The sequence below is a fragment of the Triticum aestivum genome, chromosome 1A (genome assembly GCF_018294505.1).
Source record: "Triticum aestivum cultivar Chinese Spring chromosome 1A, IWGSC CS RefSeq v2.1, whole genome shotgun sequence".
Taxonomy (NCBI): Eukaryota; Viridiplantae; Streptophyta; class Magnoliopsida; order Poales; family Poaceae; genus Triticum; species Triticum aestivum.
Window position 1 is genome coordinate 492,081,591 of NC_057794.1, and position 72,089 is coordinate 492,153,679.

The window sequence follows — 72,089 nt, forward strand, 5'->3', positions numbered from 1 at the left end:
TTGCACACCTCTGCTACTAATAGGCCGGCCCACTCGGGCCCCTGTGGGAAACGGCGACTACTTGTCACAATGAGCGGCATATCGGAGCTCCCGAAGCCATGTGTACGCAATTTTTTCTTCTTCTTTTACCACCCATCCAATTTTAGGGCCAGATGCTATTCCCTGCATGCGCCGGGGAATAGCAAACACTTGCACCCAGCCCCTAACAAATGCCTAGTATATGGGCTAGCCTATTCGTGTTTCCTCCAAATTACCAATTTCAAGAAGGTTCTAGGACCTTCCTTGAAACAGTTTTTTTTCTTTTCCTGCTTCTTCTTTCGCTTTTATGTTTTTGTTTCTTTTATTCTTAATTTCTTTTACATTTTGTTTCATTTTTTCATGTCATCCACATTTTACAATTGTCAATTTAAAAAAAATCTAGGAACATTTTCTGAAATCTAGAAACATTTTTTTATAATAAACATTTTTTGAAATACAAACCAATTTTTAAATTAATGAAGCTATTTGGAAAAATGTGGATATTTTTTTAATTCATGAAAATATATTGAAACTCTTAATTTTTTTGAAATATGGGAATGATTTTCAAATTCATGAACATTTATTTAACTTTGAAACATTTTTTTCCAAATTCGTAATATGTTTTTGGAAATTCTTAATATTTTCTGAAATTGTGGACAACTTTTTAAGTTAGATGATTTTAAAAATATAGGGAAGATTTTTTGAGATTGGTGAACATTTTTAAAATTTTAAAAACATTTTATTAAGGGTTTTTCTATTTTCCATGCCCCTTATTGCTTAGTTTTGGTCTAGTTTGCCCCACCTGTCTTACATTCCTCAGTTTTCCCGTCCTCTACTAAGTGCAACCTCAAAAATGTCCAAACGGGGTCTTCCCGTTGGGTCAAAGCCGTTACCCGTTACTTAGCTCGGTTACTCAGCGTGGGATCCTTGAAATGCTGACAGATGAAGTCAGGTAGGAGACGGATGGGTCACGTCTCTCCAAAAAAAGGACCCCAAAAAAGTCGCCATCTCTCATTTCACAACATAAGAAGAAGAACCAGAATAAATAGCTATTCTTCAGAGCTCAAAATGAAGAGAGAATTCCTTATTTGGCCTTTTTTTAAGATCTGCTTCCCTTTTTGGCCCTGGTAAAAAAATTATTCCTTTTTTGACATTCAAACTTCATTTTGTTCCCTCAATGACATTTTCGTTAGTTTTGGTCACTAACACCGTCAAATGCAACCTAAAGAGTCTTTTTTACCCTGCTTTAGCTTACTGATAAAAAGGAAGAAAGCGCTATGACCGAACTTCTGTCCCGGTTCCCCACCCCGAGTCAATGCTGTTGCTGGAGTTGGCAGAGCGGAGGGTGAGGGATCCTCGGCTTTGGTGTTGGTTTTAGATCAATAGAATAAATCCCCGAGAAGCTGGTATGCATACGTGTAAAGTTAGCCTTAAACAAACACACAGACAGGTTGATTGATTCTTGTAAGCAGAGCTTGATTAATTTCCTAGCAACGTAGCAGTAGCACACGCACTTACGCGTACAAGTGAACGCCTGGGGTTGCACGCGCGTACGCGTACAACTGTCTCTTGATGAAATCGCACGGCTTTCTCGGCGGAAACTCTCGTACGTAAATTCGATGACAGAAAAATAAATCGCAGAAACTACTTTAGCGATGCGTACAACTTGCTATACGAGAGAGGAGGTAGAGGTAGTAGTTGCAAGGACTGGACGACCAGCGGCGACGACTGCCTCAGTCCGGCGAGCGCCTAGCCTACGGCTGCGCGCGTGGCTGGCTGCTGTCGTTCTCAACTACCGGGCTGTGTGTGTGTGGTGTCCGCCTGTCCGGCTGCTCGTGATCAGCACTAAGCGTTCTCTTCGTCCATGTCTGCCTGCCGTGTGCGTGGTGTATAGCTGCCGGTGGGGGCGGTGTACTAGTATACGGGCCTGTTCGCTTCAAAGGATTTGTAGACTTTCCAAAGGAATGTTCATTCCATAGTTTTCAGTTCCTTCACTGGCGTTCGGATCAAGGGAATCAGCTACAGCGTTCCTATGGAAAAGTTCGTAAACAGTGGTCATTTTACAGGAATCTAAACATCTGGTCTGAACCAATTTTTGGGCGGAGGCCCGAGGCAAGCCAACTCGCAAGCCAAATAAAATATTCCTTTCGCATGGGTGGGAGAGAAGCAATACCAGCATGCAGCGGTTAGAACACTTGGTGCCTGAATAAAATACTCAATACTGTTGCATCAGTAGTACGGCTCCTTTGCTCATACCTCTAGACAATTTCCTGTGAACCGAACACCCTTTATTCTTCTATTTTGCGAACCGCAGGAATGTACTGTACAGCCAACCGCATTCCTATACTTTTTTACATCCCTTTGTTTTTCTTACCTGTGTATCGAACGGGGCCTACTTGTTTGGATACTATGCGTACTGTACTAGTTTTAAACGTGTTAGCTAGAAGAGTTAGTAGTATGTGTAATATATACTTTGGAACGTGATAAACTAACCAATGTTGTAAAGATGATATAGATATGATAATACAAGTTCGGCAGATGATTTCTATGGCTTTTGTACGCACATATCAGTTTAGCTAAGGAAAAAAATATTGAAACATATATATGCAAAATATCTGTGAACATCTTTAAAAAATTGGTGAACTGATTTCTTTTTTACTTAGATATCCGGGATAGTCACATAGTGCAGTAGGGGCAAAATGGTCTTTGTACATCACACTTAACACCGTGAGTGGCAAAAATAGACGGAAATGTCACTAAGGGAACAAAATGAAATTTAAGTGTCAAAAAGGGAAGACATTTTTGTTTTGGGCCAAAAAGAGAAGCAAATTTTAAGGAAGGGCCAAATAAGGAATTCTCTCCAAAATGAAACGTGGATTTTTAGAATTATTTCATAATATATGAAGATTTATGGAGCAAGAATGGGCCAGAGGGGACCCACCACAGGCTCACACACCCTGGTGGCGCGCCATGTGGCCATGTGGGGCCCCTGTGGCCCCTCTCCCAACGTCCTTTGGCTAAAAAATATATTTTGCCCTAGAAAAAATCACAAAAAATCCTCGGGACTTTCTGCCGCCATCTGCGAGGCGGAACTTGGGTGGAGCAATTTTCCTCTCCAACAGAGCGATTCTACCGGGGAAATTTCTCGCCGGGAGGGGAAAATCGATGCCTTCGTTATCACTAGTACTCTGTTCATCATGGGAATTATCCTCTTCGTCAACACCTTTACTAGTACCATCTCATCTTCGAACCCTGGTTCTTCTCTTGCGGTTAATCTTTGTATCAAACCTCAGATTGATACCTGAGAGTGCTCGTAGGTGTTCATTATATCTTGTAGTTGATGCCTATTAGTTTTACCGATGGAAGATTGTTATGTTCAAATTGTTAATCGTATGTTTATCAGATCATTGCTCTAAGATTCAATGGTGTGATGAGCGCAAAAATATCATTCATGAGATCGTTGCTCTCCAACACGAAGAATGAGACCAAAGAATGAGAAATAAATAACAATAGAGAGATATAAAAACTAGGGTAAAATGTAGTAGATGGATTTGCGATTGTGTTTTTTTCTAATTGGCCATCATCTCTAATCTATAGGGGTAAAACTCCATTGTTGTAGTGCACTATTTTGGCTGTAACTTTTGCATATGGTTTCAGATTGAGAAGATTCAAAAGGCAAAACTGTTTGTCTCGACGGGACAAAGAATTTTCATGCAGAACACTTCTTCATCTGAGTCCGTCTTAACCACTTTTTTGCCATGCCAAAATCTGATGTCAACACAAATTTCTACTATGCTTATAAGGAGTTAACACCTTGAGATTATGGCTGGTGGGAATCCAGTTGTCCTCCCAAATATTGATCTGACTTCCATCCCAAAACATAAGTATGCCTCTTTTGAAACACTCTAAACCAGCTAAAATTCCTCTTCTATTTTTTTGCGAGGGAATTTGAGAGCTTTATTCAACGAATGTGTTCGCCGAGCAATCAGCCAGTAAGCTGCTGATCAGAAAGCTAGGGGTGGAGTCCAACCAGCTTTCAGTCACATTAAGCGAACAACCTCGCTTAGCACAAAGATGTGCGGGACCGTTTTCTGATCTCATTACATGTTGAATTATAAAAGAATTAAAACTAAGAGCTAACTCTTCAGCTTCTGCCAGGATAGGTGCAATTACCGACTGGTCGGTGAAGCACGAGTTCCAGAGGTTGACCACCTCTAGACAGTCGGTCTCCATGATGACATGCGTGTAGCCGCGTAAAGTAGCAAATAACACTCCTTCCTTAAGAGCTATGACCTCGACGATTAGAGGATCCGTAACTCCGGGGATTGGCTTGCACCATATGTGTTTCCCAATGGTAGGAAGAGCAAAGCAATGCAGATGAAGCCAAGGATATGTTATGATGTGGAGAGATCTCACCCAGAGGAGCAATTTGTGAAGCATCTTTGCTTACTTGACGTGTACTAATTCAGAACTGCACTCCAAACCCTACATATTTCACAGAATAAGAACTTTTGAGCTGCATGTGTGATACGTCTCTAACGTATCTATAAAATTTTATTGTTCTATGCTATTATATTATCAATCTTGCATGTTTTCTATGCATTTATATGCCATTTTATATGATTTTTGGGACTAACCTATTAACCTAGAGCCCAGTGCGAGTTTCTATTTTCCCCTTATTTTTGAGTTTCACAGAAAAGGAATATCAAACAGAGTCCAAACAAGCTGAAAATTTACGGTGTTTTTTTATGGACCAAAAGAATCCCCCGAAGCAAAAGAGTTGGGCCAGAAGAGCCATGAGGCCTCCACATGGGTGGAGGGCGCGCCCTACCCCCCCCCTCCGGCGCACCGTCCGTCTTTGTGGTTGACTCATGGACCCCCCTGACTTGTTCGATGCCAAAAATTCCTATAAATATAGAAACCCCCAGAAATAAACCTAGATCGGGAGTTCCGCCGCCACAAGCCTCTGTAGCCACCAAAAACCAATCGGGACCCTGTTCCGGCATCCTGCCGGAGGGGAAATCATCGCCGGTGGCCATCTTCATCATCTTGGCGCTCTCCATGACAAGGAGGGAGTAGTGTACCTGTACCTATGTGTTTGATCTCGCTCTCTCTCTCTTTCTCTCTCTCTCTCTCTCTCGTGTTATTGATTTGGCATGATCTTGATGTACCGCGAGCTTTGCTATTATAGTTGGATCTTATGATGTTTCTCCCCCTCTACCTTATAGTAATGGATTGAGTTTTTTTTGAAGTTATCTTATCAGATTGAGTCTTTAAGGATTTGAAAATACTTGATGTATGTCTTGCATGTGCTTATCTGTGGTGAAAATGGGATTTCACGTGATCTACTTGATGTATGTTTTGGTGATCAACTTGTGGGTTCCGTGACCATGTGAACTTATGTATAGGGGTTGGCACACGTTTTTGTCTTGACTCCCCGGTAGAAACTTTAGGGCGTTCTTTGGAGTTCTTTGTGTTGGTTCGAATAGATGAATCTGAGATTGTGTGATGCATATCGTATAATCAAACCCGCGGATACTTGTGGTGACATTGGAGTATCTAGGTGATATTAGGGATTTGGTTGATGTGTGTCTTAAGGTGTTATTTTAGTACTAACTCTAGGGCTTTTTGTGACACTTATAGGAATTGCCCAATAGATCGATTAGAAAGAATAACTTTGAGGTGGTTTCCTACCCTACAATAATCTATTTGTTTGTTCTCCGCTATTAGTGATTTTGGAGTGACACTTTGTTACACGTTGAGGGATTGTTATATGATCTAATTATGTTATCATTGTTGAGGGAACTTGCGCTAGTGAAAGTATGAACCCTAGGCCTTGTTTCGAAGCATTGCAATACCGTTTTTGCTTAATTTTGTTACTAGTTACCTTGCTATTTTTATATTTTCAGGTTACAAAAACCTATATCTACTATCCACATTGCACATGTATCACCATCTCTTCGCCTAACTAGTGCACCTATATAATTTACCATTGTATTGGGTGTGTTGGGGACACAAGAGACTCTTTTTTATTTGCTTGCAGGGTTGTTTGAGAGAGACCATCTTCATCCTACGCCTACCACGGATTGATAAACCTTAGGTCATCCACTCGAGGGAAATTTGCTACTGTCCTACAAAACTCTTCACTTGGAGGCCCAACAACGTCTACCAGGATAAAGTTGCGTAGTAGACATCAAGCTCTTTTCTGGCACCGTTGCCAGGGGGGTTAGTGCTTGCAGGTATATCTTTAGATCTCGCAATCAAATCTTTTAGTTTATTGTTTTATCACTAGTTTAGTCTATAAAATAAAACTACAAAAAATGGAATTGAGGTTGCCTCATATGCTTCATCCTTTTAATGTCTTTCGTGAAAATAAGGATTTCGATAATTTTGCTAAAGTGCTAGAAGAAGAATAAAATGTTTGGCCTGAAATATTTGAATGATGAGCATGATTGCAACGTTGTTAGTATGAATTCTTTGAATATCCATGATGCTAATGATATGCAAAGCTACAAACTTGGGGATGCTATGTTTAATGAAGATGATATTTTTAGTCGCCCAAGTTTTGATGAGGAAATTTATTATGATGATAGCATGCCTCCAATTTTATGATGATTATATTGATGAAAGTGGGTTTGGAAGAGTGTCAACCTTACGAAGTAATCATCCCACTTTTTGGAGGGTGTTGAATATTATCTCGATATTTCTGAAAGTTGAATTGGAGAGGTCATGACTTTATTTAGTGATGAATCCATTATTTGGGAAGAGGTTCCAATTGATTATGAGGACAAAGTTGCTATCTATGATGATTATTTTGATGACATGTATGCTATGAAGAATAATGATAACCATGAAACTTGTCATCTTGATTTTAATTTTCAATTGGATTATGCCTCACATGATAGTTATTTTGTTGAGTTTGCTCCCACTACTATTGATGAGAATAGATTTGCTTATGTGGAGAGTAATAAAATTTCTATGCTTGTAGATCATGAAAAGAATGATTTATGTGATGATTGTATTTTTGAATTCATTCATGATGCTACTGAAAATTATTATGAGGGAGGAACATATGCTTCTACGTATCTCAATAATATCAAGTTTCCTCCCTACATGTTGAAAATCTTGAAGTTTTGCTTGCTTTACCTTCCTATGCAAGTTGATTCTTGTTCCCATAAGTTGTTTGCTCACAAAATCACTATGCATAGGAAGTGGGTTAGACTTAAATGTTCTAGTCATATTTATCATGATGCTCCCGTTATGTTCCAATTCTTATCTTTCATCTGAGCTTCATTGAAATCATCATGCCCAGCTAAAAAGGCATTAAAGAAAAACGCTTGTTGGGAGACAACCCAACATTTATACCTACTGTCGGTGTCAAAACTGACGGATCTTGGGTAGGGGGTCCCGAACCGTGCGTCTAAGGTGGACGGTAACAGGAGGCAGGGGACACGATGTTTACCCAGGTTCAGGCCCTCTTGATGGAGGTAATACCCTACGTCCTGCTTGATTGTTCTTGATTATATGAGTATTACAAGAGTTGATCTACCACGAGATCGTAGAGGCTAAACCCTAGAAGCTAGCCTATGGTATGATTGTGTGTTGTCCTACGGACTAAACCCTCCGGCTTATATAAACACCGGAGGGGGCTAGGGTTACACAAGGTCGGTTACAAGGGAGGAGATATACAAATCCGTATTACCTAACTTTCTTTCCACGCCAAGGAGAGTCCCATCCGGACACGGGGCGAAGTCTTCAATCTTGTATCTTCATAGTCCAATAGTCCGGCCAAAGGATAGAGTCTGGCTGTCCGGAGACCCCCTAATCCAGGACTCCCTCAGTAGCCCCCGAACCAGGCTTTAATGATGTTGAGTCCGACGCGCAGTATTGTCTTCGGCATTGCAAGGCGGGTTCTCCTCCAAATCTTGAATATCTGTTAAGCAGTGTCTGGCTCCCATAAATGTTGGACTTCCTAGCTTCCGCGCCCAATAAGGGCTATCTTCCACGTGTCAAGCGAAGGCGAGGAGCCAGGGCGCTTTTACATTCGCCCCCCTAGCCAAGTAAATAAATCATCTATTAAAGGGATGGGGATTCTTAGATCCAATCCACACCATCTTCCCACAACGAGAATCCATCGGAGCGCGCTCAAAAAAATCCATTCCAACATGGCCAGCCACCACAGCTCCTCCTCCCGCTCCCGTAGCCCGAAGCCCGGTGATTGGGGGAAGTGTTCCAAAGAAGACGTCCGAAGAATGGCCTTCGGAGTGGTTTTACATGGAGGACGTCCCTCTTCCGGACCCTATTCGGCGGGGTCTTCCTGAGTTCGACGGTGCTCCTCTGAAGAAACGCCAAATTTGGCGCCCACGGAGCCCCCAGGAGGAGGATAACAGAGAAGTCCTTTATCCGATGAACCGGATAAAAGCATTGACTCAATCAGGGTTGACAATAATCGAGGTTATGTCAATATGCATAATGCGGGGGGTGCAACCACTCCAATATCGAGGGCACCCCCTGTGGTGTTTTAACGGGGAAGACGATGCCACCCATTGCGGGCGCAAGGGACCGGACTCACCTGCTACTTTAGCAAAAGCTCTATCCGAGTTGTTCAAGGGAGAGGAAGAGGAGTTCATCCACATTAGACCACGGGATGGATTCTCCATGTACAACCCTCCGAGCTGGGTGAGTTGTACCCCTTTTCACTCTCAACCTTCCCGCACTCTTCACCGTAGGTACTCACCTTGCCATTTTACGGCAGGAACTGCGAAAAGCAATAAAGGAGGTCAACAGCCCAGCTCCACAACCTAAGGACCCTGGCCGGGCCCTCGATCCTGGACTTGAAGAGGATCCGAACATATTCGTGGAGCTGATAGATAGGCAATTCTATCAATTGAGCTGCGATGACGCCATGGTGGCCATAACGACCGACTATCCGGGACTACTCCCTGCGTCGCACGTAAGAAAAACCGAAGTCCCAACTCCCAAAAAAGGATCCCCTTTTATGAACTTCACCTACCGTACATGTATGGTGTTTTACATGGAAGGCCTTTGGGACGCCATGCCGGACCTACAGCAACTCGCCAACAAGAGGCACCGAAGCCGAGTGGGCAAAAAAGGAAGGCGGTCAGGACGGAGACGCTAGCACTGAGGTACAACACAAAGCCTCATTCCATGGTCGTCATCTTGCTTAAAATATAATGACATCCGTGTTTTCTAGAAAAAACGCCCGCCGGACTATATCCAGAGAGGCTGCCGATCACGCCTCGACTAGTCGGGCTCCAGGGCCGGACATAGAGGAGGAAGCTAACGTGAGGCAGGCACCGGATGTTCCTCCTACAGAGGATGCAGACAGACTATCCGCTACTGAAAGTGCAACTATCCCTAGGTGGTTTTGGTAATTCATAACAACATATAGCTCATTGAGCTAATGCTATTCCAAGATGACTATTTCAGGAAAGCTCAATGATTGGCATGGCATGGATGTGAAAGTGGAACCCTCAAAATGCTAAGGACAAAGGATTGGCTCAAGCTCAAAAGCTCAAGACTCTTCATTTTATATTTTAGTGATCCAAGATCACATTGAGTCTTTAGGAAAAGCCAATACTATCAAGGAGGGATGAGGTGTTGCTTAATGAGCCTCTTGCTTCATGTGCTTAATGATATGCTCCAAAATCCTCAGCTACTTTCCCACTTCCACAAATGACCTAAACCCTAAGCCAAACTCGGTCATACCGATTCTTTCTATCCGGCGCCACCGAGTTTCACTTGTCATAAGCCACTGCCAAACCCTAGCAATTCGGTTCTACCGATAGGGATCTCGGTCTCACCGAGATGGGATTGCAAACTCTCTGTTTCCCTTTCGTAACTTTTCGGTCTCACCGAAAGAGCGAATCGGTCCCACCGAGATTGCAATGTAAACTCTTTGTTTCCCTTTTGTAACTTTTCGGTCTCACCGAAAGAGCAAATCGGTCCCACCGAGTTTGCCTGACCAACTCTCTGGTTAGCTTATTACCAAACTCGGTCTCACCGAGTTTGTGTAATCGGTCTCACCGAGATTACGTTATGCCCAAACCCTAACCATATCGGTCCTACCGAGTTGCATGTCAGTCCCACCGAAAATCTCTAACGGTCACTAGGTTTACCTTTTCGGTCCGACCGAGTTTGTTGATTCGGTCCCACCGAGATTGGAAAACTGTGTGTAACGGTTGGATTTTGTGTGGAGGCTATATATACCCCTCCACCTCCTCTTCATTCGTGGAGAGAGCCATCAGAACACATACACAATTCCAACTCATATGTTCTGAGAGAGAACCACCTACTCATGTGTTGAGACCAAGATATTCCATTCCTACCATATGAATCTTGATCTCTAGCCTTCCCCAAGTTGCTTTCCACTCAAATCTTCTTTCCACAAAATCCAAATCCTATGAGAGAGAGTTGAGTGTTGGGGAGACTATCATTTGAAGCACAAGAGCAAGGAGTTCATCATCAACACACCATTTGTTACTTCTTGGAGAGTGGTGTCTCCTAGATTGGCTAGGTGTCACTTGGGAGCCTCCGACAAGATTGTGGAGTTGAACCAAGGAGTTTGTAAGGGCAAGGAGATCGCCTACTTCGTGAAGATCTACCGCTAGTGAGGCAAGTCCTTCGTGGGCGATGGCCATGGTGGGATAGACAAGGTTGCTTCTTCGTGGACCCTTCGTGGGTGGTTGCTTCTTCGTGGACCCTTCGTGGGTGGAGCCCTCCGTGGACTCGCGCAACCATTACCCTTCGTGGGTGGAGCCCTTCGTGGACTCGCGCAACCGTTACCCTTCGTGGGTTGAAGTCTCCATCAACGTGGATGTAGGATAGCACCACCTATCCGAACCACGGGAAAAACATCCGTGTCTCCAATTGCGTTTGAATTCTCCAAACCCTTCCCTTTACATTCTTGCAAGTTGCATGCTTTACTTTCCGCTGCCAATATACTCTTTGCATGCTTGCTTGAATTGTGTGATGATTGCTTGACTTGTCCTACAATAGCTAAAATCTGCCAAGAACTAAAATTGGGAAAAGGTTAAGTTTTTATTTGGTCAAGTAGTCTAATCACCCCCCCTCTAGACATACTTTCGATCCTACAAGTGGTATCAGAGCTTTGGTCTCCATTTGCTTTGATCTCCATAGCTTTTGGTGGTCATAGCCTTGGTTTCACAACCTAGGAGAGTATGGCGTCTAGCGAGGGAAATTATCACCGTAGAGGTCCTTACTTTGATGGTACTAATTTTGCTAGTTGGAAGCATAAAATGAAAATGCATATTCTTGGACATAACCCCGCCGTTTGGGCTATTGTGTGTGTTGGTTTGCAAGGTGACTTCTTTGATGGGAAAGAACCAAACCGTGAAGCTACCGCGGATGAGTTGAAGATGTTGCAATACAATGCTCAAGCTTGTGATATTCTCTTCAACGGATTGTGCCCCGAAGAATTCAACAAAATCAGCCGTCTTGAGAATGCAAAGGAAATTTGGGACACTTTGATTGATATGCACGAAGGTACCGACTCCGTCAAGGAATCCAAGTTGGATGTGCTTCAAAGTCAACTTGACAAGTTCAAAATGAAGGATGGTGAAGGTGTCGCTGAAATGTACTCTAGGCTTGCTCTCATCACAAATGAGATTGCCGGCTTAGGAAGTGAAGAGATGACCGATAGATTCATCATCAAGAAGATTCTAAGAGCCTTGGATGGAAAATATGATACCGTGTGCACATTGATCCAAATGATGCCCAATTACAAAGATCTCAAGCCAACGGAGGTGATTGGAAGAATTGTTGCTCATGAGATGTCACTTAAGGATAAAGAGGAACTTCACAACAAATCAACTGGTGCCTACAAAGCCTCATGTGAAGCCCCTACATCATCAAGTGAGAAACAAAACTTCAATGAAGAATTGAGCTTAATGGTGAAGAACTTCAACAAGTTCTACAAGAGTAGAAGCAAAGATAGAAGCTTCAAGTCAAGGTCCTACAATGACAAAAGATCTTCTAGTCAAGAGCGAAACTGCTACAGTTGTGGAAGACCCGGACACTATTCCAATGAGTGTACGGCTCCCTACAAGAGAAGAGAAGATTCTCCAAAAAGAAGAAGCAAAGAATCACCACCAAGAGAGAGAAGGAGTAGAGATGATCGTTATGAACGAAGATACTCACGGAGAAGCAAGGATTCGGAAAGGAAGGAAAAATCATCAAGGAGCTACACAAAACGAAGACATCAAGCTCATGTTGGTGAATGGGTATCCGGCTCCGACTCCGACAGCCACTCCGAGAGAAGTTATCACTCCGACTCCGAAGATACTCAAGATGAAGGTGTTGCCGGTCTAGCACTTGTGTCAACCAACTCCTACGACATATTTGACTCACCAAATGAAGGAATTGGAAGATGCTTCATGGCCAAAGGTCCTAAGGTAACACACCCCGAGTATGTTGATTTCAATAGTGATGAAGATGACTTGTTAGGTGATGATTTGCTTGTTGACAACTCTAGTGATGAATACTATGATGAAACGTCAATTAATCATGCTAATCAAGATAAAACGAATGACAATGATAAGGAGAAGATTGAGGCTCTAACTAAAGAACTAAACACTCTTAAGTTAGCTCATGAAACTATCTTCGAAGATCATCGAGAACTTTTAAGAGCTCATGAGAAATTACGCTTTGAAAAGCTCAATCTTGAGCAAGAGCATGAGTTCTTAAAAGCAATCAATGATGATCTCCGCAAGAAAAGTTCTTCTTACATTGCCAAGCGTTTACTCTTATCCACTTACATGCCTCAAGTCAAGTCTAGTAACAAGAACAAGAAAGATTCTTCCTCTAGCAGTAACAATGATCATGCTAAATCCAATATTGTTGCTTCTAGTAGTTCTCTTGATTCCACTAATGATTCTCTTAGCCAAGTTACACTTGAGCAAGAAAATAGCTTATTGAAGGGAATTATAGAGAAAGGAGTGTACAAAAGCCTTGCCGGGAGTAAGCAATTCGAGGAAATTGTGCGCAAGCAAGGAATGCACCGGAAGAATCAAGGTGTTGGTTTTGAACGAAAGTTCAATGCCAATGGAGTTGAGTGGGAAGAAGATCAATACCCCAAGACAAAGTTTGTTCCTCAACAAGAGAAGTATGATACTTCTTTCAAGGGGACACAAGCTCAAGATGATCTTCCACCACAAGATTACAAGCAAAAAGGCAAGGACAAGCTTCAAGAGGAAATTGATGCATTTGAAGAAGCTCCTAAGACCTTAGTCAAGTGGATTCCCAAGACTACTTCAAGTTCCACTTCATCAAGTACGACTACAACTCCAAGGATTCCCATCAAGATGATGTGGATCCAAAAGAAGAAGAACTAGAGAGTTCTTGAGGGTGACTCTGCCAACATACTTCACTCTTATCATTTTGGCAAGAACAAGTGCAATCAACTTCCACATCTTGCACTAGTTTAAGGAGTCACAAACCCTCTTGTTGGTAAGACAAGGGACAAGGTAACCTAAAAGTTTTCATGGACATCATCTTGTGTGTGCATCACTCTATGTCTATGGATATCCTTGTTTGTTCCTTGTGGGACTAACCCATGTAGGTATTGAAAGTGCAATTCACTCAAATGGATAGCTCCAAGTGATCTACATCAACATTGAGCATCCACATCTTCAACATCTACATGAAGTCATCATCGACAAAACCCGAGGTTAGTTCATCCCTCTAAGGGGGGATATCACATCTAGGGGGAGCTTTACTCTAAGACTTGAGCTAAAGCAACTCTAAAGATGTGAACACAACAATGCTTTATGTAAAAGTGGTAACCCCACTTGAGCTTAAACGATGAGTATGACCTATGATCAAGTGTTCTCACTTGACTCCTAAGTCAATATACTCATATATAGATGACCTTGTCATCGCAAATTGCTTGATAGATGCTAGAATTGGTTGTGCATGCCTTGTCACATATTTCATTTGCCATCTTATTGTGTGAGCATGCTGGTTGCATATTTTACTCATTCGAGGACATCCACTTGTTGTTTTGATTGTTTGGTTTTATTTCCTTTTACCAAGTGGATGGATAAGAATGCCTAAGAACCTCCTCTAGCTATCTATGCTTTTCTCGTCTCAAACTCTATTCATGCTACATCACAAAATTTGATCAAGTCAGATTCGAACCACTCTGTGTGAGGAGCGCTCGGAGTCCCCGATTTGTCATAGACTTAAACTTCCAAAACCTCTTTATGATTCTCGGTCTGACCGATACCCTACTTTCGGTCCTACCGAGATCATTAAGTTGATCTAGGTTTTCGATCTCGGTGCAACCGATTTGAACCATTCGGTCACACCGAGTTGCAACAACTGTATACAGTTTTGCATCTCGGTGCCACCGAGTTGTTCCACTCGGTCACATCGACAGGGTCGGGCTATATATAGTCACAGGCAAAAATTTGGAAATTTCTCCGAACCCCTTCGCCCGCGCGATAGCCTGCTCTGCCAACTTGGTCTCCGGATCGTCTCCTCGCCTCCAGTCGCTGGTCTCCGTCGCCATCAACGGAAATTCAACCCTGCCGTTGCCGCCGTAGCGAGTCTCCGCCGAACTAGGGTATGTACTCGATCTTTGTGCTATTCCCCAATCCGATTCTTAGCACATTGTGATCATCATGATTCTTGCCACGTTTGTTAAACTTCTATCCAGTAAATGAACTCGTAGATTAGGTTTAATTCGAAAATTTTAGGGTTAGGTTTCCGCCGAAACCATCTCGGACCCACCGAGTTGAAAAACTCGGTCCCACCGATTTGGCTTATGCCATTGCACAAGTGAGACCCGGTCTGACCGAGAATTACTTATCGGTGTGACCGATTTTGGAACTCTGTGAAACCCTAGAAGTCTCGGTGCCACCAAACTGTGACTCGGTCTGACCGAGTTCACTAGTTTAGGTGCCAAAACTGCTTCGGTATCACCGAGTTTAGAAATCGGTAGATCCGAGATGCTTTTAGTGGGAAACTAAAACTAAGTTTTTGAATTATTCTTTTGCAAAAATCTCTGCATTTTGTGATGCTTATCCACTCTATCTCATCTATAACCTATTCACAGGGTCAGCAGTTAGAGTTTGCATCATGTCAGACCAAAGTGATAGCCAGAACTTGTCAGAGGAGGAAGTGCAGATGAGTGAGGGCACTAGTCCCTCAAGTTCCTCAGATGATGGCAGTAGGAGCACCCCTAGCAATCTGCCTAAAGCTGCCACAAGACAGAGAAAGAAGAGAACCTTAGACTCAGAAGATGAGGATTATGTGGCAGAAGAGGAAGCAACTTCCAAGAGAGTTGAGCCAGCACAGGGCATAAAACCAGGGATGAAGATCAAAAGGCCAGCAGGCAGGCAGCCTATGTCAAAGGCCAGAGCTTCAACTGAGAAGCCCACTCCCATTGAGCCAGTTGCTGCTGAAGGCAAGAAGAGGAAAGAAAGGGTGAAGAAAACTGTAGCCAGAGTGCTTGGCAAGGCTTCCATCATGGAAGATGAGGAGGAAGAAGAAGAGGTAGCTGCACCAGCACCTAAGGCACCCAAGCTGATGGGTGATGCCATAAGAACACGGGCAGCTGCTTCCAAGGCCAAGCCAGCTCCAAAGCCAAAGCCAAAGAGGAACACAAGAAGCATCCCAGCTACTGAGAAGAACAAGGCCCCAGTGCCTGAAGCTGCAGAAGAAGAAGAAGAGAATGTTCTTAGAAAGCTCAAGCCCAAGATCCCAGACCCCAACGATGCTCATCCTGTGGCTGAGGATATGAAACTCAGGAGAGATTCAGGGCTCCGGAAGTGGAGAGAAGCAGACCCGTATGCTTCAAGGAGAAGGACTGCAGTTGACTACAGGTTTCACACCAAGGAGCAACAAGACTTTTATGAGACAGTGCTGCTAGACAAGAAGCCAATTGTCTGTGATATGAGATGGGTTGATTGGCAATACATCAAGGACAACGAAGAGTACTACCCTGGAGTGCAGGAAAACTTCAAGGCATGTGGAGTAGAGGACTTTGTTGGGCAGAAGCTCACAAAGTGGAACGAGGAACTCATCATGCAGTTCTACTCCACAACCCATTTCTATCCAGATGGCAGGATTGTATGGATGTCAGAGGGTACGAGGTACCAGTCTACAGTTGCTGAATGGGCTCAGCTGATTAATGCCCCAGAAGAGCATGACGATGACTTGGACATTTATGCCAAGAAGAAGATGGACCACAACTCAATGTCAAACATGTACAAGGAGATTCCAAATGAAGCACTTGATACGTTCAAGTTTGGCTCAGTACACTATCTTCTGTCAGGGTTGCCAACCATCAACTGGATTCTTAGGCACACCCTATTGCCCAAGTCTGGAGATCACAAGATGATCAGGGGGCACGCGATCAACTTGCTTCATATCTTTGACGTGCCACAGAAATTCAAAGTCATGAGCCTTATGATTGAAACAATCAAGAGGACAGCAGCAGACCAGAAGAGGAGCTGTCGATATGCCCCATAGATTCAGGAGCTCATCAACTCTAAGATGGGCACGGGCATATACTTATTGGACAAGGAACACCTGCCCATCCATCCAGACTTTGAAGATAATCAAGTGGTCATGACTGAGAATGAGCCATCATCTGCCCAAGCACAAGCCAAGAAGAAGAAGGCGAGGAAGGAGAAAGCTGCCAAGATGCCTACTCAAGAGGAGGCATCTGAATATTTCCTGAAAACCAAACAAGAGCAGCTTGGTTACTTGATTGCATCCACCCTGCGGATTGAGCAAGGACTAGCCACCCTAACTCAGAACCAGGCAAGCTTAGAGAGGATCATGGAACAAAAGTTCTATGACTTGGATGTCAAAGTGACAGAGATTTAGACTGCAGTGGAGCAGCTCCAGGATGACATGCAGGAGAGGAGAGGCAAGACTACAACTGATGCCTTTGCCAGAGTGCCACGAGGTCCGAGGTCGTCTGCAGTGCCAGTTGCTGACCCCAGAGCCACCACATCTGCACCAGCTACAGCCTCAGTTCCACCAGCTCCAGCGTCCACTTCAGCCTCGACTCCGACCACGTCTACAGAAGGCTTCGTCCTTGGAGTGCTCCGGACTCCACCACCACCTGAAGATCAAGCCTGAGTGTCGACTTAGCACTATGCATTCTCTAGGAACTTTTTGGTAACTTGTTGCCAAAGGGGGAGAAAATGTATAGATCATAGGCTTCAAGAGAGAGTGTTGCTTTTAGTGTTGCTTTTATTCTCTCTTGTTTTATTTGGTGGTTTTTTGAACTTTGTTTGCTTTTGTGTGAGATACTATGTCATTGCTCGTGAGACATTGATGATCATGTGTTTGATCATAAGCTACACTTAATGTTTGCTTAATATTATCATCTTATCTATCTTATGTGATCATTCACTATTCTTGGTGATGAGTGCATGTATTTCATTCTTATCATTTTAAGCGCTCCACCAAGATGTATGTGACATGGAAGAGTAACCCATGACTCTAACTCTTTGTGCATTTGCAGTCCAAAGCAAATTTTAAATATGCACAAATTTAGGGGGAGCTCTTACTTGTCACATACTTCTCAAAGCGACGATATATTTCATGCTTATTATCATTTGTCGAAGCTTTGATCTATATGTTGTCATCAATTACCAAAAAGGGGAGATTGAAAGTGCAACTATCCCTAGGTGGTTTTGGTAATTCATAACAACATATAGCTCATTGAGCTAATGCTATTCCAAGATGACTATTTCAGGAAAGCTCAATGATTGGCATGGCATGAATGTGAAAGTGGAACCCTCAAAATGCTAAGGACAAAGGATTGGCTCAAGCTCAAAAGCTCAAGACTCTTCATTTTATATTTTAGTGATCCAAGATCACATTGAGTCTTTAGGAAAAGCCAATACTATCAAGGAGGGATAAGGTGTTGCTTAATGAGCCTCTTGCTTCATGTGCTTAATGATATGCTCCAAAATCCTCAGCTACTTTCCCACTTCCACAAATGACCTAAACCCTAAGCCAAACTCAGTCATACCGATTCTTTCTATCCGGCGCCACCAAGTTTCACTTGTCATAAGCCACTGCCAAACCCTAGCAATTCGGTTCTACCGATAGGGATCTCGGTCTCACCGAGATGGGATTGCAAACTCTCTGTTTCCCTTTCGTAACTTTTCGGTCTCACCGAAAGAGCGAATCGGTCCCACCGAGATTGCAATGTAAACTCTTTGTTTCCCTTTTGTAACTTTTCGGTCTCAGCGAAAGAGCAAATCGGTCCCACCGAGTTTGCCTGACCAACTGTCTGGTTAGCTTATTACCAAACTCGGTCTCACCGAGTTTGTGTAATCGGTCTCACCAAGATTACGTTATGCCCAAACCCTAACCATATCGGTCCTACCGAGTTGCATGTCAGTCCCACCGAAAATCTCTAACGGTCACTAGGATTACCTTTTCGGTCCGACCGAGTTTGTTGATTCGGTCCCACCGAGATTGGAAAATTGTGTGTAACGGTTGGATTTTGTGTGGAGGCTATATATACCCCTCCACCTCCTCTTCATTCGTGGAGAGAGCAATCAGAACACATACACAATTCCAACTCATATGTTCTGAGAGAGAACCACCTACTCATGTGTTGAGACCAAGATATTCCATTCCTACCATATGAATCTTGATCTCTAGCCTTCCCCAAGTTGCTTTCCACTCAAATCTTCTTTCCACAAAATCCAAATCCTATGAGAGAGAGTTGAGTGTTGGGGAGACTATCATTTGAAGCACAAGAGCAAGGAGTTCATCATCAACACACCATTTGTTACTTCTTGGAGAGTGGTGTCTCCTAGATTGGCTAGGTGTCACTTGGGAGCCTCCGACAAGGTTGTGGAGTTGAACCAAGGAGTTTGTAAGGGCAAGGAGATCGCCTACTTCGTGAAGATCTACCGCTAGTGAGGTAAGTCCTTCGTGGGCGATGGCCATGGTGGGATAGACAAGGTTGCTTCTTCGTGGACCCTTCGTGGGTGGTTGCTTCTTCGTGGACCCTTCGTGGGTGGAGCCCTCCGTGGACTCGCGCAACCATTACCCTTCGTGGGTGGAGCCCTTCGTGGACTCGCGCAACTGTTACCCTTCGTGGGTTGAAGTCTCCATCAACGTGGATGTAGGATAGCACCACCTATCCGAGCCACGGGAAAAACATCCGTGTCTCCAATTGCATTTGAATTCTCCAAACCCTTCCCTTTACATTCTTGCAAGTTGCATGCTTTACTTTCCGCTGCCAATATACTCTTTGCATGCTTGCTTGAATTGTGTGATGATTGCTTGACTTGTCCTACAATAGCTAAAATCTGCCAAGAACTAAAATTGGGAAAAGGTTAAGTTTTTATTTGGTCAAGTAGTCTAATCACCCCCCCTCTAGACATACTTTCGATCCTACAGCTACGAATTCCGAAGTGGAGAGTGCCATGAATCACAGGCGTCGCCGGGCCGTACTCCGTGACACTTGTTTCTCACCATAGGCATTTGATGCCTTCAATTCCGGAGACGCGTACATCCGTGCTACTCAAACTGGTCTAGCCAGAGCCACGAATCAGTATGTAAGGGGTATACGGGTAAGTAAATCTGACGATTATATGTATTAGCAGCCCCTGAGACTTGAAATAGTTGACACAACTGATTTAAGGATCATTTATTTGAGTAGGTTCTGACGGAGAAGAATTCCCAATTGTCTCAAGAGCTGGAAGAGTGCAAGGCCCAGCTAGAGGCCGCTGTTGCCGCGTTGAGGGAGTCCGAGAAGGATCCTTATGGTAACACTTGGTTCCATTGTAAAGAATACGGGTACTAGGTAGTATGCGGCATGGATGCAAATCTAGCAATAGATGTTGCAGGTGGCCCCGGAGTGAATCCAGAGGTCGTGGTGGTGGATGTGGCACATGATGATCGACAGCGAAATGCTGGCGAGCGCGTGCTTACGCGAGTCAGGCAGGAGAAAAATGATCTCCAAGACGCCAATATCCGGCTGGGCGTGGAACTGAAAGATGTCCTCTTCCTCTCCCTTGAACAACTCCTTGAAGGAGAATAAACGGCTTCGGTGTGGCATTTTTAGTAAGTGCTTGAACGAACCTTTTTTTAGGAGTTCGGCGAAGAAGCCGGCTAATAGAGTTATGTCTGCAGGTATGCTGACGGGTCGTCCCGCGGAGGAGATGCCCGGGTCTTCGGGTGATCTTCTACCAGAGCTCTCACAACTGCACGAACAAGTTCGGCAGGTGATGCAAGGTATTGCCCAAGCCTTGTGGCCATCCGCTTCCCCGCCTGGAGGCATAGGGGAGCTTATAGAGAAGCTCCAGGGAGCACGGCGACGCTTCCGATTATGGAAGATATCCGCCTGCTGACAAGGTGCAAGGGAAGCCTGGGCTATGGTGAAGACGCGCTATATCAAAGCAGACCCGAACCACATGGCTGAGGTCGGACCTATGGGTCCTGATGGGAAAGAGATCCCCGTCAGCTTAGTGTATGATCAAGTAGAATTAGCCGCAAAGTATTCCCAACAGGATTGTAGGCTAGACAGCCTGTTGGATGGTATAGAAGAAGAATTTAATCAGCCTTAGCGACTATGTAATTCAACTGACATATGTAATGTCCCCAGCCGGGTTGTAAATCATTTGTCATGGCGGACCTTTTCGCTTCGACCTCTGGACCCGATAGTCCGGAGTGTATCCGAATACCCGCTTGGTTACGTAAGAACCGGGGTATGCATGGAGACCAGATGTAGGGGTCATAAGTGCTTGAACAGACAAGTACCCAACTAGTTATGTTATATTATATGGGTAGTAAGAAACATCTTCTAGGGAGAATAGTTCCGTTAAGGGTTCCTTTCCCTGGGTACGCATGCCCTAATGTGCATGTCCGAACTACAAAAAGAGACACAGGAGAAAAACGTCTAGGGGCATGTTTCAAATTAGGTAAAAGTCATCTTTTATTCACCGACCGAAAATTCCCTTAAGAACGCTAGCTTTCGGCTTCACCCAGTCTGAGGTACACATCCAGCTGACCCGGCAGTAACAATCGCAGAGGTGCTCCCCTTATGCCCTAGCCGAATTAACGGGAACGTAGGGCATAAATACAAGAGCCAGACAACCCAGCTTGGCCAAAACTTAAGTCATATCGATGCATATAATGGCAAAAAAAGGTACATGCGGAAGAATGACACATGTGCGGGACATAAAGCCCAGAAAAATAGTTATATTAAGCTTCTGTGTAAGAAGCCCCCAGGTATAATGAGCGCAGTTAGCGCGTCAAGATTGTGTAACCAGGACACAAGTATAGCCTTTAAGGACCTTGAAGAGAGTAAAAAGGGAGAAAGAGAGAAAAGACAAATATACAAAAAATGATGGAGGTGAGGAGACAAACATAGAGTCCGGCGCTAGGTGTAGAATCTTCGGAGTCTGGCTGCATTCCATGGGTTTGGCTCGAGTTGATTATCCGATGCATCCCGCAGACGGTACGCTCCGCCGGTCAGAACTTGGTCAATAATGAAGGGACCTTCCCATTTGGGCTTGAGCTTGTTCTTTTTCTTCTCCGGCAGGCGTAGAATTAGTTCGCCAATGTTGTAGGTTTTGGCCCGTACTTCTCTGCTTTGATACCTTCGAGCCTGTTGCTGATAAAATGCGGAACGGGCCTTTGCCACGTCGCGCTCCTCCTCCAAGGCGTCCAAACTGTCCTGCCGATCGAGCTCGGCCTCCTTTTCCTCGTACATGCGCACTCGAGGTGAGTCATGAATTATGTCGCAAGGCAAAACTGCCTCTGCGCCATACACCATAAAGAACGGTGTGTATCCGGTAGTGCGATTCGGCATGGTCCGCAGCCCCCATAGTACGGAGTCGAGCTCCTCTACCCAGTGCGTGTTTGATTCCTTTAAGGACCGCAGTAGTCTGGGTTTAATGCCGCTCATGATAAGACCATTTGCTCACTCAACTGTTGGAAATATGCCCTAGAGGCAATAATAAAAGTATTATTATATTTCATTGTTCATGATAATTGTCTTTTATTCATGCTATAACTGTATTATCCAGAAATCGTAATACACGTGTGAATACATAGACCTCAATATGTCCCTAGTGAGCCTCTAGTTGACTAGCTCGTTGTGATCAACAGATAGTCATGATTTCCTGGCTATGGACATTGGATGTCGTTGATAACGGGATCACATCATTAGGAGAATGATGTGATGGACAAGACCCAATCCTAAGCATAGCACAAAGGTCATTTAGTTCGTTTGCTAGAGCTTTGCCAATGTCAAGTATCTCTTCCTTAGACCATGAGATCGTGTAACTCCCGGATACCGTAGGAGTGCCTTGGGTGTATCAAACGTCACAACGTAACTGGGTGACTATAAAGGTGCATTACAGGTATCTCCGAAAGTAGCTATTGGGTTGACACGGATCGAGACTGGGATTTGTCACTCCGTATGACGGAGAGGTATCTCTGGGCCCACTCGGTAATGCATCATCATAATGAGCTCAAGGTGACCAAAGTGTTGGCCACGAGATCATGCATTACGGTACGAGTAAAGTGACTTGCCGGTAACGAGACTGAACAAGGTATTGGGATACCGACGATCGAGTCTCGGGCAAGTAACGTACCGATTGACAAAGGGAATTGTATACAGGGTTTGATCGAATCCTCGACATCGTGGTTCATCCGATGACAACATCGAGAAGCATGTGGGAGCCAACATGGGTATCTAGATCCCGCTGTTGGTTATTGACCGGAGAACGTCTCGGTCATGTCTACATGTCTCCCGAACCCGTAGGGTCTACACACTTAAGGTTCGATGACGCTAGGGTTATAAAGGAAGTTTGTATGTGGTTACCGAATGTTGTTCGGAGTCCCCGATGAGATCCCGGACATCACGAGGAGTTCCGGAATGGTCCGGAGGTAAAGATTTATATATGGGAAGTCCTATTTTGGCCACCGGAAAATGTTCGGGATTTTTCGGTATTGTACCGGGAAGGTTCTAGAAGGTTCCGGAGTGGGGCCCACCTGCATGGGGGGGCCACATGAACGTGAGTAGTGGGGGAAAGGCCCCACACCCCTGGTCAAGGCGCACCAAGATCCCCCCTTAGAAGGAATAAGATCATATCCCGAAGGGATAAGATCAAGATCCCTAAAAAGGGGGGATAACAATCGGTGGGGAAGGAAATGATGGGATTTCTTTCCTCCCACCTTGGCCAACGCCCCAATGGACTTGGAGGGCAAGAAACCAGCCCCTCCACCCCTATATATAGTGGGGAGGCGCATGGGAGCTGAACACAAGCCAAGGCGCAGCCCCTCCCCTCCCCAACACCTCTCCTCCTCCGTATATGCTTGGCGAAGCCCTGTCGGAGTACTGCTGCACCAACTACACCACGCCGTCGTGCTGCCGTTGGAGCAATCTTCCTCAACCTCTCCTTCCCCCTTGTTGGCTCAAGAAGGAGGAGACGTCTCCCGTCCCGTACGTGTGTTGAACGCGGAGGTGCTGTCCGTTCAGCACTTGGACATCGGTGATCTGAATCACGTTCGAGTACGACTCCATCATCACCATCCCCTTGGCTAGCTTCCGCTCGTGATCTACAAGTGGTATGTAGATGCAAACTCTCTCCCTTGACTCGTTGCTTAGATGAACTCATAGATGGATCTTGGTGAAACCGTAGGAAATTTTTTAATTTTCTGCAACGTTCCCCAACATCAACTTGACCGTTAGTTTGCGGGTGATAGACAGAAGCATAGTCGAGCTTGATACCCATATTGCTGCACCATAGTTTCACCTCATCGTCTGTAAAATTCATACCGTTGTCCGTGATGATGCTGTGGGGGATGCCATAACGGTGTACAACCCCAGATATGAAGTCTATCACCGGTCCGGATTCGGCCGTCTTGACGGGTTTGGCTTCTATCCATTTGGTGAATTTATCCACCATGACGAGTAGGTATTTTTTCTTATGGGTTCCCCCTTTAAGGGGTCCAACCATGTCAAGCCCCCAGACCACGAAGGGCCAAGTAATGGGGATTGTTTGGAGGGCGGTAGGTGGCATATGGCTTTGGTTTGCAAAAAGCTGGCAACCTACGCAATGTTGGACCAGATGCTGCGCATCTGCCCGGGCCGTCGGCCAATAAAAACCTGTACGAAAGGCCTTGCTTACAAGGGCCCGGGCTGCGGCGTGGTGGCCGCCTAGTCCGGTATGGATTTCTGCCAAAAGCTTCTGCCCTTCCCCTTCGGAGATGCACCTTTGAAGGACTCCAGTAGTGCTTTTCTTATAAAGCTCTCCCTCATGGACCTTATAGGATTTAGATCACCGCACTATGCAGCGTGCCTCATTTTGGTCCTCGGGTAGTTCCTTCCTGGTTAGGTAGGCCAGGAATGGCTCTGTCCAGGGGGCGATGACGGCCATTCTTAGATGGGCTGAAGGTGTTATTTCAATGGCGGAGCCTCCGATTGTGTCAGAGTGTTTGGTATCTGGGGTTGTGGCCGGGTCCGGACTATTGTTGTCGGTGTCCCCTTCCCATACCACAGATGGTTTAAATAGTTTTTCCAAGAAGATGTTCCATGAAAAGGGCCCTTATGAAGGGTAAATAGAAGTTGACAAAATCACGTTGTGGTTATTCGTAGGTAAGAAAACGTTCTTGCTAGAACCCAATTGCAGCCACGTAAAAGATGCAACAACAATTAGAGGATGTCTAACTTGTTTTTGCAGCGATTGATCATGTGATGTGATATGGCCAGAAGTTGTGATGAATGATGAATTGTGATGTATGAGATCATGTTCTTTGTAATAGGATTCACGACTTGCATGTCGATGAGTATGACAACCGGCAGGAGCCATAGGAGTTGTCTTTATTTTTTGTATGACCTGCGTGTCATTGAAGAACGCCATGTAACTCACTTTACTTTATTGCTAAACGCGTTAGCCATAGAAGTAGAAGTAGTCGTTGGCGTGACAACTTCATGAAGACACGATGATGGAGATCATGGTGTCAAGCCGGTGACAAGATGATCATGGAGCCCCGAAGATGAAGATCAATGGAGCTATATGATATTGGCCATATCATGTCACAACTATATAATTGCATGTGATGTTTATTATGTTTATGCATCTTGTTTACTTAGGACGACGGTAGTAAATAAGATGATCCCTTACAAAAATTTCAAGAAGTGTTCTCCCCTAACTGTGCACCGTTGCTACAGTTCGTCGCTTCTAAGCACCACGTGATGATCGGGTGTGATGGATTCTTACGTTCACATACAACGGGTGTAAGACAGTTTTACACATCGAAAACACTTAGGGTTAACTTGACGAGCCTAGCATGTGCAGACATGGCCTCGGAACACGGAGACCGAAAGGTCGAACACGAGTCGTATGGAAGATACGATCAACATGAGAATGTTCACCGACGATGACTAGTCTGTCTCACGTGATGATCGGACACGGCCTAGTCGACTCGGATCGTGTAACACTTAGATGACTAAAGGGATGTCTAATCTAAGTGGGAGTTCATAATTTGATTAGAACTTAATTATCATGAACTTAGTCTAAAACCTTTGCAAATATGTCTTGTAGATCAAATGGCCAACGCTCATGTCAACATGAACTTCAACGCGTTCCTAGAGAAAACCAAGCTGAAAGATGATGGCAGCAACTATACGGACTGGGTCCGGAACCTGAGGATCATCCTCATAGCTGCCAGGAAACAATATGTCCTAGAAGGACCGCTAGGTGACGCTCCCGTCCCAGAGAACCAAGACATTATGAATGCTTGGCAAACTCGCGCTGATGATTACTCCCTCGTTCAGTGCAGCATGCTTTACAGCTTAGAACCGGGGCTCCAAAAGCGTTTTGAGCATCACGGAGCATATGAGATGTTCGAAGAGCTGAAACTAGTTTTCCAAGCTCATGCCCGGGTCGAGAGATATGATGTCTCCGACAAGTTCTACAGTTGTAAGATGGAGGAAAACAGTTTTGTCAGTGAGCACATCCTGAAGATGTCTGGGTTGCACAACCGTATGACCCAGCTGAACATTAACCTCCCAGATGAGGCGGTCATTGACAGAATCCTCCAGTCGCTCCCACCAAGCTACAAGAGCTTTGTGATGAACTACAACATGCAGGGGATGGAAAAGACCATTCCTGAAGTGTTCTCGATGCTGAAGTCAGCAGAGGCTGAAATCAAGAAAGAACATCAAGTGTTGATGGTCAATAAGACCACTAAGTTCAAGAAGGGCAAGGGTAAGAAGAACTTCAAGAAGGACGGCAAGGAGGTTGCCGCACCTGGTAAGCCAGTTACCGGGAAGAAGTCAAAGAATGGACCTAAGCCTGAGACTGAGTGCTTTTATTGCAAGGGGAAGGGTCACTCGAAGCGGAACTGCCCCAAATACTTAGCAGATAAGAAGGCCGGCAAAACCAAAGGTATATTTGATATACATGTAATTGATGTGTACCTTACCAGTACTCGTAGTAACTCCTGGGTATTTGATACCGGTGCCGTTGCTCATATTTGTAACTCACAGCAGGAGCTGCGGAATAAACGGAGACTGGCGAAGGACGAGGTGACGATGCGCGTCGGGAATGGTTCCAGAGTCGATGTGATCGCCGTCGGCACGCTGCCTCTACATTTACCTACGGGATTAGTTTTGAACCTTAATAATTGTTATTTAGTGCCAAGTTTGAGCATGAACATTGTATCTGGATCTCGTTTAATACGAGATGGCTACTCATTTAAGTCTGAGAATAATGGTTGTTCGATTTATATGAGAGATATGTTTTATGGTCATGCTCCGATGGTCAATGGTTTATTCTCAATGAATCTCGAGCGTAATATTACACATGTTCATAGTGTAGATGCCAAAAGATGTAAAGTTGATAACGATAGTCCCACATACTTGTGGCACTGCCGCCTTGGTCACATTGGTGTCAAGCGCATGAAGAAGCTCCATGCCGATGGACTTTTAGAGTCTCTTGATTATGAATCGTTTGACACGTGCGAACCATGCCTCATGGGCAAGATGACCAAGACTCCGTTCTCCGGAACAATGGAGCGAGCAACCAACTTATTGGAAATCATACATACCGATGTGTGCGGTCCAATGAGCGTTGAGGCTCGCGGAGGATATCGTTATGTTCTCACTCTCACTGATGACTTAAGTAGATATGGGTATGTCTACTTAATGAAACACAAGTCTGAGACCTTTGAAAAGTTCAAGGAATTTCAGAATGAGGTGGAGAATCAACGTGACCGAAAGATAAAGTGCCTACGATCAGATCGTGGAGGAGAATATTTAAGTCACGAATTTGGCACAAACTTAAGGAAATGTGGAATCGTTTCACAACTCACGCCGCCTGGAACACCTCAGCGAAACGGTGTGTCCGAACGTCGTAATCGCACTCTATTGGATATGGTGCGGTCTATGATGTCTCTTACTGATTTACCGCTATAATTTTGGGGATACGCTCTAGAGACAGCTACATTCACTTTAAATAGGGCACCGTCTAAATCCGTTGAGACGACACCGTATGAATTATGGTTTGGGAAGAAACCTAAGCTGTCGTTTCTAAAAGTTTGGGGATGCGATGCTTATGTCAAGAAACTTCAACCTGAAAAGCTCGAACCCAAGTCGGAAAAATGCGTCTTCATAGGATACCCTAAGGAAACTGTCGGGTATACCTTCTACTTAAGATCCGAGGGCAAAATCTTTGTTGCCAAGAACGGATGCTTTCTGGAAAAAGAGTTTCTCTCGAAAGAAGTAAGTGGGAGGAAAGTAGAACTCGATGAAGTACTACCTCTCGAACGGGAAAGTGGTGCAGCTCAGGAAAATGTTCCTGTGATGCCCACACCAACTGAAGAGGAAACCAATGATGATGATCAAGGTACTTCGGATCAAGTTGCTACTGAACTTTGTAGGTCCACAAGGACAGGTTCCGCACCAGAGTGGTACGGCAACCCCGTCCTGGAAATCATGTTATTAGACAACGGTGAACCTTCGAACTATGAAGAAGCGATGGCGGGCCCAGATTCCAACAAATGGCTTGAAGCCATGAAATCCGAGATAGAATCCATGTATGAAAACAAAGTATGGACTTTGACAGACTTGCCCGATGATCGGCGAGCGATAGAAAACAAATGGATCTTTAAGAAGAAGACAGACGCGGATGGTAATGTCACCATCTATAAAGCTCGACTTGTCGCTAAGGGTTATCGACAGGTTCAAGGGATTGACTACGACGAGACATTCTCTCCCGTAGCGAAGCTAAAGTCCGTCCGAATCATGTTAGCAATTGCCGCATACTATGATTATGAGATATGGCAGATGGACGTCAAAACAGCATTTCTTAACGGGCATCTTAAGGAAGAACTGTATATGATGCAGCCGGAAGGTTTTGTCGATCCTAAGAACGCTAACAAAGTATGCAAGCTCCAGCGATCCATTTATGGGCTGGTGCAAGCATCTCGGAGTTGGAATATTCGCTTTGATGAGATGATCAAAGCGTTTGGGTTTATGCAGACTTATGGAGAAGCATGCGTTTACAAGAAAGTGACTGGGAGCTCTGTAGCATTTCTCATATTATATGTAGATGACATACTCTTGATGGGAAATAATATAGAATTTCTGGACAACATTAAGGCCTACTTGAATAAGTGTTTTTCAATGAAGGACCTTGGAGAAGCTGCTTACATATTAGGCATCAAGATCTATAGAGATAGATCGAGACGCCTCATAGGTCTTTCACAAAGCACATACCTTGATAAGATTTTGAAGAGGTTCAAAATGGATCAGTCCAAGAAGGGGTTCTTGCCTATGTTACAAGGTGTGAGATTGAGCTCGGCTCAGTCACCGACCACGGCAAAAGATAAAGAAGAGATGAGTGTCATCCCCTATGCTTCAGCCATAGGATCTATTATGTATGCCATGCTGTGTACCAGACCTGATGTAAACCTTGCCGTGAGTTTGGTAGCTAGATACCAAAGTAATCCCGGCAAGGAACACTGGACAGCGGTCAAGAATATCCTGAAGTACCTGAAAAGGACAAAGGACATGTTTCTCGTTTATGGAGGAGACGAAGAGCTTGTCGTAAAGGGTTACGTCGACGCTAGCTTCGACTCAGATCCGGATGACTCTAAGTCACAAACCGGATACGTGTATATGTTGAATGGTGGAGCAGTAAGCTGGTGCAGCTGCAAGCAGAGCGTCGTGGCGGGATCTACGTGTGAAGCGGAGTACATGGCAGCCTCGGAGGCAGCACATGAAGCAATTTGGGTGAAGGAGTTCATCACCGACCTAGGAGTCATACCCAATGCGTCGGGGCCAATCAAACTCTTCTGTGACAACACTGGAGCTATTGCCCTTGCCAAGGAGCCCAGGTTTCACAAGAAGACCAGGCACATCAAGCGTCGTTTCAACTCCATCCGTGAAAATGTTCAAGATGGAGACATAGAAATTTGCAAAGTACATATGGATCTGAATGTCGCAGATCCGTTGACTAAACCTCTCTCACGAGCTAAACATGATCAACACCAGAACTCTATGGGTGTTCGATTCATCACAACGTAACTAGATTGGTGACTCTAGTGCAAGTGGGAGACTGTTGGAAATATGCCCTAGAGGCAATAATAAAAGTATTATTATATTTCATTGTTCATGATAATTGTCTTTTATTCATGCTATAACCGTATTATCCAGAAATCATAATACACGTGTGAATACATAGACCTCAATATGTCCCTAGTGAGCCTCTAGTTGACTAGCTCATTGTGATCAACAGATAGTCATGATTTCCTGGCTATGGACATTGGATGTCATTGATAACGGGATCACATCATTAGGAGAATGATGTGATGGACAAGACCCAATCCTAAGCATAGCACAAAGGTCGTTTAGTTCGTTTGCTAGAGCTTTGCCAATGTCAAGTATCTCTTCCTTAGACCATGAGATCGTGTAACTCCCGGATACCGTAGGAGTGCCTTGGGTGTATCAAACGTCACAACGTAACTGGGTGACTATAAAGGTGCATTACAGGTATCTCCGAAAGTAGCTGTTGGGTTGACACGGATCGAGACTGGGATTTGTCACTCCGTATGACGGAGAGGTATCTCTGGGCCCACTCGGTAATGCATCATCATAATGAGCTCAAGGTGACCAAAGTGTTGGCCACGAGATCATGCATTACGGTACGAGTAAAGTGACTTGCCGGTAACGAGACTGAACAAGGTATTGGGATACCGACGATCGAGTCTCGGGCAAGTAACGTACCGATTGACAAAGGGGATTGTATACAGGGTTTGATCGAATCCTCGACATCGTGGTTCATCCGATGACAACATCGAGAAGCATGTGGGAGCCAACATGGGTATCCAGATCCCGCTGTTGGTTATTGACCGGAGAACGTCTCGGTCATGTCTACATGTCTCCCGAACCCGTAGGGTCTACACACTTAAGGTTCGATGACGCTAGGGTTATAAAGGAAGTTTGTATGTGGTTAACGAATGTTGTTCGGAGTCCCCGATGAGATCCCGGACGTCACGAGGAGTTCCAGAATGGTCCGGAGGTAAAGATTTATATATGGGAAGTCCTATTTTGGCCACCGGAAAATGTTCGGGATTTTTCGGTATTGTACCGGGAAGGTTCTAGAAGGTTCCGGAGTGGGGCCCACCTGCATGGGGGGACCCACATGAACGTGAGTAGTGGGGGAAAGGCCCCACACCCCTGGTCAAGGCGCACCAAGATCCCCCCTTAGAAGTAATAAGATCATATCCCGAAGGGATAAGATCAAGATCCCTAAAAAGGGGGGATAACAATCGGTGGGGAAGGAAATGATGGGATTTCTTTCCTCCCACCTTGGCCAACGCCCCAATGGACTTGGAGGGCAAGAAACCAGCCCCTCCACCCCTATATATAGTGGGGAGGCGCATGGGAGCTGAACACAAGCCAAGGCGCAGCCCCTCCCCTCCCCAACACCTCTCCTCCTCCGTATATGCTTGGCGAAGCCCTGTCGGAGTACTGCTGCACCAACTACACCATGACGTCGTGCTGCCGTTGGAGCAATCTTCCTCAACCTCTCCTTCCCCCTTGCTGGATCAAGAAGGAGGAGACGTCTCCCGTCCCGTACGTGTGTTGAACGCGGAGGTGCTGTCCGTTCAGCACTTGGACATAGGTGATCTGAATCACGTTCGAGTACGACTCCATCATCACCATCCCCTTGGCTAGCTTCCGCTCGTGATCTACAAGTGGTATGTAGATGCAAACTCTCTCCCTTGACTCGTTGCTTAGATGAACTCATAGATGGATCTTGGTGAAACCGTAGGAAAAATTTTAATTTTCTGCAACGTTCCCCAACATCAACTTGACCGTTAGTTTGCGGGTGATAGACAGAAGCATAGTCGAGCTTGATACCCATATTGCTGCACCATAGTTTCACCTCATCGTCTGTAAAATTCGTACCGTTGTCCGTGATGATGCTGTGGGGGATGCCATAACGGTGTACAACCCCAGATATGAAGTCTATCACCGGTCCGGATTCGGCCGTCTTGACGGGTTTGGCTTCTATCCATTTGGTGAATTTATCCACCATGACGAGTAGGTATTTTTTCTTATGGGTTCCCCCTTTAAGGGGTCCAACCATGTCAAGCCCCCAGACCACGAAGGGCCAAGTAATGGGGATTGTTTGGAGGGCGGTAGGTGGCATATGGCTTTGGTTTGCAAAAAGCTGGCAACCTACGCAATGTTGGACCAGATGCTGCGCATCTGCCCGGGCCGTCGGCCAATAAAAACCTGTACGAAAGGCCTTGCTTACAAGGGCCCGGGCTGCGGCGTGGTGGCCGCCTAGTCCGGTATGGATTTCTGCCAAAAGCTTCTGCCCTTCCCCTTCGGAGATGCACCTTTGAAGGACTCCAGTAGTGCTTTTCTTATAAAGCTCTCCCTCATGGACCTTATAGGATTTAGATCACCACACTATGCAGCGTGCCTCATTTTGGTCCTCGGGTAGTTCCTTCCTGGTTAGGTAGGCCAGGAATGGCTCTGTCCAGGGGGCGATGACGACCATTCTTAGATGGGCTGAAGGTGTTATTTCAATGGCGGAGCCTCCGATTGTGTCAGAGTGTTTGGTATCTGGGGTTGTGGCCGGGTCCGGACTATTGTTGTCGGTGTCCCCTTCCCATACCACAGATGGTTTAAATAGTTTTTCCAAGAAGATGTTCGGTGGGACAGGATCGCGTTTCGCGCCAATGCGGGTGAGGATGTCCGCCGCCTGGTTGTTTTCCCGAGCCACATGGTGGAATTCAAGCCCCTCTAACTGAGCTGATATTTTGAGGATGGTGTTGCGATATGCTGCCATTTTCAGATCCTTGGCATCGAAGTCTCCATTTATTTGGGATATTGCGAGGTTCGAGTCCCCACGCATCTCTAGTCGTTGAATGCCCATGGAGACTGCCATCCAGAGACCGTGTAATAGGGCCTCGTATTCGGCTGCGTTATTGGAGTCTGTATATAGTATTTGGACTACGTATTGCACTGTATCTCCGGTGGGGGACGTCAGGACGATGCCAGCCCCCAGACCAGCCAGCATTTTAGAGTCGTCGAAGTGCATGATCCAATTGGAGTATGGCTTCTGTCCATTCGGTGATGAAGTCAGCCAGCACTTGTGACTTGATGGCTCGCCGTGGTTTGTAGTTATGTCGAACGGGAGGAGCTCGATGGACCATTTGGCAATCCGGACCGTGGCATCACGGTTGTTTATTATGTCGTTGAGTGGTACTTCGGAGGCCACCGTTATTGAACACTCTTGAAAGTAGTGTCGTAATTTCCGGGATGCCATGAATACCGCGTGTGCTATCTTTTGGTAATGTGGGTACCATGATTTGCATGGAGTGAGGACGGTAGATACATAGTATACCGGCTTTTCAAGCGGGAATTTATGTCCATCTGTCTCTCGTTCGACGACGAGCACTGCACTTACAACTTGGTGCGTTGCCGCTATATATAATAGCATTGGTTCACCGACATTTAGCGCGGCCAAGATTGGGTTGGTGGCCAGGATGGCTTTTATGTCTTCCAATCCGGCCGTGGCTGCGTCCGTCCACTCAAAGTGTTCGGTGCACCGAAGAAGGCGAAAAAGGGGGAGTGCCTTTTCTCCTAATCGGGAGATAAAGCGGCTTAAAGGCCGCCACACATCCAGTTAACTTCTGTATTTTCTTGAGGTCGGTTGGGATAGTTGTAACACCCACGATGCGGCTATATCTCCCACGTGTCGGAGCACGACTTAGAGGCATAACCGCATTGCAGGCAATGTCGCAAGAGGGGTAATCTTTACACATCCCATGCACTGAATAAGATAGAGATACGGAGTTGGCTTACAATCGCCACTTCACACAATACATGAAAATAGCATTACAACATCCAGATACAAACAAGGTCCGACTATGGAACCAAAATAAAGAAGACCACACCTAATGCTACAGATCCCCGATCACCCCAACTGGGCTCCACTACTGATCAACTGGAAACGGAACAACATAACGAACACGATCTTCATCGAGCTCCTCCTTGAGCTCGATTGTGTCACCTGCACGGTAACATCGGCACCTGCAAACTGGTTTTGGAAGTAAACTGTGAGTCACGGGGACTCAGCAATCTCACACCCTCACGATCAAGTCTATTTAAGCTTATAGGTGGGGTAAAAGGTATGAGGTGGAGCTGCAACAAGCAGTAGCATATATGGTGGCTAACATACGCAAATGAGAGCGAGAAGAGAAAGGCAAGGCACGGTCGTGAAACTATGATCAAGAAGTGATCCTGAAACTACTTACGTTCAAGCATAACTCCAACACCGTGTTCACTTCCCGGACTCCGCCGGAAAGAGACCATCACGGCTACACACACGGTTGATGCATTTTAGTTAAGATAAGTTTTAGGTTTTCTACAACCGGACATTAACAAATTCCCATCTGCCCATAACCGCGGGCACGACTTTCGAAAGTTCAAATCCCTGTAGGGGTGTCCCAACTTAGCCCATCACAAGCTCTCACGGTCAACGAAGGATATTCCTTCTCCCAGGAAGACCAGATGAGGCTCGGAATCCCGGTTACAAGACATTTCGACAATGGTAAAACAAGACTAGCAAAGCCACCCAGATGTGCCGACAAATCCCGATAGGAGCTACACATATCTCGTTCTCAGAGCACACCAGATTAGCGCTCCATACAGCTAAAACCAAACCTCGAGTTTCCCCGAGGGGCACTGCAAAGGACTCTAGTTTGGACCAACACTCAGAGGAGCACTAGCCCGGGGGGGGGGGGGTTAAAATAAAGATGACCCTCGGGCTGGTCGACCCAAGGGAAAAGAGGCTAGGTGGCAAATGGTAAAACCAATGTTGGGCCTTGCTGGAGGAGTTTTATTCAAGGCGAACTGTCAAGGGGTTCCCATTATAACCCAACCGTGTAAGGAACGCAAAATCAAGGAACATAACACCGGTATGACGGAAACAAGGGCAGCAAGAGTGGAACAAAACACCAGGCATAAGGCCGAGACTTCCCCCCTTTACCAAGTATATAGGTGTGTTAATTAAAATAAGAGATATTGTGATATCCCAACAAAATATCCATGTTCCAACAAGGAACAAACTCCATCTTCAACTGTAACTAGCAACGCTATAAGAGGGGCTGAGAAAAGCGGTAACATAGCCAAACAACGGTTTGCTAGGACAAGGTGGGTTAGAGGCTTGAGATGGTAATATGGGAGGCATGATACACAAGTGGTAGGTATCGTAGCATAGGCATAGCAAAAGAGCGAGCATCTAGCAAGCAAAGATAGAAGTGATTTCGAGGGTATGGTCATCTTGCCTGAGATCCCGCAAGGAAGAAGAACGAGTCCATGAAGAAGACAAACGGACGTAGATGAACGGATCCTCAGAACTCTGGAACAAAACCGAAGATAACGCGAGAAGTAACCCGGAAAGAAGCTATCAACATAGTAAACAACCATCACATAATCATGGCATGATGCACAACAAGTATGATGCATGTACGGTTTAATGAGGCATGGCATGGCAAAGTGCACAAACAATCCTACAAATTAAGTGGAGCTCAATATGCAACGAGTTGCATATTGACGGAACACCACATTCAAGTTATTTATTTCGATCTCGTTTATGTACCCAACAATATTAAATGTTGATTAACATGGCAAGGGGTGAAGCAAATGAAAACTACCTATCTAGGCAAGTTTAAATGAGGCCGGAACAACAAACAACAAGTCCGGAAACTCCTCATGTGCATATTTTAGGTTTTGGTACTGTTCTGCCCTAAACCATATTTTATAGTTGTTAAACATGCAAAGCAATGTCACCATGTTAAAATAGGCATTTCTCCACCCCATTTACATATAAAGTTTATTAAATTCGGAGCTAAGGTTAATTAGTTATGAATTAAAGCATTTTAACATGACATAGGAGCAAATTTAACCAAATAGCATTTTAAACATTTTAAACATGGATGAAAAAGACATATTATGAAACTACACAAAATTCTAAGCAACTTTCATATTAAGTTTGTTTAATTTGGATGAACGGTTTGAGAGTTATTAAATGCATGAACAGCAGGGGGTTTTCTGCAAAACTGCTCTCCTCTGGAAAATAGACAAATTTGTTCAGGAAAAAAACAACATGGGCTGTAACTGACTGGGCCCAACAATTGAAAAAAAAGGAGGGCGCACAGCTGGCCTCGCCATGGGCCTCGGCCCATTCGGTGGAGGAGGAAGGCCGGCAGGGCGCGCATCTGGGCCTCGGGCGCTGGCAGGCCGGCCCACTCGGGCGCTGGATGGATCGTCCCTGCCAATCCCACTGGATCGAGGCAGGGACGGGCGCGGTCAACGGGCGCGTTCTCCTCGCTCGTTTGCGCAGCAGAGGACGCAGGGGGACGGCGGCACGGCTGGACGGCGGCAAAGCAGCAGCGGAGGGCGGCGTCTGGCGCGATGCAGGGGCACTTGGCGCAACTCTGGCAAGCTGAGGACTCCGGCGGGACGGCAGGGATGGGGCGGACGAGCGGATCCAGCCCTATGGAGCCGATCTGACCCGAGGCGAGGCGAGGCGTGGAACGAGGCGAAGATGAGCTTCAGGTCCAGGTAGCCATGGCGGGGAGGCGCTCCGGCGAGGCAGGGGACGGCCAGAGGTCGGGGATGGACTAGACCATCCAATTCCCAGTCAGATCCGGCGAAGACTTGAGGTCCAGGAGCCATGGCATTATAGGGAGCTCCTTAGATCATCCGTGGCAGATAGAGAGAGAGAGAGAGTGGTTAGAGAGGAAGAAATGCGGCAGGGTGAGAGAGAGGAGTACAGAGAGGATCGAAGGGACCTTGTCGGGAAGGGCCGGTGCCTCATGGGAGGTGCGGGGACGAGGAGGCGCGTCCTCGGGCGGCTGCGTAGAGAGCACAGGCAGAGGAGCTTGGGAGCGATGACCAGGGTCTCGGGCGGAGGGTGGTAGTTGGCTGTTGCGATTAGGCGACGCGGAAAAATAGGGAGGTGGTCGGAGGCTGATTGGAGAGGTGGATCTGGGATGATCCCGATGGAGATGCTGCTGGCGGCGGCACGAGGGAAAAGTGGGAGGATTTGGTGGATGGGACAGCTCTCCTCAAAATTAGGGTTGGACCTTTTTATATATAGGTCTGCGGATTAGGTTGGGGCTATCTCGTCCCTCCGACCGCAATCGGACGATCGCGAATAAAATAGCTAGGGAGTCCAAATAAGAAAATGGTGACGTTTTGTAGATGTTTGGGGATGATCCGGATCCAACGGTGAAGACTGCCCAATTTGGGTTTGGGTGAGTTTCGGACACGCATGTGAGGGGTCGGTGCCCTATGCAAAGAGGGGGTTTTGGACCGTGCGATCGCATCGGGCGGCTCCGGACGCGAAGAGGGGTAGGTCGATGGACTAGGTGGGCTGTGGCGAGGCTGAGAGGAGAGAAGAGAGAGAGAGGGCCCGGCAGCAGTTTCCGGAGACCGAAAACGTCCGATGTTAGACCGGCTATACTGCCGCTATAGTTATCCGTTGGGGCGTCAAACGGACTCCGAATACGATGAAACTTGGCAGGCGGTCCTACACTATAACAAGACGGCACGCCAACTCTCAATCCATTCCGAGAACATTTTCCGGCCACTTATAAAACACTATTTCGGACATGCCGCGGGCGCGTGCAAGTGTGGTTGGGCTCAGAACGGACAACGGAGAGGACGAAGAGACTGGGACGGATGCAAGTTTTGAAAACATGATGATGCAATGCACATGATGACATGGCAAGAATGCAACACGCAAACAAATGACATGGCAACGACGGCGAATAACTGGAAGACACCTGGCGCATCGGTCTCGGGGCGTCACAATAGCCAACTGCGACATGGCTTTGATTTTAGCGGGATTTGCTTCAATTCCTCTACTGGAGACGATGAAGCCCAGGAGCTTTCCGGCGGGTACGCCGAAAACGCATTTTTCTGAATTGAGCTTAATGTCGTATGTTCGGAGATTGTCGAACGTGAGGCTCAAGTCGTCTATTATGGAGTCGACGTGTCTGGTTTTAATGACCACATCGTCTACGTATGCCTCCACTGTCTTGTCGATCTGCTTTTGCAGACATGTCTGAATCATGCGCTGATATGTTGCGCCGGTGTTTTTGAGCCCGAAGGGCATTGTGTTCAAACAGAAGGGGACATATGGAGTGATAAATGCCGTTGCGGCTTGATCAGACTCCGCTATCTTAATCTGGTGGTAACCGGAGTATGCGTCGAGGAAGCACAATGATTCGTGTCCTGCGGTAGCGTCGATGATTTGATCGATGCGAGGGAGGGGAAGAGATCCTTTGGGCAAGCCTTATTAAGGTCTTTAAAGTCGACGCATAGGCGCCAGGATTTGTCCTTCTTTGGTACCATCACCAGGTTTGCTAGTCAGTCCAGATGTTTTATTTCTCTAGTGAATTCGGCCTCTAGTAGCTTGGCTAGCTCCTCTCCCATGGCTTGATGCTTAGGTTCAGAGAAACACCGAAGAGTCTGCTTGATCGGTTTGAATCCTTTTAGAACATTAAGGCTATGCTCGGCCAATCTGCGTGGGATTCCTGGCATGTCTGAAGGGTGCCAGGCAAAGATGTCCCAGTTCTCGCGCAGAAACTCCCGTAGTGCGGCATCTACAGCGGGGCTTAACTGTGCCCCGATGGATGCTGTTTTTGTGTGATCTGTTGGATGGACTTGGAATTTGACTATTTCGTCCGCTGGTTTAAAAGAGGTGGACTTGGGTCTTTTGTTTAGTATCACGTCTTCCTTGTCCACTGTGGAGCGCAGCGCGGTTAACTCCTCCGCCACAAGGGCTTCGGATAATGCCTCGAGGGCCAGTGCAGCTGTTTTGTTCTCGACGTGGAGTGCTATGTCTGGATCACTAGCTAGAGTGATGATTCGATTGGGTCCGGGCATTTTGAGCTTCATATACCCGTAATGGGGTATGGCTCGGAAAATCGTGAATGCCTCCTGCCCTAGAAGGGTGTGGTATCCGCTACTGAACGAGGCCACTTGGAATGTGATTTCTTCGGACATATAATTCTCCGGAGTGCCGAATACCACATCTAGTGTGATTTTCCCAACGCAATGTGCCTCTCGACTAGGGATAATTCCTTGGAAGGTCGTGCTGCTTTGCTCTATACGGTTGCTGTCTATTCCCATTTTTTGAAGGGTCTCCTCATAAGTGAGGTTTAATCCGTTGCCGCCATCCATGAGCACATTAGTGAGCCGAAATCCGTCCACAATTGGACTGAGGACCAAAGCAGCCGGTGCTCGGGTTGTTCAGAATTGAGGTTCGTCACTAGCATTGAAGGTTATAGCTGTGTCGCTCCATGGATTTGTTGTTGCTACGTGGCAGACTTCGGCAAGGCTGTGGAGTACTCGCTTACGCCTATTATTTGAGGCGAAGGTCTTGAAGACTGTCAGTACTGTATTGTGATCCCCGGGGAGGTGTTCTGGGGTGTTTTGGATGAGGAGATCCTCACCGCTTTTGGCCACCTGCCGGAGTACCCAACATGCTCTAAGGCTACGTGTTGGTATGGCATCCACTGTACTATGAATTTTGCAGGGTCCGTTAAGCCATCCCTCCAATACGGTTCCACGCCCTGTAGTGGGCTTTTGTTTCTTGATAATTGAGTCGGGCGACTTATGAGAGTGCGCCCTTTTAGTTCGGACTGGGGGTTTTGATAGGGCAGGATTATCCCAGAATTGTGTTTGGGTTTTCCAGGCGCTTTCCATCGCACAGTATTTCCGTACTATGGCCGCCAAGTCGGCGAAGTGTGTAATGTCACGGCGACTTATGGCGTTGAGGATCCCCTTGTCCGCGCAATTGTTACAAAAGAACGAAATTGTGTCTTCCTCACGACAGTCCTTGACCTTATTCATTACAAGGAGGAATCTGGCCCAATAGTGGTGTACTGTTTCTTGGGGCGCTTGCCTAATGTGGGAAATATCATTTGTATCTGGGTGGGTGGGTAGATTTAAGTCTAGACCTTGACCCAATCTAAGATCCCGGGGCGGGGGAGTTTCCGATCTTGGAAGTTCGGACTACGGGATGTTGCTCCACGGGTTCGGTAAGCGACCTGATTCCAGGTTCAGGGTTAGGGAGATGTCCTCCCATGAGCGAGTATCCGGCTCGGAAAGCTCGGGAATCCAGAAATAGTTCGTCCTTAGGATAGAGGGACAAACGCCGCACTGTTCCTCCACCACCGCTATTTGATGGGTGACCGGCGGAGAGTTAATCTCCCTTTGGTTGGGTTTAAGCCCGATCCGATCATAATCCGTAGCGACTCCCAGACGGCGGTGTGATCCAAGAGCTCGTTCAAAGAGGAGAGCTCCATTGGATCCATCTGCTCGGCGAATTTTGAGCCGATGTGGAGGCTGTTTTCGATGACCCGAGAAGTCATCGTTGGCACAACGGCCGAGCGGGCGGTCATGACGAAGCCGCCTAGTCGGAGAGTTTGGCCTACAGCCAGGGCTCCCCCAGAAGTGATGTTGTCCTTGACAACAAGACGAGCCATCCCCGCTTATGATGACGGCATAGGGGAACTCTCAATGAAAGCACCAACGTCGGTGTCAAAACCGGCGGATCTTGGGTAGGGGGTCCCGAACTATGCGTCTAAGACGGATGGTAACAGGAGGCAGGGGACACGATGTTTACCCAGGTTTGGGCCCTCTTGATGGAGGTAATACCCTACGTCCTGCTTGATTGTTCTTGATGATATGCGTATTACAAGAGTTGATCTACCATGAGATCATAGAGGCTAAATCCTAGAAGCTAGCCTATGGTATGATTGTGTGTTGTCCTACGGACTAAACCCTCCGGCTTATATAAACACTGGAGGGGGCTAGGGTTAGACAAGGTCGGTTACAAGGGAGGAAATATACAAATCCGTATTGCCTAACTTGCTTTCCACGCCAAGGAGAGTCCCATCCGGACACGGGGCGAAGTCTTCAATCTTGTATCTTCATAGTCCAACAGTCCGGCCAAAGGATAGAGTCCGGCTGTCCGGAGACCCCCTAATCTAGTACTCCCTCACCTACTATTTTTGTGTGTTCACATGATTATGCTATTGTAGTAATCATGTTTTATAGCTTTTTTTCAATAATGTGCTAAGTAAGACCTTTGGGATGATCTATGGTGATAGTTGATTTGATCTTGCTGAAAAACAGAAACTTTTGTGCTTAGGAAAACAATTCTAATTTTTAACACAAGCGTGATAAAATATTGATTCTTTTTGCAGAAGTTTAAAAAACAAATTTCTCCGTTTGTCCTAATTTTCACAATTTTTGGAGTTACATAAGTATTCGAGAGTTACAGATTACTACAGACTGTCATGTTTTTGACAGATTTTGTTTTCGATGCGTAGTTTGCTTGTTTTCTAGTTTCTATGGCTTATGTTGCTTAATATAAATTGTAGAAATGATATGGTATAGTAGGAACCATGTGAGAAAAATTATGACTCTTGTCTTGACAGTACCTAAGTGGTGATTTGCTTTATTTTACTAATGGAGCTTATGAGTTTTCTGTTAAGTTTTCTGTTGTGAAGTTTTCAAGTTTTTGGTAAAGTTTTGATGGACTACGGAATAAGGAGTGGAAATAGCCTAAGCTTGGGGATGCCCAATGCACCCGAAGGTAATACTCAAGGACAACCAAGCATCTATGCTTGGGGATGCCCCGGATGTCATCCCCTCTTTCGTCTTCGTTCATCGGTAACTTTACTTGAGGCTATATTTTTATTCACCACATGATATGAGTTTTGCTTGGAGTATCATTTTCTTTTATTAGGATTTTCTTGCTGTTATTGTTTTGCATCTTTTATTTCAATAAAAAGGTCAAGTGTAGCCTTTACCATGCTTATTTTGTAAGTCTATATGTTGGTGTTTTAAAAACAGAAAGTTTGCTTTTATGTTTTGAATATTTGTGAATAGTGAGAATACGATAAAATCTTGAATTTTTTACAAAATGACTAACAACCAAATTTCTACAATGTGGTAATTTTTCAGAATTTTTGGAGTTAGGGAAGTATGATTCCTCTTGCATTATTTACAGACTGTTCTATTTAGACAGATTGTTGTTATGTTTGCGTTGTTTGCATATGTTTGCTTGTGTAATGATTCTATTTGAGGATAGGACTATTAAATATGCAGACGCATTTAGTATGCAATGTCAAATAATAATTTTAATGATTTTCTATAATAGAGAATGATAAGGTTTAGCATGGATGTAACATCCCAAATTTTCAATTTGGAATGTTATACATTAGGTCATCATTGCATATCATATTTTATTGCATTTTAGCTTGATCCTAGAAATTCTACGCAACTCAAGGACTCACGGAGAGAGTTGGAAATTTTGTTATTTTCATATTTGAGTTTTTCTCGAATCTTGAAAAGAGGATCGTTTGATTTTAATTATTTTCGCTTCGAATATTTCTTTTATAAAAATAAAAGAGAGAGAGAGAGGATAAAATGACTTCCTCAAAATAAAGAAATATTGGAGATTTAATGTTAAAATCAAATAAGAGTTTTATTCGGATTTTTATCGCTATTTTATTTGAATTAGGAAAAATATGCGTTTTTCAAAATTGCATTAGAGTCCTAAATAAATGTTCACCTTGTCCGGTAGATTTTTAGAGGATGGGGAAAGTTTATTTCGGGATTTTTGGAGTCCGTTTAGTATTTCTTTTATTCGTTTTTCTACGCGGAATATTTTTTAAAGGAAACAGACTTTGGGCCGTATCCGCCCGGGACTCCGCCCGGGGGGAGGCTTTAAAAGCCTCTGAGGCGCAGCCTTGCAGCCCACCAGCCCACCGAGGCTGAAACCCTAGCCGTGCCCCGGCGCCGCCGCCGCCACCGCTGCCGCCCCGCCGCCGACTCGCCGGAGCCGCGCCGCCGCGCCACCACCTCGCCGCCGCCACTGGAGTTCGCCGGAGCCGCCGGAGTTTGCCGCCGCCGCCGGTTTTCTTTGACCGGTTCGGTTTTTTTGGTAAAAAACCTAGATGCGCTTTTTTTATTTAGATCGTTTTTTCGGTTTAGTTATATAGCGGACGTTCATCCGTACGTTTGTTTTAACGAACAGTTTTCACCCTTTAGCCGCAGATAACGAACGTTCATTCGTTAGCTTGTTCTTCAGTTTTTCTTTTTCTTGGATTTTTCGCGATTATTTTTGATCGTGATTTCTGATCCGATTTTCATTTTAGTTTATCTTTTCACTCGTTTATCGGAATCAGGCGATTCAAGCGCCTAGAGTTTCATCTCGAAGCCCTCTTTCTGTTTAATCAACTTAAACAAGTTTTTGCTACTGTAAAATTTGATTTTATTCCAGATTAGTAAATGAAGCTTGTTTCTTTCGCAGTTTGAGTTCGTTGCTTCGTTTGATTTGATTCTTTTTGTAAACCGGAGTTCTTAGGTTGAACTTTCTGGTTAGATCTTCTTATTTGAGTTTTACCCGTGCATCTTTGCTTGATTGCTTATTGTATGCTTGTTTGATTGCGATAGAGTACCCGGAGTGCGAAGCGTGCTACTACGAGTCTCTAGGTTTCACGGATCATCAACAAGGCAAGTAACACTTTGATTGTACCCCTTTACTACCCAGTTTTATTGCATTAGATCAATCCTCAAACAACTGCATGATTAGGATCTGATTAATATGTGGGTTTTGGGAAGTAGATGAGGTAGTACCTATTCACCTGTTTATTATCAAACCTTTGGGAGTTACTTCTATGTTGCTTATATTGCTATGCTATGCTCATAGACGTGGTTTGGGTTTGAGTGCATCCATGACAGATGTGAGTATTGTTAATTAATGGTTCAACTTAAGGTGGCAACTTGAATACACATCTGGGTGGATCGAGGCACCTGGGGAACCCAGTGATTGCCTGTATTTTTGGAAATCCCGGGGTACCGTGTGATTCTCCTATGGACTGCCACCCAGGCTCAAAGGGATCATAAGATCATTCATACTAGAAACTTCTGTGTGTGGCCACATGCCAATATGGGCTCTGGCATAGTTGAGTAAGTTGTGGGAAACATTTCCATGATGGGCTAGTAGATGTAGGGGATTGTAGGTGTACAAGCCTATCTATCGATTAAGGGGACCTCTTCGGAAAGACTGTGTCTCGGTCACCCGTTTCTCAAACATCATGTAGTGCGAGAAATACGACGGAGGAGATCGAGTCTTGTGGCGAAAAGTGCACAAACCTCTGTAGAGTGTATAAACTAATCATGGTTAGCCGTGTCCCCGGTTATGGACATCTTGAGTATCTATTTCTTGGATTATCATGTGGATCTTATCACTCTATAATTAATTTGTTGGGTTGTTAATGATTACCTTTAATTGGGATTGAGATGGGGTTTACCATTCTCAATGCTTTTCAACAAACTTTCTAGTTAAATAAAATATATTCCTTTGCAGTAGGAAAAAATTGACTTTCCGCAAAACATATTAACCATACAGCTTCCACCAGCCATATATGCATGTAGTGATAGCATTATTCTGTTCATTGCTCTCTTGTGTTACATTGCCAGCATATTCCATGTGCTGACCCGTTTTGGGCTGCAAGGTATCATGTTGTAGACTTTTCAGACGACGAGTAAGGAGCCTTAGGTCATGGTCTTTCACTCAGTGATGCCGTTGGAGTTGATGGACTCACTTTATCTTCCAAGCCTTCTGTTGTTATCGTATTAGATGGCCTTAAGCCATATTTATTGTAATAAGTTCTCTTTTGAGACATTCGATGTAATAAGTGTGTGATTGCTACTCTGTTATAAATCCTCAAGTATTGTGCGTGTCAGCATTACCGATCCAGGGATGACACTGATGCACATAGATCAGACTGTTTGAGGTCTGGTCGCTACAAGATGGTATCAGAGCCAGGTTGACTGTAGGACACGACCACTAAGCTAAAGCCCTAGATCACTACTCTCTTCTCATTTCTGACTCCTCTCCATTTTCTACTCTTTAGGATGGCGGACGCAAGGAACAAGTTTGCACAATCGGATGAAGACACACCTTTTGGACGCCACTTGAAGGAAGTCACTAGGTACCTGAACATTGGAATACCAAGCTTCACCAGGACTTACAATGCCACTTTACCAGAAGAGGAGTGCTGGATGATTCAAGTTCAAGTTCCAGGAAGGACATTTACGCCAGTCACTGAGCCCATAGAGTTTTCCTTTGATGCACCAACCTGGAGTCTAGGAAAGAGTATGGCAGCCCACATCACCATGGGACGCATTGGAGAAGTTTACCACAAGGATCTCAAGGGTACTATCTACCAGATTTGTGGGCGCCGAGATGAGAAATGGGAGATGATTAGCACCAGGAAGGATAGATCCATTGCAGCTCTCATCCAGGAGTTAAACCAGTACATCGTTGCCAGGAGAACCAGATGTGCGCAGGCATGATAGATCTGAAGAAGGCAATGACCAGGATCACGGAGCTGGGGGAAGAACTCAAGTCTACACGCGATGGATACGAGGAGGAAATGATGATACTAGTGGAGATGAATGATGATCTGACAATGAAGCTAGGAGTATTCATGGGAGACTCTGCGCGAGGAGGAGAAGATGACGATTCCACTTGCCCGGAGAACTACATCATCATCGATGACACCGACTCGGACCCCGACGATAGCGATGATGACTACGTTGATGAAGCTGGAGCAGATATTATGGAGTCTTCCACCGATCAATTTTTCTAGACGACTACCATAACAGTAGTAGTATTCCACCATGTATATAGTATAGTCCGAGCACTTTTGTAATGATAGTTCTAGACCGATTGTATGCCCTTGCTTGATTGATTGAGTGATATGATTGTGTTTGTCTCATGTGCATATGGGTAGTGTTTTCTCACTAGACCTCATTCTATTCTATTCTCTTCGCTCTAAACCCTCAGATGCCTCCGAGACGTGATCTCGGATTTACCTTTCCACCGGAGCTCACTCAGTTGATCTAGCAACAGAATACCTTGATGCGGTTATTAGTTCAGAACCAAGGCAACAACAACAACAACCCACCACCACCACCCCAGTTGACAACTTAGCCCGTTTTCTGAGGTTGTAGCTGATGACCCACAAGTATAGGGGATCTATCATAGTCCTTTCGATAAGTAAGAGTGTCGAACCCAACGAGGAGCAGAAGGAAATGATAAGCGGTTTTCAGCAAGGTATTCTCTGCAAGTACTAAAATAAGTGGTAACAGATAGTTTTGTGATAAGATAAATTGTAACGAGCAACAAGTAACAAAAGTAAATAAAGTGCAGCAAGGTGGCCCAATCCTTTTTGTAGCAAAGGACAAGCCAGAACAAACTCTTATAATAGGAAAAGCGCTCCCGAGGACACATGGGAATATCGTCAAGCTAGTTTTCATCATGTTCATATGATTCGCGTTCGGTACTTTGATAATTTGATATGTGGGTGGACCGGTGCTTGGGTGTTGTTCTTACTTGAACAAGCATCCCACTTACGATTAACCTCTATTGCAAGCATCCGCAACTACAACAAAAGTATTAAGGTAAATCTAACCATAGCATGAAACATATGGATCCAAATCAGCCCCTTACAAAGCAACGCATAAACTAGGGTTTAAGCTTCTGTCACTCTAGCAACCCATCATCTACTTATTACTCCCCAATGCCTTCCTCTAGGCCCAAATAATGGGGAAGTGTTATGTAGTCGACATTCACATAACACCACTAGAGGCTAGACAACATACATCTTATCAAAATATCAAACGAATACCAAATTCACATGACTACTAATAGCAAGACTTCTCCCTTGTCCTCAGGAACAAACGTAACTACTCACAAAGCATATTCATGTTCATAATCAGAGGGGTAATAATATGCATATAGGATCTGAACATATGATCTTCCACCAAATAAACCAACTAGCATCAACTACAAGGAGTAATCAACACTACTAGCAACCTACTAGCACCAATCCCGGACTTTGAGACAAGAATTGGATACAAGAGATGAACTAGGGTTTGGAGATGAGATGGTGCTGGTGAAGATGTTGATGGAAATTGCCCTCTCCCGATGAGAGGAGCGTTGGTGATGACGATGGTGATGATTTCCCCCTCCCGGAGGGAAGTATCCCCGGCAGAACAGCTCTGCCGGAGCTCTAGATTGGATCCGCCAAGGTTCCGCCTCGTGGTGGCGGAGTCTCGTCCCGAAAAGTTCCTTCTTATTTTTTTCTCATCGAAAGACTTCATATAGGAGAAGATGGATGTTGGAGAGCCACCAAGGGGCCCACGAGGTAGGGGGCGCGCCCTAGGAGGGGGGGGGGCGCCCCCCACCCTCGTGAGCAGGGTGTGGGCCCCCTGGCCTTCATCTTTGGCGAGGATTTTTCTTTATTTTTTTAGGATGTTCCGTGGAGTTTCAGGACTTTTGGAGTTGCGCAGAATAGGTCTCTAATATTTGCTCCTTTTCCAGCCCAGAATTCCAGCTGTCGGCATTCTCCCTCTTCATGTAAACCTTGTAAAATAAGAGAGAATAGCCATAAGTATTGTGACATAAAGTGAAATAATAGCCCATAATGCAATAAATATCAATATAAAAGCTTGATGCAAAATGGACGTATCAACTCCCCCAAGCTTAGACCTCGCTTGTCCTCAAGCGAAAAGCCGATAACAATAAATATGTCCTCATGTTTAGAGGTAGAGGCGTCGATAAAAATAAAATACGGACATGAAGGCATCATGATTATTCTCATAACAGCAACATATATAAATTTTGTCATATGATTACTTATGTTCAAGTGATGATTATTCACAATGCAAAAGTATAAATCATAAACCTTATTGGGCTCCGACAAACTATAATCCCAGTCATTAAAGCAATTGCAATTTATCATAACATCGGAAAGAGTCTATGTCAGAGCTAAAAAGCAAGTCCACATACTCAACTATCATCTAGTCCTTCATAATTGCTAACACTCACGCAATACTTGTGGTTACAGAGTTTTAATTGGACACAGAGAAAGATAGGGGCTTATAGTTTTGCCCCACAACCTTTTACCTCAAGGGTAATGTCAACAATGATGGTTCATGCTCCCCTACATCCAATTATATATATATATATATATATATCATGTTCTTTCCGACATGCTGAGCTTGCCAAAGGATAAAATGAAAAAGAAAAGGTGAAGATCACCATGACTCTTGCATAAGGTAGAAGATAATAATAAAGGATAGGCCCTTCGCAGAGGGAAGTAGAGGTTGCCATGCGCTTTTATAGTTGGATGCATAAAATCTCAATGCGAAAGAACGTCACTTTATATTGCCCCTTGTGATATGAACCTTTATTATGCACTCCATCGCTTTTATTACTTCCACATCACAAGATCGTATAAAGCTTATTTCTCCCACACCAATCAATCATACATATTTAGAGCAATTTTTATTGCTTTGCACCGATGACAACTTACTTGAAGGATCTTACTCAATCCATAGGTAGATATGGTGGACTCTCATGGCAAAACTGGTTTAGGGTATTTGGAAGCACAAGTAGTATTTCTACTTGGTGCTGAGAATTTGGCTAGCATGAGGGGGAAAGGCAAGCTCAACAAGTTAGAGGATCCATGACGACATACTTTATCTCAGATATAAAAAAGACATAACTCATTACGTTGTCTTCCTTGTCCAACATCAACTCTTTAGCATGTCATATTTTAATGAGTGCTCCCAATCATAAAAGATGTCAATGATAATATATCTATATGTGAAAACCTCTCTTTCCTTATTACTTCCTATTAATTGCAACAATGACCAAAGCTATGTCTGCCAACTCCCAACAACTTTTAATCATCATACTCTTTCTATGTGAAGTCATTACTCTCAATAAGATCAATATGAACTTTTTGTTTCGTTTTATTCTTTTCTTCTTTTCTTTTATTCACCCAAGATCATGGCAAAATGATCAAGCCCTTGACTCAACACTAATCTTTATTATATATAGCTCATGGACTCGATTACAAAGAGAGATTATAAAGCAAACTCAAAACTAGATCATGCCATAAACTTTATTCTACTAGATCAAGATACTACTAATAGGGTCGAACTAAGAAAAATGATAAAGATAGGAGTTGTGATGGTGATACGATACCGGGGCACCTCCCCCAAGCTTAGCAGTTGCCAAGGGGAGTGCCCATACCCATGTGATTATGTCTCCTTTGTCGGTGAAGAAGGTGGTGGTGATGTTGTCGATGATGCAAGCTTGTCGTCCATCTTCCAAGGCATAGGCTCACCATCGTAGAAGGATGATCGAGTCCCCGGGATCCTCAAGTCTGCAGCCAAACTCATCCTTTTGAATCTATATTCATACTCACAGTTTTGGTTTTGCAGGTCATAGATTTGGGCTTGGAGGTGCTCGATCTTCTCATGAAGCTTGAAGATGGCCTCCCCGATGTTGTCAGCATCCAGCTTGTGGTTGCTAGTGAACTCCGTGATCATCATGTGGTTGGAGTTGAGTCCACGTTCCACCATCCCTTGACACTTGAAAACTTGTTGTTCCACTGCTTCGAGCCTCGCCTCCACGCTTCCGGTCCCCTTTGGTCCCTCTTCATCGCGGATGTGCAGCAACCCATCACGCAACTCAATGGCTTTAGGGTGTCGCAGCACCTCCGCGAGGTAAGGGTTGATGATCTTCTCGAAGAACTTGTCCTTGGAAGCACTTGGGGCCGTCATGATAATCTAGATCTGTCAGAAAAACAGCTCGAAACAAGAACAAAGGAGGTTTGCGTGATACGGGAGTCAAAACCTTCAGGAGAATATATAATGAATTTTTACCGACCAAAATATGTATCATGCAAGAAAACGGAGTCCAAAAGGCACACGAGGTGCTCACGAGGTAGGGGTGCGCCCACCACCCTCATGGGGCCCTCGTGCCCTTCCCGGACTGCTACTTATTTTTCTATTTTTCTAAATATTCCAAAACAGAGAAATATTGCCTTAAAAATTGTTTTGGAGTCGGTTTACTTACCGTACCACATACCTATTCCTTTTCGGAGTCCGAAACATTCCGAAAAGTGTCCCTTATGTATTCCTCCGGGGTTATGGTTTCAATAATATTGGTTTCAACGTTTATGGGATTACCTGAGATATAATGTTTGATTCTTTGACCGTTTACCACCTTCGGATTTGTGCCTTCAAAGTTGTTGATCTTTATGGCACCGGAACGATAGACCTCCTCGATAACATAGGGGCCTTCCCATTTAGAGAGAAGTTTTCCCGCAAAAAATCTTAAACGAGAGTTGTATAGCAATACATAATCACCTACATTAAACTCACACTTTTGTATCCTTTTGTCATGCCATCTTTTAATGTTTTCTTTAAACAACTTGGCATTTTCATAAGCTTGGGTTCTCCATTCATCAAGTGAGCTAATATCAAATAACCTCTTTTCACCGGCAAGTTTGAAATCATAGTTGAGCTCTTTAATAGCCCAATACGCCTTATGTTCTAGTTCGAGAGGTAGGTGACATGCTTTTCCATAAACCATTTTATACGGAGACATACCCATAGGATTTTTGTATGCAGTTCTATATGCCCATAATGCATAATCAAGTTTCTTAGACCAATTCTTTCTAGACCTATTAACAGTCTTTTGCAAAATTAATTTCAGTTCTCTATTACTCAATTCTACTTGACCACTAGACTGTGGGTGATGAGGATATGCAATTCTATGATTAACATCATATTTAGCAAGCATTTTACGGAAAGCACCATGAATAAAGTGTGAACCACCATCAGTCATCAAATATCTAGGGACTCCAAACCTCGGAAAAATAACTTCTTTAAGCATTTTAATAGAAGTGTTATGATTAACACTACTAGTTGGAATAGCTTCTACCCACTTAGTAACATAATCAACAACAACTAAAATATGTGTGTATCCATTAGAGGCAGGAAAAGGTCCCATATAATCAAAGCCCCAAACATCAAACGGTTCAATAACAAGAGAATAATTCATAGACATTTCTTGACGTCTACTAATATTACCAATTCTTTGACATTCATCACAAGACAAGACAAGACAAACTTACGGGCATCCTTGAAGAGAGTAGGCCAATAAAAACCAGATTGCAGTACCTTATGTGCAGTTCTATCTCCAGCGTGGTGTCCTCCATAAGTCTCGGAATGACACTTGTGTAGGATCTGTTCCTGTTCATGCTCAGGTACACAACGTCTAATAAAACCATCTACTCCTTCTTTATAAAGATGTGGGTCATCCCAAAAGTAATGTCTCAAGTCATAGAAAAACTTTTTCTTTTGCTGGTATGTGAAGCTAGGTGGTATAAACTTAGCAACAATATAATTAGCATAATCAGCATACCATGGAGTACTACGAGAAGTACTTATAACATTTAATTGTTCATCAGTAAAGTTATCATTAATAGGTAGTGGGTCATCAAGAACATTCTCTAACCTAGACAAGTTGTCTACAACGGGGTTTTGAGCTCCCTTTCTATCAACAATATGCAAATCAAATTCTTGTAGCAAGAGAACCCATCTAATAAGTCTAGGTTTAGCATCTTTCTTTTCCATAAGGTATTTAATAGCAGCATGATCAGTGTGAATAGTTACTTTAGAATCAACAATATAAGGTCTGAACTTATCACAAGCAAATACAACCGCTAAAAGCTCTTTTTCAGTAGTAGCATAATTTCTTTGAGCATTGTCTAGAGTCTTACTAGCATAATGAAACATTTAATTTCTTATCAACTCTTTGCCCTAGAACAGCACCTACAACATAATCACTAGCATCACACATAATTTCAAAGAAATTCCAATCAGGTGGCTAAACAACAGGTGCAGAGACTAATGCTTTCTTAAGTATTTCAAATGCTTCTACACAATCATCATCAAAGACAAATGGTATATCTTTTTGCAGTAAATTAGTCAGAGGCCGAGAAATTTTTGAGAAGTCCTTAATGAACCTCCTATAAAATCCAGCATGACCAAGGAAACTTCTTATACCTTTGATGTCCTTGGGACATGGCATCTTTTCAATAGCATCGACCTTGGCTTTATCAACTTCAATACCTCTTTCAGAAACTTTATGCCCCAAGACAATACCTTCATTAACCATAAAGTGGCACTTTTCCCAATTCAAGACAAGATTAGTTTCTTCACATCTTCGCAAAACTCGATCAAGATTGCTCAAGCAATCATCAAAAGAGGAACCATAGACGGAAAAGTCGTCCATGAAAACCTCACAAATCTTTTCAAAAAAGTCAGAGAATATAGCCATCATGCATCTTTGAAAGGTAGCAGGTGCATTACATAAACCAAAAGGCATACGTCTATAAGCAAAAGTACCAAAAGGCATGTAAAAGTAGTCTTTGATTGATCTCTAGCCGACACAGGTATTTGAGAGAAACCAGAATAACCATCTAGAAAGCAATAGTGTGTATGTTTGCATAATCTTTCTAGCATTTGATCAATAAAAGGTAAGGGATAATGATCTTTCTTAGTAGCTTTATTTAATTTGCGGAAATCAATTACCATCCTATAACCTGTGATAATTCTTTGTGGAATCAATTCATCTTTATCATTAGGAACAACAGTAATACCTCCCTTCTTAGGGACACAATGGACATGACTTACCCACTAACTATCAGCAACGGGATATATTATACCTGCCTGCAGAAGCTTGAGTATTTATTTTCTTACCACTTCTTTCATTTTAGGATTTAGACGTCGTTGAGGATCACGAACTGGTTTGGCATCTACTTCAAAATTTATTTTATGTTGACATAGAGTGGGACTAATGCCCTTAAGATCATCAAGAGTATATCCAATAGCAGCACGATGCTTCTTCAGAGTTTTCAATAATCTTTCTTCTTTATGCTCTGAAAGGTTAGCACTAATAATAATACGATATATCTTCTTTTCATCAAGATAAGCATATTTAAGATTATCAGGCAACAGTTTAAGCTCAAACACGGGATCACCCTTGGGTGGAGGAGGATCCCCTAAAATTTCAACAGGCAAGTTGTGTTGCAGAATAGGTTCATGTTTAAAGAATACTTCATCTATTTTCCTTCTTTCATTCATGAACATATCATTTTCATGGTCTAGCAAATAGTGTTCTAAAGGATCACTAGGAGGTACGGGAATAGAAGCAAGACCAATAATTTCATCCTTACTAGGTAATTCTTCCTCACGATGTTGTTTACTAAATTTAGAGAAATTAAACTCATGAACCATATCATTCAAGCCAATAGTAACAACATTCTTTTCGCAATCTATCCTAGCATTAACAGTGTTCAAGAAGGGTCTACCAAATATAATGGGACAAAAGCTATCTTGCGGAGAAGTAAGAACAAGAAAATCAGCAGGATATTTAGTTTTCCCACACAAGACTTCAACGTCTATAACAATTCCAATTGGTGAAATAGTATCTCTATTGGCAAGTTTGATTGTGACATCAATACCTTCTAACTCAGCTGGTGCAATTTCATTCTTAATTTCTTCGTATAAAGTATGTGGTATAACACTAGCACTAGCACCCATATCACATAATCCATGATAACAATGATCTCCTATTTTAACAGAAATAACAGGCACGCCTACCAAAAGTCTATGTTTATCTTTAGCACAAGGTTTAGCAATTCTAGCAGTTTCACCTTCGAACTGAATAACATGCCCATCAATATTATCAGACAAGAGATCTTTAACAATAGCAATATTAGGTTCTACTTTAACTTGCTCAGGTGGTGTATAAGTTCTAATTTTGCTTTTACGAACAACAGTTGAAGCTTTAGCATGATCCTTTATTCTAACAGGGAAAGGTGGTTTCTCAATATAAGAAGTAGGACAAATAGGATCATTATAAGTGACAGTCTTTTCTTCAACTTTAATAGGTGCAGCTACTTTTACTTCTATGGGAGGATGATATTTAAACCACTTCTCCTTAGGGAGATCAACATAAGTAGCAAAGGATTCACAGAAAGAAGCTACTATCTCAGAGTCAAGTCCATATTTAGTGCTAAACTTACGGAAAATATCGGTGTCCATAAAAGATTTAACACAATCAAACTTAGGTGTCATACCTGACTCCTTACCTTCGTCGAGGTCCCAATCTTCAGAGTTGTGTTTAATTCTATCCAATAAATTCCATCTGAATTCAATAGTCTTCATCATAAAAGAGCCAGCACAAGAAGTATCGAGCATGGTGTGATTGTTATCAGAAAGTTGAGCATATAAATTTTGAATAATCATTTCTCTTGAGAGCTCATGATTGGGGAATGAATATAACATTGATTTAAGCCTCCCCCAAGCTTGAGCGATGCTTTCTCCTTCGCGAGGCCAGAAATTATATATATATAATAATTGCGATCACGATGAACAAGATGCATAGGGTAATAATTTTGATGAAATTCCAACTTCAATCTTTTATAGTTCCATGATCTCATATCATCACATAGCCTATACCATATCAATGCGTCTCCCTTCAAAGATAAAGGGAAGACCTTCTTCTTAGCAACATCATCGGGTATACCTGCAAGCTTAAATAATCCACAAACTTCATCCACATATATTAAGTGCTCATCAGGATGCTTTGTTCCATCTCCTGTAAAAGGGTTAGCTAGCAGTCTTTCCATCATACCCGAAGGAAATTCAAAAGGAGTTTCATTTTCAATAGGTTCAGTAGGTTGAGGAGCAACTCTTTGCTCTACTAGACGGGGTGAAGATACCCCGAACAAGCCCCTCAGAGAATTACTTTCCATAGTAACAAGTGATAGTAAATTTCAGCACACTATATAAATTTTTCCTTACCAAATTCCACCTACCAAAGGCACTACACTCCCTGGCAACGACCCCAGAAAAGAGTCTTGATGACCCACAAGTATAGGGGATCTATCGTAGTCCTTTCGATAAGTAAGAGTGTCGAACCCAACAAGGAGCAGAAGGAAATGATAAGCAGTTTTCAGCAAGGTATTCTCTGCAAGTACTGAAATAAGTGGTAACAGATAGTTTTGTGATAAGATAAATTGTAACGAGCAACAAGTAACAAAAGTAAATAAAGTGCAGCAAGGTGTCCCAGTCCTTTTTGTAGCAAAGGACAAGCCGGAACAAACTCTTAAAATAGGAAAAGCGCTCCCGAGGACACATGGGAATATCGTCAAGCTAGTTTTCATCACGTTCATATGATTCGTGTTCGGTACTTTGATAATTTGATATGTGGGTGGACCGGTGCTTGGGTGCTATTCTTACTTGAACAAGCATCCCACTTATGATTAACTCCTATTGCAAGCATCCGCAACTACAACAAAAGAATTAAGGTAAACCTAACCATAGCATGAAACATATGGATCCAAATCAGCCCCTTACGAAGCAACGCATAAACTAGGGTTTAAGCTTCTGTCACTCTAGCAACCCATCATCTACTTATTACTCCCCAATGCCTTCCTCTAGGCACAAATAATGGTGAAGTGTTATGTAGTTGACGTTCACATAACACCACTAGAGGCTAGACAACATACATCTTATCAAAATATCAAACGAATACCAAATTCACATGACTACTAATAGCAAGACTTCTCCCTTGTCCTCAGGAACAAACGTAACTACTCACAAAGCATATTCATGTTCATAATCAGAGGGGTAATAATATGCATATAGGATCTGAACATACGATCTTCCACCAAATAAACCAACTAGCATCAAGTACAAGGAGTAATCAACACTAGTAGCAACCTACTAGCACCAATCCCGGACTTTGAGACAAGAATTGGATACAAGAGATGAACTAGGGTTTGGAGATGAGATGGTGCTGGTGAAGATGTTGATGGAGATTGTCCTCTCTCGATGAGAGGAGCGCTGGTGATGACGATGGTGATGATTTCCCCCTCCCGGAGGGAAGTATCCCCGGCAGAACAGCTCTGCCGGAGCTCTAGATTGGATTCGCCAAGGTTCCGCCTTGTGGCGGCGGAGTCTCGTCCCGAAAAGTTCTTTCTTATTTTTTTCTCATCGAAAGACTTCATATAGGAGAAGATGGACGTCGGAGAGACACCAGGGGGCCCACGAGGTAGGGGGCGCGCCCTAGGAGGGGGGGCGCGCCCCCCACCCTCGTGAGCAGGGTGTGGGCCCCCTGGCCTTCATCTTTGGCGAGGATTTTTCTTTATTTATTTTAGGATGTTCCGTGGAGTTTCAGGACTTTTGGAGTTGCGTAGAATAGGTCTCTAATATTTGCTCCTTTTCCAGCCCAGAATTCCAGTTGTCGGCATTCTCCCTCTTCATGTAAACCTTGTAAAATAAGAGAGAATAGCCATAAGTATTGTGACATAAAGTGAAATAACAGCCCATAATGCAATAAATATCAATATAAAAGCTTGATGCAAATGGACGTATCAGCAACCGTCGGTGTTTTCTAGTAGCACCGAGCCGATAGTGGCAAATGATTGGCTCCGCAGGATTGGAAGGGAGTTAACCACTGCAGGATGCACAGATGCTGAGAAGGTGCGTTTTGCCGTGCACCAATTGGATGGACCAGCAACCTGATGGTGGGAGAATTACACTGTCACCTATCCTATAGCCAATGTTACATGGGACCAGTTCCAGCAGGCTTTTCGCACTGCCCATGTATCAGCAGGAGCTATGGCCATGAAGAAGCGTGAGTTCCGCAACTTACGCCAAGGAGGACGCACCGTTGGCCAGTATGTGGATGACTTTAGCAAGCTAGCACGTTATGCCCCAGATGATGTTGCTATGGATGCAGCTAAACAGGAGAAGTTTCTGGAAGGACTGAATGATGAGCTGAGCATGCAGTTGATGGTAGTAACCTTTAATAACTACCAACAGTTGGTAGATAGAGCTCTCATGCTTGAAGGGAAGCAGCAGCAGATTGACAACCACAAGAGGAAGTATGGACAAGGGAAGTGTAATTCTGGAGCTCAGCAGAGACCCCATACCCGGAACTCGGGAGGACCGCTACAACATAAGCATGGAGGTCACAATCACACTGGAGGAAGTTCGCACAACCATAGTGGCTCCAAGAACAGAAATGGTAATGGAGGAAGCAACGGACAGAACCGTTCCAACCCAGCAACCCCCGCCAAGAAAGATCTAAGCCACGTTACTTGATACAAGTGCCAGAAGACCGGACATTACGCCAATGAATGTCCTGAAGCTAAGAATGGAAACGACAATGGAAGTTCTGGGAAGAAGCCCAACCCTTTCAACAGGGGACAAGTGAACCATGTTAACGTGAAGGAGATTGAAGCCCAGCCAGATGCAGTAATAGGTAAGTTTTTGGTTAAGTCATTTACCGCAGTCGTTCTTTTTGATACTGGTGCATCACATTCATACATATCAAGGGGATTTGTGGATAAGTATAAGCTGCCCACCAAAGTTCTTAGTACACCTATGTTAGTGAGATCGCAAGGAGCAGAGTATATGGCAAGCCAAGGATGTTTTTAGATGCCATTGACTATAGGTAGGCATGTTTTCCCCTCAGATCTGATAATTTTGGAGTCGCAAGGTTTGGATGTGATTCTGGGTATGGATTGGCTATCGATGTATGGGGGAAACATCGATTGCGCCAGTAAGTCGATTTTGCTCACCACCCCAGAAGGAAGAAGGATCAAGTATGTATCCCGGCATGTGCCGATTAGGACTCAAGTAAATTCCTTATCGGGAGTTGTACATGAGGAAGTACCAGTGGTGAGGGATTTCCCGGATGTATTTCCAGAAGAGTTGCCAGGCATGCCACCGGATAGAGACATCGAGTTTTTGATTGAGCTTTTGCTAGGCACGGGGCCAATATCTAAGAGACCGTACAAGATGCCCGCACAAGATTTAGAGGAAATTAAGAAGCAGATTAAGGAGTTACTGGATAAAGGGTATATTCACCCAAGCTCGTCACCTTGGGGATCACCAATACTTCTAGTGGCGAAGAAGGATGGATTGTTGAGGATGGTTGTTGATTATCGAGGATTGAATGAGGTGACGATCAAGAACAGATACCCACTACCAATGATCAATGATTTGTTTGATCAGCTGCAAGGAGCTAAGGTGTTTTCCAAGACCGATCTGCGATCAGGGTACCACCAACTGAAGATTCGAGAGCAGGATATACCTAAGACAACTTTTACCACGAGGTACGCGCTATATGAGTATACCGTTATGTCATTTGGCCTGACTAACGCACCTGCCTATTTTATGAACATGATGAACAAGGTGTTTATGGAGTTTTTGGATAAGTTTGTTGTGGTGTTCATTGATGATATTCTGGTCTACTCGAAGAATGAAGAGGAGCATAAAGAGCATTTGCGTTTGGTACTTGGGAAGCTCAGAGAACATCAACTATACGCCAAGTTCAGCAAGTGTGAGTTTTGGTTGAAGGAAGTTGGATTCCTTGGACATGTTATATCCAGAGAAGGAATAGCAGTAGACCCCGCCAAAGTCGTCACTGTGACAAATTAGGAGGCACCCACGTCAGTTGGAGAGATCCGGAGTTTTTTTGGACTCGCAGGATACTACCGGAGGTTCATTGAGAATTTCTTGAAGATTGCAAAGCCTATGACGGAGTTGTTGAAGAAGGACACCAAGTTCAAATGGACTGAGGAATGTGAGGCTAGTTTTCAGGAGTTGAAGAAACACTTGGTTACATCACCAGTGTTGATCCTGCCAGATCAACGCAAGGATTATGAAGTGTATTGCAACACTTCTCGTGGAGTACTTGGAGCAGTGCTTATGCAGGAAGAGTTGTTTCATATGCCTCACGACAGCTTAAACCCCATGAGTTAAATTATGCTACACATGATTTGGAGTTAGAAGCCATTGTGCATGCGTTGAAGACTTGGAGACATTTTCTCATCGGAAACCATTATGAGGTATACACGGATCACAAGAGTTTGAAGTATATCTTCACGCAGAAGGAGTTGAATCTCAGGCAGAGGAGATGGTTGGAACTCATTAAGGATTATGATATGAAGTTGCACTATCATCCCGGAAAGGCTAACATAGTAGCCGATGTGTTGAGCCGAAGAGTCATGTCAATACACTCATGACCGGGGAGTTACCCAAGGAGTTAGCAGAAAATATTCGCGAGCTATGTTTGGAGATAGTTCCGAGAGGTTATGTAGCAGTATTGGAGATTCAGTCTACTTTGATGGATAAGATCAGAGAAGCTCAGAAGACGGACAAGGAGATTGCCGAGATAAAGGAAATGATGAGCAAAGGAAAGGCTAAAGGATTTAGTGAGGATGAGCACGATACCTTATGGTTCGAGGACCGCATATAGGTGCCAAATTATCAGGAGATCAGGAAGCTGATTTTGCATGAGGCCCATGATTCGCCATATTCGATTCACCCAGGAAATACCAAGATGTATCTGGATTTGAAGGATAGATTCTGGTGGACCGGAATGAAGAAGGATATTGCGAAGTATGTAGCAGTTTGTGATGTGTGTCAGAGAGTGAAGGCAGAACAATAGAAGCCAGCGGGATTGCTACAACCATTGTCGATACCCTAATGGAAGTGGGACAAGCTAGGCATGGATTTTATCATGGGATTACCCAGGACTCGTTCAGGCTATGACTCGATATGGGTTGTAGTCGATCGTCTGACGTAAGTAGCTCATTTCATCCCAGTGAAGACCACTTACACCAGTACTAAGTTGGCAAAGATATACATGACCAGGATCGTATGTTTGCATGGAGTTCCGAGGACCATTGTACCAGATAGAGGAACCCAGTTTACCTCAAAGTTTTGGAATCAGTTGCATGAAACTTTGGGAACCAGGCTAGAGTTCAGTACAACTTTTCACCCGTAGACAGATGGACAAACTGAGAGAGTCAATCAGATTCTGGAGGACATGTTTAGAGCTTGTGCGTTAGACTATGGATCTAGTTGGGACGACAATTTGCCTTACGCAGAGTTCTCTTACAACAACAGCTATCAAGCCAGCTTGAAGATGGCCCCTTACGAAGCATTGTACGGAAGGAGGTGCAGGACACCATTGTTGTGGGATGAAGTTGGAGACTGACAGTTGTTTGGCCCAGATTTGATTAAAGAGTCTGAAGAGAAGGTTAAGCTGATTCACGATAGACTCAAGGTATCCTAGTCCAGGCAGAAGAGCTATGCATATTCTAAACGCAAGGAGACAGTTTACAAAGTTGGAGACAGAGTGTATCTCCGTGTATCACCACTTCGAGGAGTGAAGCGTTTTGGAGTTAAGGAAAAGTTATCGCCACGTTTTGTGGGACCATACAAAGTTTTGGAACGTATGGGAGAAGTAGCTTACAAGTTGGAATTGCTTGAAGGATTGTCAGGAGTTCACGATGTGTTCCATGTTTCTCAGTTGAAGAAGTGCCACACAGAGATGGCTGATATTCCTCTAAGACATACAATGCCATTGGAAGCGATACAGTTGGATAGCGATTTGACCTACGAGGAAAAGCCAGTCAAGATTCTCGAGTTTGCCAACCGTGTTACATGCAGCAAGGTTATCAAGTTTTACAAGGTTCAGTGGAGCCACCATACTGAAGATGAAGCCACCTGGGAACACGAGGAAGACCTGCGGAAGGATCACCCTCACCAATTTTCTAGCCAACCCGAATCTCGAGGGCGAGATTCATCTTAACGGGGGTAGGTTTGTAACATCCCAAATTTTCAATTTGGAATGTTATACAATAGGTCATCATTGCATATCATATTTTATTGCATTTTGACTTGATCCTAGAAATTCTACGCAACTCAAGGACCCACAGAGAGAGTTGGGAATTTCGTTATTGTCATATTTGAGTTTTTCTCGAATCTTGAAAAGAGGATCATTTGATTTTAATTATTTTCTCTTTGAATATTTTTTTATAAGAATAAAAGAGAGAGGATAAAATGACTTCCTCAAAATAAAGAAATATTGGAGATTTAATGTTAAAATCAAATAAGAGTTTTATTCTGATTTTTATCGCTATTTTATTTGAATTAGGAAAAATATGCGTTTTTAAGAATTGCACTAGAGTCCCAAATAAATGTTCACCTTGTCCGGTAGATTTTTAGAGGACGGGGAAAATTTATTTCAGGATTTTTCGAGTCCGTTCAATATTTCTTTTATTCGTTTTTCTACGTGGAATATTTTTTTCATTTTAAAAAGGAAACCGACTTTGGGCCGTATCCGCCTGGGACTCCGCCTGGGGGGAGGCTTTAAAAGCCGCCGAGGCGCAGCCTCGCAGCCCACCAGCCCGCCGAGGACAAAACCCTAGCCGCGCCCCGCTGCCGCCGCCGCCGCCGCCCGCCACCGCCGCGCCGCCGACTCGCCGGAGCCGCCCCGCCGCCAACTCGCCGGAGCCGCGCCGCCGCCCCGCCACCTCGCCGCCGCCGGTTTTCTTTGACCGGTTCGATTTTTTTTGGTAAAAACCTAGATGCGTTTTCTTATTTAGATCATTTTTTTTGGTTTAGTTATATAGCGGATGTTCGTCCGTACGTTTGTTTTAACGAATGGTTTTCACCGTTTAGCCGCAGATAATGAACATTCGTTCGTTAGCCTGTTCGTCAGTTTTTCTTTTTCTCAGATTTTTCGCAATTATTTTCGATCGTGATTTCTGATCCGATTTTCATTTTAGTTTATCTTTTCGCTCGTTTATCGGAATCAGGCGATTCAAGCGACTAGAGTTTCGTCTCGAAGCCCTATTTCTATTTAATCAACTTAAACAAGTTTTTGCTACTGTAAAATTTGACTTTAGTCCATATTAGTAAATGAAGCTTGTTTCTTTCGCAGTTTGAGTTTCGTTGCTTCGTTTGATTTGATTCTTTTTGTAAAGCGGAGTTCTTAGGTTGAACTTTCTGGTTAGATCTTCTTATTTGAGTTTTACCCATGCATCTTTGCTTGATTGCTTATTGTATGCTTGTTTTATTGCGATAGAGTACCCGGAGTGCGAAGCGTGCTACTACGAGTCTCTAGGTTTCACGGATCATCAACAAGGCAAGTAACACTTTGATCATACCCCTTTACTACCCAGTTTTATTGCATTAGATCAATCCTCAAACAATTGCATGATTAGGATCTGATTAATATGTGGGTTTTGGGAAGTAGATGAGGTAGTACCTATTCACCTGTTTATTATCAAACCTTTGGGAGTTACTTCTATGTTGCTTATATTGCTATGCTATGCTCATAGACGTGGTTTGGGTTTGAGTGCATCCATGACAGATGTGAGTATTGTTAATTAATGGTTCAACTTAAGGTGGCAACTTTAATACACATCTGGGTGGATTGAAGCACCTGGGGAACCCAGTGATTGCCTGTATTTTGGAAATCCGGGGTACCGTGTGATTCTCCTATGGACTGCCACCCAGACTCAAAGGGATCATAAGATTATTCATGCTAGAAACTTCCGTGTGCAGCCACATGCCAATATGGGCTCTAGCATAGTTGAGTAAGTTGTGGGAAACCTTTCCATGATGGGCTAGTAGATGTAGGGGATTGTAGGTGTACAAGCCTATCTATCGATTAAGGGGACCTCTTCGGAAAGACTGTGTCTCGGTCATCCGTTTCTCAAACATCATGTAGTGCGAGAAATATGACGGAGGAGATCGAGTCTTGTGGAGAAAAGTGCACAAACCTCTGTAGAGTGTATAAACTAATCATGGTTAGCCGTGTCCCTGGTTATGGACATCTTGAGTATCTAGTTCTTGGATTATCATGTGGATCTCATCACTCTATAATTAATTTGTTGGGTTTTTAATGATTACCTTTAATTGGGATTGAGATGGGGTTTACCATTCTCAATGTTTTTCAACAAACTTTGTAGTTAAATAAAATATATTCCTTTGCAGTAGGGAAAAATTATAAAGATGCTCTACAGGTGTGAAGGTGTTTTTTGGGTTGGCATAGATCGAGATTAGGATTTGTCACTCCGAGTATCGAAGAGGTATCTTTGGGCCTTCTTGGTAATGCACATCACTATAATCCTTGCAAGCAATGTGACTAATGAGTTAGTTGCGGGATGATGCATTTCGGAACGAGTAAAGAGACTTGCCGGTAACGAGATTGAACTAGGTATGATGATACCGACAATCAAATATCGGGCAAGTAACATACCGATGACAAAGGGAATAACGTATGTTGTCATTACAGTTTGACCAATAAAGATCTTCGTAGAATATGTAGGAACCAATATGAGCATCCAAGTTCCGCTATTGGTTATTGACCGAAGATGTGTCTCGGTCATGTCTACATAGTTCTCGACCCCGTAGGGTCCGCACGCTTAACGTTCGAGGACGATTTGTATTATGAGTTATGTGTTTTGGTGACCGAAGATTGTTCGGAGTCCCAGATGAGATCACAGACATGACGAGGAGTCTCTCAATGGTCGAGAGGTAAAGATTGATGTATTGGAAGATGGTATTCGGACACCAGAATGATTTCGAGTGGTTCGGGTATTTTTCCGGAGTACCGAGGGGTTACCGAACCCCCCGGGGGAAGTCATGGGCCTCATGGGCCACAGGAGAGAGAGGGGACAACCCACAAGGGGTGGCCACTGATATGTCTCCAACGTATCTATAATTTCCGATTATTCCATGCTATATTATATTCTATCTTGGACATTATTGGGCTTTATTATACACTTTTATATTATTTTTGGGACTAACCTATTAACCGGAGGCCCAGCCCAGATTTGTTGTTTTTTTTGCCTATTTTAGGGTTTCGCAGAAAAAGATATCAAACGGAGTCCAAACGGAATGAAACCTTCGGGAACATGATTTTCAGAATGAACATGATCCAGAGGACTTGGACCCTACGTCAAGACATCAACCAGGAGGCCACGAGGTAGGGGGGCGCCTACCCCCCCCCCCCAGGCGCGCCCTCCACCCTCGTGGGCCCCCTGTTGCTCCACCGACGTACTCCTTCCTCCTATATATACCTATGTACCCCCAAACTACCAGATACGGAGCCAAAACCCTAATTCCACCGCTGTAACTTTCTGTATCCACGAGATCCCATCTTGGGGCCTTTTCGGAGCTCCGCCGGAGGGGGCATCGATCACGGAGGGCTTCTACATCAACTCCATAGCCTCTCCAATGAAGTGTGAGTAGTTTACTTCAGACCTACGGGTCCATAGTTATTAGCTAGATGGCTTCTTCTCTCTTTTTGGATCTCAATACGAAGTTCTCCCCCTCTCTTGTGGAGATCTATTCGATGTAATCTTCCCTTGCGGTGTGTTTGTTGAGACTGATGAATTGTGGTTTTATGATCAAGTTTATCTATGAACAATATTTTAATCTTCTCTGAATTCTTTTATGTATGATTGGTTATCTTTGCAAGTCTCTTCGAATTATCAGTTTGGTTTGGCCTACTAGATTGATCTTTCTTGCAATGGGAGAAGTGCTTAGCTTTGGGTTCAATATTGCGGTGTCCTTTCCTAGTGACAGTAGGGGCAGCAAGGCACGTATTGTATTGTTGCCATCGAGGATAACAAGATGGGGTTTATATCATATTGCATGAGTTTATCCCTCTACATCATGTCATCTTGCTTAAAGCGTTACTCTGTTCTCTTGAACTTAATACTCTAGATGCATGCTGGATAGCGGTCGATGTGTGGAGTAATAGTAGTAGATGCAGGCAGGAGTCAGTCTACTTGTCTCGGACGTGATGCCTATATACATGATAATACCTAGATATTCTCATAACTATGCTCAATTCTGTCAATTGCTCAACAGTAATTTGTTTACCCACTGTGAATACTTATGCTCTTGAGAGAAGCCACTAGTGAAACCTATGGCCCCCGGGTCTATCTTCCATCATATTAATCTTCCAATACTTAGTTATTTTTATTGCCTTTTATTTTACTTTGCATCTTTATTCTTATCATAAAATACCAAAAATATTATCTTATCATATCTATCAGATCTCACTCTCGTAAGTGACCGTGTAGGGATTGACAACCCCTTATCGCGTTGGTTGCGAGGATTTATTTGTTTGTGTAGGTGCGAGGGACTCGTGCGTGGCCTCCTACTGGATTGATACCTTGGTTCTCAAAAACTAAGGGAAATACTTACGCTACGTTGCTGCATCACCCTTTCCTCTTCAAGGGAAAACCAACGCAAGTGCTCAAGAGGTAGCAAGAAGGATTTCTGGCGCCGTTGCCAGGGAGGTCTATGCAAACGTCAATATACCAAGTACCCATCACAAATCCTTATCTCCCGCATTACATTATTTGCCATTTGCCTCTCGTTTTCCTCTCCCCCACTTCACCCTTGCCATTTTATTCGGCCTCTCTCTCTCCATCCTCCCTCTCTTTCTCTATTCGCCTCTTTTTTCCCGTTTCTTGTTTGCTTGTGTGTTGGATTGCTTGCTTGTCATTATGGCTAGTCCCCTATCTTCTCCGTTGTCTCCCGAAAATGAAGTTCTTAATTTTAAGCAAAGGGAAGGAAAAAACCTAAAAGAAGCTTGGTATAGAATTAGCAATGCTCAAAATAGATCTACCAGGAAGCAATCTACTTCTATTCTTCTTCGCAATTTTTATGTAGGTGCTATTCCTTGGCACAGATATGTCCTTGATACCATTATCGGAGGGAACTTCTTGGGTAGCCACACTTTTGATTCCTATAATGCTATGATAGATTTATTTGGCTCACCCCCTCTTTTGGTTAATGGAACTATGTTAACTTTGGAGCATGTAATGCAAAAACTTGAAATTATTGAAAATAAAGTTGCTACCGTTGAGTTAATTGAAAATTTCGATAAAAAGATCCACAACCAAATTACCCAATATGGATCTAAAGTAGGAGTAATTTTGAAAAATATTAAGGAGAAGGAACCTATAGTTAATGAAAGAATAAATCATGATTCCACTAGAATCGATAAACTTGAGGGTATCATTACCAACTTGGAAACCACCTTTTCTTCCGTAAAGAATACTCCAAGTCCTCCAACTAAAATCTCCAAGCCTATGTATGTTCCTAAGAATAAGGGTGAACCCTCTAGCAAAGAAACTGCGGATCTCAAATCTATAAGTATTCATCCTAATCTTTTTGCTATCATTAAGGAACCATTTGCTACTAATGATTTTTTCGATCTTGTGCCTAGAAGTTTGATTATTGATAAAAGGAAAGAAACTCCTAAAGGTGATAGATGTCTCATTAAAGAATTAACAACTAAAGATACCTAGATCTATCCTCGCTTTTATGCCTAGCTAGGGGCGTTAAACGATAGCGCTTGTTGGGAGGCAACCCAATTTTATTTTTATTCCTTGCTTTTTGCTCCTGTTTAGTAATAAATAATTTATCTAGCCTCTGTTTTGGTTGTGTTTTTTGTGTTTAATTAGTGTTTGTGCCAAGTAGAACCGTTGGGAAGACTTGGGGAAAGTCTTTTTAATCTTGCTGTAAAAAACAGAAACTTTAGCCCTCACGAGAATTGCTGCCATTTTTATTTGGAAAGTGATATTTAGTTAATTATTTTTGCAGATGATTAATAGATAAATTCCTCACGTCCAGAAATTTATTTTAGAATTTTTGGGGTTCCAGATCTTGCGTTAGCTACAGATTACTACAGACTGTTCTGTTTTTGACAGATTCTGTTTTTCGTGTGTTGTTTGCTTATTTTGATGAATCTATGGCTAGTAAAATAGTTTATAAACCATAGAGAAGTTGGAATACAGTAGGTTTAACACCAATATAAATAAAGAATGAGTTCATTACAGTACCTTGAAGTGGTGTTTTGTTTTCTTTCGCTAACGGAGCTCACGAGATTTTCTACTTTAAGTTTTGTGTTGTGAAGTTTTCAAGTTTTGAGTAAAAGATTTGATGGATTATGGAACAAGGAGTGTCAAGAGCCTAAGCTTGGGATGCCCATGGCACCCCAAGATAATCTAAGGACACCTAAAAGCCAAAGCTTGGGGATGCCCCGGAAGGCATCCCCTCTTTCGTCTACTTCCATCGGTAACTTTACTTGGAGCTATATTTTTATTTACCACATGATATGTGTTTTGCTTGGAGCATCTTGTATTATTTAAGTCTTTATTTGTTAGTTTTCCACAATAATACTTGATGTACACACCTTTTGAGAGAGACACACATGATTCGGAAATTGTTAGAATACTCTATGTGCTTCACTTATATCTTTTGAGTTATATAGTTTTTGCTCTAGTGCTTCACTTATATCTTTTAGAGCACGTCGGTGGATTTGTTTTATAGAAACTATTGTTCTCTCATGCTTCACTTAGATTATTTTGAGAGTCCTACAAAACAGCATGGTAATTTGCTTTAATTATGTTAGGCATTCAAGATTAATAAAAAAATTCTTATGAGTGTGTTGAATACTATGAGAAGTTTGATACTTGATAATTGTTTTGAGATATGGAGATGGTGATATTAGAGTCATGCTAGTTGAGTAGTTGTGAATTTGAGAAATACTTGTGTTAAAGTTTGTGATTCCCGTAGCATGCACGTATGGTGAACCGTTATGTGATGAAGTCGGAGCATGATTTATTTATTGATTGTCTTCCTTATGAGTGGCGGTCGGGGACGAGCGATGGTCTTTTCCTACCAATCTATCCCCCTAGGAGCATGCGCGTAATACTTTGCTTTGATAACTTGTAGATTTTTGCAATAAGTATATGAGTTCTTTATGACTAAGGTTGAGTCCATGGATCATACGCACTTTTCTTCCTTCCACCATTGCTAGCCTCTCTAATACCGCGCACCTTTCGCCGGTATCATACACCCACCATATACCTTCCTCAAAACAGCCACCATACCTACCTATCATGGCATTTCCATAGCCATTCCGAGATATATTGCCATGCAACTTTCCACCATTCCGTTTACTATGACACGCTCCATCATTGTCATATTGTTTTGCATGATCATGTAGTTGACATTGTATTTGTGGCAAAGCCACCGTTCATAATTCTTTCATACATGTCACTCTTGATTCATTGCATATCCCGGTACACCGCCGGAGGCATTCACATAGAGTCATATTTTGTTCTAAGTATTGAGTTGTAATTGTTGAGTTGTAAGTAAATAAAAGTGTGATGATCATCATTTTTAGAGCATTGTCCCAAGTGAGGAAAGGATGATGGAGATTATGATTCCCCCACAAGTCGGGATGAGACTCCAGACAAAAAAAAGAGGTCATAAAAAAAGAAAAGGCCCAAAAAATGAGAGAAAAAGAGAGAAGGGACAATGCTACTATCCTTTTACCACACTTGTGCTTCAAAGTAGCACCATGATCTTCATAATGGAGAGTCTCCTATGTTATCACTTCCATATACTAGTGGGAACTTTTCATTATAGAACTTGGCTTGTATATTCCAATGATGGGCTTCCTCAAAATGCCCTAGGTCTTCATGGGCAAGCGAGTTGGATGCACACCCACTTACTTCCTTTTGTTGAGCTTTCATATACTTATAGCTATACTGCATCCGTTGCATGGCAATCCCTACTCACTCACATTGATATCTATTGATGGGCATCTCCATAGCCCGTTGATACGCCTAGTTGATGTGAGACTATCTTCCCTTTTTTGTCTCCTCCACAACCACCATTCTATTCCACCTAAAGTGCTATGTCCATGGCTCACGCTCATGTATTGCGTGAAGATTGAAAAAGTTTGAGAACACCAAAAGTATGAAACAATTGCTTAGCTTGTCATCGGGGTTGTGCATGATTTAAATACTTTGTGTGGTGAAGATAGAGCATAGCCAGACTATATGATTTTGTAGGGATAACTTTCTTTGGCCATGTTATTTTGAAGAGACATAATTGCTTAGTTAGTATGCTTGAAGTATTATTATTTCTATGTCAATATTGAACTTTTGTCTTGAATCTTTCGGATCTGAATATTCATACCACAATTAAGAAGAATTACATTGAAATTATGCCAAGTAGCATTCCACATAAAAAATTCTGTTTTTATCATTTACCTACTCGAGGACGAGCAGGAATTAAGCTTGGGGATGCTTGATACGTCTCCAACGTATCTATAATTTTTGATTGTTCCATGCTATATTATATTTTGTTTTGGACATTATTGGGCTTTATTATACACTTTTATATTATTTTTGGGACTAACCTATTAACCGGAGGCCCAGCCCAGAATTGCTGTTTTTTTGCCTATTTTAGGGTTTCGCAGAAAAAGAATATCAAACGGAGTCCAAACGGAATGAAACCTTCGGGAACGTGATTTTCGGAACGAACATGATCCAGAGGACTTGGACCCTACGTCAAGACATCAACCAGGAGGCCACGAGGTAGGGGGGCAGCCTACCCCCCCCCAGGCGCGCCCTCCACCCTCGTGGGCCCCCCTGTTGCTCCACCGACGTACTCCTTCCTCCTATATATACCTACGTACCCCCAAACTACCAGATACGGAGCCAAAACCCTAATTCCACCGCCGTAACTTTCTGTATCCACGAGATCCCATCTTGGGGCCTTTTCCGGAGCTCCGCCGGAGGGGGCATCGATCACGGAGGGCTTCTACATCAACACCATAGCCTCTCCGATGAAGTGTGAGTAGTTTACTTCAGACCTACGGGTCCATAGTTATTAGCTAGATGGCTTCTTCTCTCTTTTTGGATCTCAATACAAAGTTCTCCCCCTCTCTTGTGGAGATCTATTCGATGTAATCTTCTTTTGCGGTGTGTTTGTTGAGACCGATGAATTGTGGGTTTATGATTAAGTTTATCTATGAACAATATTTGAATCTTCTCTGAATTCTTTTATGTATGATTGGTTATCTTTGCAAGTCTCTTCGAATTATCAGTTTGGTTTGGCCTACTAGATTGATCTTTCTTGCAATGGGAGAAGTGCTTAGCTTTGGGTTCAATCTTGCGGTGTCCTTTCCCAGTGACAGTAGGGGCAGCAAGGCACGTATTGTATTGTTGCCATCGAGGATAACAAGATGGGGTTTATATCATATTGCATGAGTTTATCCCTCTACATCATGTCATCGTGCTTAAAGCGTTACTCTGTTCTCTTGAACTTAATACTCTAGATGCATGCTGGATAGCGGTCGATGTGTGGAGTAATAGTAGTAGATGCAGGCAGGAGTCGGTCTACTTGTCTCGGACGTGATGCCTATATACATGATCATACCTAGATATTCTCATAACTATGCTCAATTCTGTCAATTGCTCAACAGTAATTTGTTTACCCACCGTGAATACTTATGCTCTTGAGAGAAGCCACTAGTGAAACCTATGGCCCCCGGGTCTATCTTCCATCATATTAATCTTCCAATACTTAGTTATTTTTATTGCCTTTTATTTTACTTTGCATCTTTTATTTCTCTTTATCATAAAAATACAAATATCTATCAGATATCACTCTCTAAGTGACCGTGTAGGGATTGACAACCCCTTATCACGTTGGTTGCAAGGATTTATTTGTTTGTGTAGGTGCGAGGGACTCATGCGTGGCCTCCTACTGGATTGATACCTTGGTACTCAAAAACTGAGGGAAATACTTACGCTACTTTGCCGCATCACCCTTTCCTCTTCAAGGGAAAACCAATGCAAGTGCTCAAGAGGTAGCAGCCACCCCTCCCATGGGAGTCCGAATTGGACTAGGGGAGGGGGCGCCGCCCCCCTTTCCCTCTCCTACTCCCTCTCCCTTTTCCCCTTTCCCACTCCAGAGAAGGAAAGGGGGATCCTTCTAGGACTAGGAGTCCTAGTAGGACCCCCCATGGCACACCCCTCTAGGCCGGCTGCCTCCTCCCCTCCTCCTTTATATACGGGGGCAGGGGGCACCCCAAAACAACAACAATTGTTATCTTAGCCGTGTGCAGTGCCCCCCTCCACAGTTTACTCCTCCGGTCATAGCGTCATAGTGCTTAGGCAAAGCCCTGGGCGAATCACATCACCATCACCATCACCACGCCGTCGTGCTGACGATAAGGATGGAAATTTTATCCATGGACATGGATATCTATGGATATTCGACCCGAATGGATAGAGTTTGGATATGCTTTTGTGTCCATGGGCGACGCCGAAACCCGACCCAATTGTTCGTGGATAAGGCATGGATATAATCTTGTACCCATGGATATACCCAAACCCGACCCGATAGTATGACTTAATGAGGGGAAATCTGCTATCCCTGCCCCACGGTCGTATTTCCCACAACAATTTTACACTTTTTGTATCTAAAACATGCATAAGAAATTACATAATCCCCATCGTAACTTTTTTAGTTGACACTCAATCCTCTCTGTAACATACTTCAACACCCCTTCCCTTATTTTTACCTCCTTCTTAAATGACTCGTCATTCTCATCTGTTAGAAAAATACTAAATGATCTTAGGTTGTTAGTGGATGTTGATTTACCATAAGTGAAGCCTAGCCTACCACGAGATGAAGAATGGAAGAGTTTATGTTAATATTGTGTTGTGTCTTATTTATATGTCTCGAGAGGACCCAATGGATATCCACTGGGTATGGATATCCATCGGATTTGGACATGGACACAATTTTTCACCCATGGATTTTTTCATGGGCAGGCAAAGACTGTCTTCATGGACATGGATATGGATTTGAGATTGTTCAACCCGATCCAAACCCGACCCATTGCCATCCTTAGCTGACGAAGCTCTCCCTCGACCCTCTGCTGGATCAAGAGTTCGAGGGACGTCATCAAGCTGAACATGTGCTGAACTCGAAGGTGCCATATGTTCAGTACTTGCTCAGTTGGATCGCGAAGACGTTCGACTACATCAACCGCGTTAACCTAACGCTTCCGCTTTCGGTCTACGAGGGTACGTGGACACACTCTTGATACGTCCATTTTGCATCATGCTTTTATATCGATATTTATTGCATTATGGGATGTTATTACACATTATGTCACAATACTTATGCCTATTCTCTCTTATTTTACAAGGTTTACTTGAAGAGGGAGAATGCCGGCAGCTGGAATTCTGGGCTGGAAAAGGAGAAAATATTAGAGACCTATTTTGCACAACTCCAAAAGTCCTGAAACTTCACGGGAGAAAGTTTGAGAATATATAACAAATATTGGGCGAAAGAAGTACCAGAGGGGGGCCACCCACCATTCACGAGGGTGGGGGGTGCGCCCCCTGCCTCATGGCCCCCCTGGCAGCCCTCTGATGCCCATCTTATGCTATATGAGGTCTTTCATCGAGGAAAAAATCATAAGCTAGCTCACGGGACGAAACTCCGCTGCCACGAGGCGGAACCTTGGCGGAACCAATCTAGGGCTCCGGCGGAGCTGTTCTGCCGGGGAAACTTCCCTCCCGGAGGGGGAAATCATCACCATCGTCATCACCAACGATCCTATCATCGGTAGGGGTCAATCTCTATCAACATCTTCACCAGCACCATCTCATCTGAAACCCTAGCTCGTCTCTTGTATCCAATATTTGTCCCAAATCCTCAGATTGGTACTTGTGGGTTGCTAGTAGTGTTGATTACTCTTTGTAGTTGATGCTAGTGGGTTTATTCGGTGGAAGATCATATGTTCAGATCCTTTATGCATATTAACACCCCTCTGTTTGTGAATATGAATATGATTTGTGAGTAGTTATGTTTGTTCCTAAGGACATGGGAGAAGTCT